The sequence below is a fragment of the Heloderma suspectum genome, chromosome 1 (assembly GCF_057233095.1).
Source record: "Heloderma suspectum isolate Gila_16-S chromosome 1, 16-S_ref, whole genome shotgun sequence".
NCBI classification, from domain to species: domain Eukaryota; kingdom Metazoa; phylum Chordata; class Lepidosauria; order Squamata; family Helodermatidae; genus Heloderma; species Heloderma suspectum.
Genome location: NC_139458.1, coordinates 156,936,590 through 157,008,678, shown reverse-complemented (window position 1 = coordinate 157,008,678; position 72,089 = coordinate 156,936,590).

Below are 72,089 nucleotides of genomic sequence, written 5' to 3'. Positions count from 1 at the left end.
TAGAAGAAGGATCTGGAGAAGCTGCAGATGTTTTCACCACTGTAGCATGGTGACATTACAATCCTGGCCTGCCATATTCCCTTTTCTATGCAGTTATTAAAAAGATGGGAAAGGAGTCTTGTCTTCTGTTTTATCTGGTCACCATAGATGACAGTGTCACTGACAATGATGAAAATCAGATATGTGCCTAATATTTATCTTTCACAATGTGATCTTGCTCAAGGAGTCTTTGTTTCATTATATCTTTTGAAATCTTTTGAAACACTCACCACAGATTCTTTGAAGACTCTTCGGTCTTCTGCTAATGTCTTCTGTTTCCTTTCAGAACAGCCGCTGAAAGCCTTGTGCCTAAACACAAATCTTTGGATGACTTACAGGACCGGAATCTGGACTGCATCTTATTCGCCAAATGAATTTTTATATCCTTTGAGTACACTTCAGCTGACTGTCTGCATAGAAGTTGCTAAAAGCTTTAAAATGCCATTAGCAGCTACAATAATAGTTGTGGGAAGGTCAGCTGTTTACAATACACAATAGGACATGTTTCAGCCCTCGGACTACTTTTTTTTTCTTAGCTATGAATCCAAATGTGATGAGGTTCTCCTTTTGAAAAAACAACAAACAAGCCAGTACCTATATATTTTATATACTTGCCCATTGCTTAATCACAAAGGAAATACAGGGCCTTTGAACCCAGGGTAGAGCGAGATGATGAAAGGGGTTGGTTCGGTGTTGGATTAAAACTAGCGCTGTGCCAAAAATTTCTCCCACATTTTTTTCAACTATTCTCATTCAGTTTGATAGAAGAGAAATGGCTTTCGAAAAGAAATTCAATACTGAAGAAATTTCAGAGAAATTCTCAAGGGTAGGGTTTGGGTTTCTTGGGCTTACCTTACTTAGGATATGGCCAAGAAATGAGCATAAGTGCCCTCTCTTTCACTGAACGATCATCTCTTTGGCAGCCTGTAACCTCTTCAGCTCCCTACACTTCAATTGAAGCCTTGTGGAAGGCATCATGAGGTAAATCCTCCCACAGGGCTTTTTCAGATCAGCAAGTGCAGGCAGCCTGGGAGACTAGCTGTGATTAGGTAAGCTCCAAAGCACCACCAAAAGAAATTCAACATAGATTATAGACTGTCCTGAGAATGAGGTTGAACAATGGAAGCCCCTTTCATGGGGGAAGAAAACTTTCTGGAAATTGGAGGACAGATTTTGGCAAAGCGCTAACTCCACCTCATCCCTGGAGCTTGACACAACACTGCCCACCCCCCACCCCCACCCCACATACACACACCTGCATTGTGGTGGGTGCAAAATGGGGGCCAGCCTGCCAACACAGTTGATGCTGTTGCATCATGAAAAACCCCCAAACTAAAGAAGCTGTGCTACAAGCCCTGCCAACGGGGAGCCCTACCTGTGAGAAACTGTTGAGAATTTCTCCTTCCCCTGGATAAATTTGGTTGAACTATCTCCCAAATTTCTCTGCCCACAAATAAGGTGGAGGATTCTGAGAGGCTATCTGTGCACAGCTCTAATTAAAACAAATAGTGCCAATGGGAACTTTCCTCTGTTGCAAGTAGCAACGCAGCCCCCCACCCCCCGGCAGCCACCAATTCCAATCAGGACTACAGCAGGGGCAAAGGGCTAAAGCAGGGGCACAGGCCCTCTTTCAGCCAAAGGGCCCAATCCCATTTCAGAGAAGCTTTCACGGAGCACATTCCAGTGGTGGGTGAGGCCAAAGGCAAAACGAGCAGTAGGGCCCAAAAGACCAGCATATTTTAGCTTAAAGATATTACTGCTAGTAACTAAGCCTTAGGAGAGACTTTTCAGCCTTTAGAAACCCTGTGAAACACTGCACAAAATCCAGGAAATAACGAAATGATTGGTATTTGGAGGAAAGGGGGCATGGCCGGATTGGGACCCTAGAGCTGAGATTATGCACTCCTGTGCTAATGCTCCCCTCTCCTCTCAACAAATCTGGCTCAGGGGCGTCATGCTAGCTATTTTTCTTTCCCAAAATCATGCACACTAGGGCTAACCAACATGTGACAACTGTCACATCTAATTTGACCCCCAATTGAATGGCAACAAAGGCCAATGGGTGCTCTTCAGATCACAGGCAACTGAATTCAGGCCATTGCTAAATCACACTCATTCCTGACTTCAGTTTGCAAATGGGCTGTGTTCATTTAACAACACTCTAGCCAAAGTTATGTGTTGTCTCTTAGATGAGCTAGTTCAAGTTTGAGAGAAGAATTCAGGTTGGATTATTCAATACAATTTATACTCACCCATCTTCAATCCAGACAGGCATCGCTGTCAAAACACCAGCTGTTCCTTAGATATAAGAGAAGGTCTTCAAACCCTTTTTCCAGGAAACCAAATACTTTGACAACATTAATTTAGTGTTTGTAGACTTAATAAAGTGCCAATATCAGGCCACCATTAATATATTTTAAATATAAAAAAATCCAGTGACTATATTTGCCACAGGTGCCATATGATGGAAATAAAAAATGAAAGCAAATGCTCATTCAAAGAATAATTTTGTCTTCAGAATATTTCAAAGTCATGTCAGGCTCTCTATTATCCAAGACAAATTACTTTGACAGAACTATCTAGTCTTGGCATCTGAGTTGTCTCTGTAGCCTATTATAGTTTAGCACAAGCATAAAATATTGTTCAGACAGTATGGTTAGTCTGAAAGGGAGAAATTTAACTGCTTTGAAACAGCCTATTAGGAGACCAACTCCCAGTTTAGCTGCAGGCAGAGAATTAATCCAGTGCCTTTTTTAAGTTCTTAAACTGTAGCCATTTATTTTTTCCTCAAGTAAATGCCCTTTTCGTTTTGAAGGATGTAAAATTTGAATCATCATTACCAAAAGTGGAGGGAGGAGAGAAAGAAAAAAGGAGGGACAAATTAAAATGCAGCAGTTGGAGGGGAAAATGCATTTAAGAAATTAGGGCACACTGCAGAGTTAACAGACAAGCATAGCATACCAGGTTCTCACACAAATATAAATGGAAGGGAAGACAAAGCTTGCTGCCTATCCTGCAAAGAATTAAGTATCTGCTTGATTTTTTTAATCTCTTCCGTGTTTGTACATCCCATTGTTTTCCACATTCTTCTGTTTATCCAAAACCTACATTGTTTCAGAAAATTCTCTACCCCTTCACGCTTCATATTTTACACCAGTTGCTAATATTAGTGGCATGCCTTTACTGATCTTCCACCATTGCCCTTTGAATTACCAAAAAGAGGATGGGAAGTAGACCTAAGTGTGCAATCCTGGTCATGTTTAGACCAAAAAAAAAAAGTCCTAAATCTCCCAGCATGCCCTAGCCAGCCATGACCGGCTGGGGCATGCTGGGAGTTATAGGACTTTTTCCAGTCTAAACATGCCTAGGATTGTGCTGTAAGACTTTTTGGCACTAGAGGTAGAAAATCTGAATGGTACCCATTTAGTTTGCCTGGAACTAAAACCCAGCACTGGCTCAAGGGCCAAATACATGACTTTATTCACAGAATTAGCTATTGTGCATATTGTTTAAAGGTAAATAGCAGCCACAGAAAGTGGATCCAGACTGCATGGAGGAGGGGGCTTTAACCTTTTGCCCCAGCACGGGCCTGATCCAGACTGGGGGTCCCAAGGGTGCCATTTGCATTGGGAGGAAAGCTCCCATTGGTGCAAGGGACTGAAGGAGGATGGTTAGGGCAGCCTTTCCCAACCCAGTGTCCTCCAGATGTGTTGGACTACAGCTCCCATCACTCCCAATGATAATTGGATGTGCTGGTTGGGGTGATGGGAGTTGTAGTCTGGCACATCTGGAGGGTGCCGGGTTGGGAAAAGCTGGACATCTACTTTTAAATTCCTCAAGGCAGCAGAACTAGGGTAGGGATGTCCCTAGAACAAGCTAGGTTTTAAAGATGAGCAAAACAAAGCCTCACCTCACTCCCTACTCTTGCTTTTTCAAGGCTACACACCACAGTGGTAGCCTGACACCTCTGGTACAATAATACATAAAATATATAATTTGCCACTCTTTGTGGATGTCAAAAATGTGATGCCAGAGATACCTGCCTGCCTCACTCCCCTTCCTTGTAGGGCCAACTCTGAGGAGAGAGGGGCAATTGTATCTTGCAACACTGACCTCCTTGGGGATGGAATTCTGTTGGAGTTTCTCTAGGGAATTTAAAAAAGAAAGAAAACGGTTTTGACAAATTAGTTAAAAGTATGGAAGGAGGGGAGACAGCACCCTTTGCTCATCATATTGTGTCACTTATTAACAATAAGACAAAACGCTCATTCTGAAATGTATGGAATGATCTCATAGGCATCTTTTCCCCTTATGTGTAGAGTTACTGCAATGTGTTACTGGATCTGTTCTGTTCTTTAAGTATAGAACCCATGCTGCCTCATATTTTGGTTCAGGGTGTTGTTTTGTTTTTAAATAGCCAGAGCCCCATTCTGAAAGGCATTTGGATTCTCCCTATAAGTTGCTCATCTTCATAGCTCTTCAGCTGTTTTCCCTGGTTTTAATTTCATCATTAGGGTGCCATTTACTAACCAGACTGGAAAAATCGTTTTAATGATGACACCTTCATAGAGGGCCTATTTCAGCCCAATTAAGCATCTCTCCTAATCAAAAATAAGGGCTATTTTTAAAATGTGCCAGATTTTAAATGAATTGTTCAATAAAAAGAAAATAAGGAATATAGCAGTTGAATTTTTTTCTTTTGTTTTTTCCCTTGACAATATTTATTTAACCATATCTTCCACTGCAAATTGGGTTGGATTCAGGTTTCGTCATACTTAGAGTAGACCCATTGAAATGAATGGGATTTAAGTTACTCCTGCCCAACTTAAATTCCATGGATTTGAATGGGTCTCCATCTCTCCAACTGAGGCAAATGTAGGGAAAGCAAAGCTGCTCCACCCAGTGCCTGGGTTGGGGACCCAGCTTCGCAGCATACATGGGTTTCCCCACACATGGAGAGCCCGCACATAGCAAAGTCAGGGCCCTGACTGAGAGCTTTTCTACACAAAGCTGTTAATCAGCTGTTAATTCACTGTATCTGCTTTTGGTTTTGTCACAGAATTGAGATCCAAGCACTAGATGAAGAGTACTTCTTTTCCTGCTTTTCTGCTACATAACCTCTAGGTGGCACTCTGGTATAGTAGTCTAGAGCAAATACACAAGAGGAAATCATGCTTTCTTTCACTTTCACAATTAAATGCCGCATTTTCCCTACTATAAAAAAGCTTGCCAAAAGTGCTTGTTAGACACAAAAGTGAAACTGGAGGGTCACTAAAGAACCCATAAACATCCATGAGTAGGGCATGACAAGCACACAATACTTGAGTTAAGTATTAAGAATAATTGAGGGGTGAGTTAAGTAATACCTGCTGATATCTAAAGGGGGAGCTGGCCCTGGACAGCTGGAGATTGCCTGAACTACTGCCACTAATGCAGCAGCAAAACATCAAAACAAAGCAAGCCTATGTGGGTGATGGTGGGGGAAGTGTGCCCACCCCCCTACGGCAGCAAAATGTCTTACACCAGCCCCAGATTCATGCATGCCTGGGGTTGGCAGAAGGTACCTCTGGATCTAAAGGCAGATCTCTGAATGGCTTGCAGTAGAGCATCAAGGATTTCCAGTTCCCAATTGTTTAACAATAGCAGCAGTGAAATGACGCCACCTGGCCCTAAATTATACTGCTGAAATGAAGAAAGCTTGGAGTAAGCAGGGGTGGGGTTTTGCATGGAAGGACTGTGAGTTCCATTCAGTTCCATTACTCAGAAAAAAAAACTCGGGATCAGAATTCTTTCATTTGAGGTGTATGTCTTTTGCACCAGGCCCTAGTTGGTGAATTTTGAGGTTCAAGTAAAAAAGAAAGTTGATCCCACAAGCCTGAAGTCTACCCACCCTAGATATATGCCACCCTTAGCTTCTTGGAGAAAGGGTGAAATAGATTTATTTTTTTTTTAAGTGCAGATTGATTCACACAGTGTAAATCATAGAATCATAGAATAGTAGGGTTGGAAGGGGCCTACAAGGCCATCGAGTCCAACCCCCTGCTCAATGAAGGAATCCAAGGCACAGCATCCCTGGCAGATGGCTGTCCAGCCTCATCTTGAATGCCTCCAGTGTGGGAGAGCCCACCACCTCCCTAGGTAATTGGTTCCATTGTCATATTGCTCTAACAGTCAGGACATTTTTCCTGATGTTCAGCCAGAATTTGCTCCCTGTAACTTGAGCCCATTATTCCGTGTCCTGCACTCTGGGATGATCAAGAAGAGATCCTGGCCTTCCTCTCTGTGACAACCTTGAAGAGCGCTATCATATCTGTGTGAACCTTTCCATTCAGGTTCCACTGAATTTGTTTTCTAGGAGCTGTTTCACATATAATACAGAGGCAAACCCAAGTTTGCCCCATGTAGAGCTTTTCTACATGAGGCTGTTAATCACCTGTTAATCCATTTTATCTACTTTTGTTTTTGTCACAGAATTGAAACCAAACATGCATTACACGAAAAGCATTTCCTTTCTTGCCTTTCTGCTACATAACCTCTAGGTGGCACTGTGGTATAACAGAATAGCATATGAGAAAAGCGGCTTCTTTCACTTTCACAAGTAAATGCCACATTTTCTCTGCTCTAAAAAAACTCACTGAAAGTGCTCGTTAGGCAGAAGCAAAACTGGAGGGTCACAGTCTAAAGAACCCATAATCAACCATGAGGAGGGAATGATGAGCACACAGTAAATCCCTTGTGTAGAAAAGCTCATAAAGTCAAGGAGTGCCATTCTATCGCAATTCCATGACAAGTGGCCCTAAGACAACCTTCACCACCCTGGTGTCCTCCAGATATGCTGGACTGCAACTCCCATCATTCCCAGACAGCATGCTAGGGATGGCGGAGAATTTCTCCCCGAATCTTCGGGAGGCCGAATGCCAACGCATTCAGCCCCCCAAAATTGGTGGGGAAATTCTCCGCCAGCCCCCCGCCCCCCCCCCCGGGATGGGACTTACCTCCTGTGAATGTCCCTCCCGGTGGCGGGTCCCGGCGGCAGTTTGGCGGCGGTTCATCGGGAGCGGGGGCGGCAGCCGGTCTCCCGACCGGCTGCCGCCGCCACCATTGCAAAAAAAAAAAGTAAAGTAAAAAAAAAAAAAAACACCCGTGATAGGCTACGTAACGATTACGTAGCCTATCACGGCTAGATTTCCAAAGTCAGCCATGATAGGCTACGTAAATCGTCACGTAGCCTATCACGGGTGACTTTGGGGGGAAAAAAAAGCGCGTACGCAAATAGCGGCGGCCCATGGGCGCCGCCATTTGTGTTCCTTATTTTGGCGCGTCTAGTCTCCGTAAAGATTTACGTAGACTACGGTGAAACTAAGGGCAACGCAAATAGCGTTCCCTTATTTTCGCCGTAGTCTACGTAAATCTTTACGTAAACTAGACGTGCCAAAATAAGGAACACAAATGGCGGCGCCCATGGGCTGCCGCCATTTGCGTACGCGCTTTTTTTTTTTTTCAAAGTCACCCGTGATAGGCTACATGACGATTTACGTAGCCTATCACGGCTGACTTTGGAAATCTAGCCATGATAGGCTACATAAATCGTTACGTAGCCTATCACAGGTGTTTGTGTTTTTGTTTTACTTTTTTTTTCGCGGCCGGGTAGACGGGGCGCTTCTACCCGGCCTGAATTTCGCCGGCGAGGGATGGGGCGCCTCCCCCCCGGCCTGAATTTCAGCCGGGCAAGGCGGGGCGCCTCCCCCCCCTCGCCTGAACTTTGGGGGGAGAACCGAAGCGCCTCCCCCCCACCGCGAAGCAAGCTTCGAGAACAGGTAAGGGACTTTTGTCCATCCCTATGTCCAACACATCCGGCACCAGTTTGGGGAAGGCTTCACTAAGAGTTAGCTTCTATGTTACAAAGAAGCCAAAAAAGCGGAAGCTTCTTCCAATTTTCTTGTCCTAAGTGTACCTCTGATCTGTGTTTCCCGAACGATGTCTTCATTTATAACAGAAATTGGGAAAGATGATGTGTCAGTCACTTGTGCTTCATCTACCACCATTGCTTTATCATATTTGAACTGGCTCTTGGTATTTCAGTTTATTAGATGACCGCAGACGCAGTCACCCAAATGGGATACATTGTCAGATCAGTTTGAAAAGTAACTTCTTAAATATTGAATTGTCCCCAATCTGTGGTGTCACTGCTCGTTGATTAGTTTAAGGGTTGTGCTCTGTTTGTTTAACAACCTTCCTGACACTGAACAAACAACCAAGGAAAGGGAGTAATTTGCAAAAGAGGAGAGAGAAAAAACAAATATAGGGCAAGGACAAAACCATCTGCAAAATAGCAAGAAGGATCCCATTAGAAATGACAAAATAATGCCCCGTTCTTAAAAAGAAGTCTATGGACATTGGCTTATCTGCATTCAAATAAGACTTGAAACCAGAGGAAAGTTAAAGTTTTCATTAGCAGTACAGTGATAGCTCTTAATTAGAATTCCTGAAGCATATTAAATGGTATTTAGTTTCTACCTCAATGCATCATTTTCTGCTAAATAATTGATCACAGCACGGAGATTGTGTTTGTGGAATTTAAGAAAGTGATTAGGCCAGGGAACATTTTGGAAAGGGGGAAGAGGGGGAATTACATCAATAACTTAAGTGTTATGTCAGCATGACTCAGTGAATAGCATTTTCTACTGGGCCATAAGCACTGTGGGATTGACCTGGTGGGCTGAGTCACCTGAGGTGTTTCCAGATGAGGCTTTTACTCATAACCTTCCCATGTTTTCCCATTGCTTCTTCCATTTTTTTCTCTTACCACAGATAATCCACTAAGAAAGAAAAGATGAAATAACTCCACAATGCCTTCTCAGTGGTAGTGCTAGGAGCCTTCTGTCTGGAAGTACCCTTGAATTGGAATTCCGTACACATTCCAAGCATTGTCTATGAATTGTTAGTAACTATACATACTTCCAGGAAACACCATAATTATCTCTTCCTTTTGTGAAGTATCAGAACACATTAGAATCTACTAAGGCTGCAAGCCTATACCAAGTTCAGTGGGAGTACGTCCCATTGAACTCACTGGGACTTACACTTGAATAGACATCTATAGGATTGCATTATTACTCTACTTCAGCCATCCGTATTTTGGTTGCTCCAGATGTTTTAGACTTCAACTCCCATCAGCCCCACCCAGCATGGCCAGTGGTCAGGAATGCTGGGAGTTGCAGTCCAAAACACTGGGAGGGCACCAGATTGAGGAGGACTGCTCTACTTTCACTCGAGCACTGCTTCAAGGAATGAGGTGTGTGAAGAAACAATACTTGGTGGACTGGATTGATAGAGGTTGTATCTCATGTAAGTAGATGACGAAACTGCACATGTAGGTCCATTGTCATCTGATACATTTCAGTGCCAGAAGCAATATTTTTAATGAGAATGACAATCTGAATTTTGGTACCCCTCATCTCCCACCTGAGACAGGCCATTTCACATTGCCTGATGATAGTGTCAGCCCTGGTACTTGTGAACATGGAATTGTTAAGGCTGCAGTATTACTCTGCTCAGGTGAATTGGCCTGATATGTTTATTGTAGTGATAATAAATGGGAAGGGGATGGGAAACTTTACTTCTGTGAATTTCCTAAATGTAACTTGTCTTAGGATACAAGTACTTCCCTGTTTTTGATAACTGAAGTATATTTATTAAGCTTCTTTTTGATAGTGTAAATCAGCCTTCCCCAACCTGGTGCCCTCCAGATATTTTGAACTTCAGGTCCCATCAGACCCAACCAGCATGGCCAATGGTCATGAATATTGGGAGTTGTCATCCAAAACATCTGGAGGACACCAATTTGGGCAAGGTTGGTTTAGACAGATACACCTCTCATGCTTAAAGAGTGGACGTATGTTCTCTCATTGGCAGGATTTCTCTCTGCATCACTTGTACAGCTCATATTTCTTACCACTCATTATATGTTGTGAAATGAATGTTTTCTTTGATTAATTGGTACAATGTCTTCTAAAACCTGTAACGATTTAGGCTTTGGGTAAAGATTCCACACCCAACTGACATTTAAAATTTTGATTTGTTTATATTCTAAGTTAATTATATGCTGTTACATATGAAACACTGTGGATAGAAAACTTTATACTTCCATCACTTCATAATAAAGAAATAATTACATTATAATCTATGGGACCCAGCTCTATAAATACTTATTAAAATAGCCACTGGCAAATTAAGCCCAACGTGTTCCTTCATGATTTGTTTTATATTACCTCTTTCTTTTTTTATACTCTCATTATATGTTACTAAAAAAATTACTGGTTTTGTAAATTAAGCATTTAATTTGGCATGTTTATGAAATTAAACATTTTCACACTGAATTTAATATGTGCCTCCCTCCTTTCTGTAGATATGTGTGTGTTAATAAGTCTCATAATTTAATTGCAAACCTTACATTTGTTGAGACTGCACAGAAGTGTGTGTGTGTGGACAATGAAGAGAATTGGGCAATTGTTTAGATCAGACCTGTAAAAGTTGTGACCAATTTGAATATAACCCATCAGGCATCAGCCATGTATGGATGTACATCAGGAGTTTTATAAGGATCAGACCATATGCAGTAAGTTGCTGCTACTCTGCACTTCTTTATTGTATCTTCCCTGTAACATCTAATATACAAAATAGCCTGGTCTGCATATAAGCCAATCTATAATTTAGCATTACATGCACAAGCCTTGGGCTTATACACTGCCCCCTTCCCTCTCCTCCTCTGGCACAGTCACAAAGGAAGATATCAAAAGCAACTGCTTCTGTTTTCAACTGACCATGGTTGTTATATCCAACCTGGGAACTGTGGTTAGTGTTAACTACAGTTTATTGATACAAGCCAATATCAATACACATGGTTTGAAGTTGGCTTGTTTCAATAAACCATAGTTAACATTAACCACAGTTTGTCTGGATTCAGATATAATGACAAACGGTGGTTAGTTGAAAATGGAAGTAAATGCTTCCAATCTCCTCCTCATAGCTATGCTAGAGGATGAGGGGGGGAAAGGGGGGGGGCCAGGAGCCCATGGGTCGTGCATGGAATGCTAAACTATGGTTTAACACAGCACAGTATGTGTGACCAGAGAAGTTTGGTGACTGGGTGGTCCAAAACTGAAATAAATAAATAAATAAATAATAAGTTGCATGATGACTTCATGTTGTGTGTCCCCACCCATGCCTATGCCAGCCAATTATGTGAGATGGGGTCAAGGAGATGCCTAGTGCAGTGATGTCACATCACACATTGCTAGTATGAAGTGTTAGACAAGCAAGACAGAGCAAAGTGAACAGGGAGCAGTTACACCTCCAAGATCCTTACGAAAATCAAGTTTGGTCCACAGCTTCAAGTCTTTGATCTTTGTGTGGATGTGCAAAAGCAGTGGACTTGTCAATTAGCTGGCAGACCACAATCCATGGTTGGTGAGGGCTGTGTTCCGCTTGGTGACTCAAGCTGCACAGTCTGGTTTATATCAAGAAAACCATACGGACGGAAGCAGTACTAAGAATCCCACCCCTCTTTACTCACATGGAGGACTCTCATGTGTAGAAGGAGGGGCTGTGGCTCAGTGGCAGAGCACTGCGTTGCATGCAGGTTCAGGTGCCAGCATCTCCAGCTGGGCCTCAGAAAAACTCCTGCCTGAAACCCTGGGGAGCTGACACAGTCAATGTCAACAAGACTGGGCTGGATGGACCAAGGGTCTGACTGAGTATAAGGCTGCTGTTCTGATGAGCGGGGCTGTGCTGCTTGCCCAACCTCTGACATCGTGCAGCCTTGCCCCACCACCACCACCAATGTCTATGACTGTAGTATGACACAAATCATGTGCGGAGAGGGCTTCGTGCAGGGGCCCCGAGCCTTTTGGGACCCATAGGAACAGTTGGGAATTTGAGACACTGTCATGGGCACCACCACAAAATGGCTCCCGTGGTGGATGTGGCCAGTGCCATAATGGCTGCCGTGGGACCCTGGCTAGTCAAGCTGTGGTGGGGGGGAGAGAAATAGTGAGGTTAGATGCTAGGAGGGAGGGGGAAATGGAAAGAGTTGCTTCCTGCCTGCCCAATCATCTTCCATCCACACAGACCTTTCCCTGTCCTCTCTCTCTCTCTCTCTCTCTCCACTCTCTAGCCTCGCTATTTCTCTCTCCCAACCCCTTTCCTCACAATTTTTCTCCCTTCCCCATCCCTAGCCTTGTTCTTTCTCACCCTTCCTATCTCCTAACCTTGTTCTTCCTCTCCCACTCACCCCTTTATCTTGTTGTTTTTCTCCACACCCAGCCTCTAGCCTCACTATTTCTCCCCGCCACCTCTTTACCTCAATGTTTCTCCCCTCTCCTAGCCTCTACCCCCCCTTTTGTCTCCCCTTTACCCCTTTGCCTTGCTTTCTCTTCCTGCCCCCTGAACAGCTGATCAGCAGCAGGTTGAGGAACAGGAACGGAAAACATGGTGCCCTAAAGTTTTCCCATTTTTTATCGAAACCGTTTTTTTTAAGGGGGTAAGGAGTGAAGACTCCAGCAAAGGAGATCATTACCTTGTTGTGGTGCTGGAGCTTGAGCACCTCGATGATGCCATGAGCTAAACCGTGAAGGGACACCCAAGACGGGAAAGTCATGGCAGAGAGGTCAGACTAAATACAATCCCTGGGGAAGGTAACGGCAACCCACCCCAGTATTCTTGCTGTGAAAACTAAATGGATCAGTACAACTAGAGATATGTCGGTATACCATCAGAAGATGGGACTCCCAGGTCGGAAGATGGTCAAAATGCTACTGGGGAGGAACAGAGGATAAGTTCAACTAGCCTCAGATGTGATGATGCAGCTAGCTCAAAGCCGAAAGGCTGGCTAGCGGCTGACGGTGCTGGTGGTGAACAACGAATCCGATGTTCTAAAGATCAACACACCATAGGAACCTGGAATGTAAGATCTATGAGCCAGGGCAAATTGGATGTGGTTATTGGGGACATGTCAAGATTAAATATAAACATTTTGGGTGTCAGTGAACTGAAATGGACTGGAATGGGCCATTTCACATCAGATGACCACCAGATCTACTACTTTAGACAAGAGGACCACAGAAGAAATGGAGTAGCCGTCATAATTAATAATAAAATGGCGAAAGCAGTGCTTGGATACAATCCAAAAAACGATAGAATGATCTCAATTCAAATTCAGGGTAAGCCAGTTAACATCACAGTGATCCAAATACATGCTCCAACCACAGATGCTGAAGAAGCAGAAGTAGATCAGTTCTATGAGGATCTGCAGCACCTACTGGATAATACGCCAAAAAGAAATTTATTTATTTATTCATTCATTTCATTTCTATACCGCCCAATAGCCGAAGCTCTCTGGGCGGTTCACAAAAATTAAATCCAAGCAACACACAATAAAACAATTTAAAATATACAGAACATTAAAACCACAATATAACAATACAACCACAATAAAACCTAGCAGCAGTGCAGGAGTTTAAAATACAGATTTAAAACAGCAAAGATAAAAATTTAGAAAGCTAAAATGCTAAAATGCCTGGGAAAATAAAAAGGTCTTCACCTGGCGCCGAAAGGAGTACAATGTAGGCGCCAGGCGAACCTCACTAGGGAGCTCATTCCAGAGCCGGGCTGCCACAGCAGAAAAAGCCCTCCTCCTAGTAGCCACCCGCCTCACTTCCTTTGGCAGGGGCTCACGGAGAAGGGCCGCTGATGATGATCTTAAGGTCCAGGCAGGCACATATGGGAGGAGGAGATCCTTCAGGTAACCTGGCCCCAAGCCGTTAAGGGCTTTGAAAGTTAACACCAGCACTTTGAATCGGGCCCGGAAATGGACTGGCAGCCAGTGCAGCTGAAAAAGTACTGGCGTAATATGAGCTCGCAGGCCAGTCCCTGTTAACAATCTTGCTGCCCTATTTTGGACCAGCTGAAGTTTCCGGACCGTTTTCAAAGGCGGCCCCACGTATAACGCATTGCAGTAATCCAGACGAGAAGTTATCAAAGCATGGATAACTGTAGCTAGGCTATCTCTGTCCAGATAAGGGCGTAGTTGGTATACCAACCTAAGCTGATAAAAAGTGCTCCGTGCCACTGAGTTCACCTGTGCCTCAAGTGACAGTTCTGGATCCAAGAGCACCCCCAAACTACGAACCTGATCCTTTAGGGGGAGTGCAACCCCCTCCAGAACAGGTTGAATATCACCTAGCCGGGCAGACGAACCACCCACTAACAGTACCTCCGTCTTGTCTGGATTGAGTTTCAGTTTATTAGCCCTCATCCAGTCCATTACCGTGCCCAGGCACTGATTCAGAACAGTCACTGCCTCACCTGGTTTTGATGTAAAAGAGAGGTAGAGCTGGGTGTCATCTGCATATTGATGGCACCTCAGCCCACACCTCCGGATAACCTCCCCCAGCGGTTTCATGTAGATGTTAAACAGCATGGGGGATAAAATAGAGCCCTGTGGAACCCCATGGCACAATTGCCATGGCACAGAGCAGTAATCCCCCAGCACCACCTCTGGAATCGGCCATCCAAGTAGGAGCGGAACCACTGTAGTGCAGTGCCTCCTACAGACAACCTATCCAGAAGGATACCATGGTCGATGGTATCGAAAGCCGCTGAGAGGTCCAGGAGAATCAACAGGGTCGCACTCCCCCTGTCCCGCTCCCGGCAGAGATCATCCCACAGGGCGACCAAGGCAGTTTCAGTTCCAAAACCAGGCCTGAAGCCCGATTGAAATGGATCTAGATAATCCGTTTCATTCAACAGTGCCTGGAGCTGTCCTACAACCACCCGCTCAAGCACCTTGCCCAGGAAGGGGATGTTGGCCACTGGCCTATAATTGTTAACATCCTCTGGGTCCAGGTTAGGCTTTTTCAGGAGTGGTCTAATTACTGCCTCTTTTAAAGCGGCAGGCACCACTCCCTCTCTCAAGGAGGAATTTACAACCTCCTGGACCCAGCCGGACAACCCCTCCTTGTTTGATTTAATAAGCCATGAAGGGCAAGGGTCAAGCACACAAGTGGTCGATCAGACTTGGCCAAGCACCTTGTCCGCATCCTCAGGCCTCAGTAACTGAAACTCATCCAATAAAACTGGACCAGACGGTGCTCTGAACACCTCTACCAATGGAACTGCATTAATGGTGGTGTCCAATTCATGACGAATCTGAGCGACTTTATCCTCAAAGTGCCGTGCAAACTCGTCACAGCGTGCTACCGAGGGTTCCACCGTCTCTCTCCCTGGCCCAGAATGTAACAGGCCGCGAACCACTCAGAAAAGCTCCGCTGGACGACACTGAGAAGATGCAATGCTGGTGGAAAAGAACTGTCTCTTTGCCACCCTCACTGCCACAGAGTAGGCTCGATAGTGGGCTCTTACCTGTGTTCGGTCAGACTCAGCACAAGTTTTCCTCCACCTGCGTTCTAGCCGTCTCCCCTCTTGCTTCATTGCCCTCAGCTCAGGTGTATACCAAGGAGCTGGCCGGGCTCTGCTCAGAGGGAGAGGGCGCTTGGGTGTGATCGTGTCAACCGCCCGAGTCATCTCTGCATTCCACAGAGCGACCTGGGCTTCGACAGGAGCACCAGCCATACCAGCAGGAAAATCCCCCAGAGCCCTCTGGAATCCATCGGAATCCATTAATCTCCGGGGGCGGACCATTTTAATAGGTCCCCCACCCTTGCAGAGGGGAAAGGCCGCCAGGAGTCTAAACCTCAGCAGGAAGTGATCTGACCATGACAAAGGGACAGATGTTAATTCCTCCACTTTCAGATCACCATCCTCCTGCCCAGTCGAGAAAACCAGATCAAGCGTGTGTCCTTTTGTATGCGCTGGGCCGATGACATGTTGGGACAGCCCCATGGTTGTCATGGCGGCCATGAAGTCCTGAGCCGCCCCGGATACAGCGGCCTCGGCATGGAAGTTGAGATCCCCCAGGACCATCATCCTAGGGGTCCTCAACACCAAGTCCGAGACCACCTCGATGAAATGTTATTTTCATTACAGGAGACTGGAATGCTAAGGTGGGTAGTCAAACGACACCTGGAATTACAGGCAAGTATGGTCTGGGAAAACAAAATGAAGCGGGACGTAGGCTGATAGAATTTTGCCAAGACAACTCACTGTGCATAACAAACACTCTCTTCCAACAACCTAAGAGATGACTTTATACATGGACTTCACCAGATGGTTGACACCGAAATCAGATTGACTACATCCTTTGTAGCCAAAGGTAGTGGACATCTATGCAGCCAGTAAAAACAAGACCTGGAGCTGATTGTAGTTCAGATCACGAACTTCTTATTGAACAATTTAGAATCAGACTAAAGAGAATAGGGAAGACCCACAGAGCAGTTAGATATGAGCTCACTAATATTCCTTATGAATATGCAGTGGAAGTGAAGAATAGATTTAAGGGACTAGATTTAGTAGATAGGGTCCCGGAAGTAGCCCAAGAATGGAAGTAGCCCAAGACACTGGAAGTAGCCCAAGAAAGAAGGAAAGCAAAAGGCAACAGTGAAAGGGGAAGATATGCCCAATTAAATGCAAAATTCCAGAGGTTAGCCAGAAGAGATAAGGAATTATTTTTAAACAAGCAATGTGCAGAAGTGGAAGAAGAGAATAGGAAGGACAAGCGACCTCTTCCAGAAAATTAGAAACACTGGAGATAAATTCCAGGCAAAAATGGGTATGATCAAAAACAAAGATGGCAAGGACCTAGCAGAAGCAGAAGAGATCAAGAAAAGGTGGCAAGAATATATGGAAGATCTGTATAGGAAGGATAATAATATTGGGGACAGATTTGATGGTGTGGTCAGTGAGCTAGAGCCAGACATCTGAAGAGTGAAGTGGAATGGGCCTTAAGAAGCATTGCTAATAATAAGGCAGCAGGAGACGATGGTATCCCAGCTGAACTGTTTAAAATCTTGCAAGATGATGCTGTCAAGGTGATGCATGCCATTTGCCAGCAAATTTGGAAAACACAAGAATGGCCAACAGATTGGAAAAAATCAACTTGTATCCCCATACCAAAAAAGGGAAACACTAAAGAATGTTCAAACTCTTGAACAGTGGCACTTATTTCACATGCCAGTAAGGTAATGCTCAACAGCTTGCAAGGTAGACTCCAGCAATTCATGGAACAAGAACTGCCAGATGTACAAGCTGAGTTTAGAAAAGGCAGAGGAACTAGAGACCAAATTGCCAATATCCACTGGATAATGGAGAAAGCCAGGGAATTTCAGAAAAACATCTATTTCTGTTTTATTGACTATTCTAAAGCCTTTGACTGTGTGGATCATAACAAATTGCGGCAAGTTTTTGGTGGTATGAGGATACCAAATCATCTTGTCTGCCTCCTGAGGAATCTGTATAATGACCAAGTAGCAACGGTAAGAACAGACCACAGAACAACGGACTGGTTGAAGATTGGGAAAGGAGTACGGCAGGGTTGTATACTCTCAGCCTACCTATTTAACCTGTATGCAGAAGAACACATCATGCGACGTGCTGGGCTTGATGAATTCAAGGCTGGAGTTAAAATCACTTGAAGAAACATTAACAATCTAGGGATGTACGAAAGTAACTTACCTTTTCAAAGGGTGACATTCGTGGGGGGGGGAGGTGCTCCCTCCCTCCCCCCGAAATTCTCTCCGGCCGGCTCCACTCCGCGGCGATTCCGCGAAGCCACAGGCCGGGGCCGCCCGCAGGACAGCCTGCAGGACAGCCTGCAGGATAGCCTGCAGGGACGCAAATGGCAGCTGCCGTAGCCGCCACCATTTGCGTCCCTGTATTTTGCCGTGATAGGCTACGTAAATATTTACGTAGCCTATCACGGCAAAAACAAAAACAAAAGAACAGTGAACGCAAATGGCGGCGGCTACAGCGGCCGCCATTTGCGTTCCCTTTTTTTTTGCCGTGATAGGCTACGTAAATACTTACGCAGCCTATCATGGCTTCCGCAGGGACGCAAATGGCAGCAGGTAGGTGTCCTGTTTCGTGTGCCTTTCGCGGGGTGGAGGGCGGGGGGCCTTCTTTCCGCCACGGATTTTAGGGGGCCAAATGCACTGGCATTCGGCCTCACTGAGATCTGTGGCAGAATTCTCTGACATCCCTATAACAATCTCAGATAAGCAGATGATACCACTTTGATGGCTGAAAGTGAGGGGGAGCTGAGGAACCTCATGATGAAGGTAAAAGAAGAAAGTGCAAAAGCTGGTTTGCAGTTCAACCTCAAAAAAACCAAGATTATGGCAACCAGCATGATTGATAACTGGCAAATAGAGGGAGAAAACGTGGAGGCAGTGACAGACTTTGTATTTCTAGGCGCAAAGATTACTGCAGACGCTGACTGCAGCCAGGAAATCAGAAGACGTTTACTGCTTGGGAGAAGAGCAATGACAAATCATGATAAAATAGTTAAGAGCAGAGACATCACACTGATTACAAGGGTCCGCATAGTTAAAGCAATGGTCTTCCCCGTAGTAACCTATGGCTGTGAGAGCTGGACCATAAGGAAGGCTGAGCGAAGGAAGATAGATGCTTTTGAACTGTGGTGCTGGAGGAAAATTATGAGAGTGCCTTGGACTGCAAGAAGATCAAACCAGTCCATACTCCAGGAAATCAAGCCAGACTGCTCACCTGAGGGAAGGATATTAAAGGCAAAACTGAAGTACTTTGGCCACATAATGAGAAGACAGGATACCCTGGAGAAGATGCTGATGCTAGGGAAAGTGGAAGGCAAAAGGAAGAGGGGCCGACCAAGGGCAAGGTGGATGGATGATATTCTGGAGGTGACAGACTCAACCTTGGGAGAGCTGGGGATGGTGACTGCCGACAGGAAGCTCTGGCATGGGCTGGTCTATGAAGTCACGAAGAGTCGGAAGCAACTGACGGAATAAACAACAACAACAAGGAGTGAAGAGCTGTGCTGATACGGTGCCTGTGCCCCCTGGCTTAGTGACTGAACTAATGGCGAGAATGATTTCTGACGGGTGAGTTTGACCTGCCAATAGCACCAGGCTGTTGGCAACATCGTCACCAGCAATTTTCCAGCCCCGCTGCCATATGTCTGATGCTCCTTTATATGAACACATGTGCACAGTTGTGGGGGGGAGAGAAGCAGCATCAGCCTTTGCATTTGTTTATACACAGGAGCTGTTGTTCTGCTGTTCTCACACAAACATATGTCACGTTGTCAGGAAAATGGGCAGCCTCCGTCTTTGGCATTTCCAAATACTGGCACTTATGAACACTTCCAAATGATGGCAGTTTCTAGGAGACATCAGGTGAATTAGTTGGGAGTCATGATGTCCTTATGTGAATTTCCTGCAGGTTAGTAATAAATTATAATGCTATGTTTGTCTACCAGCTGCCTTCATTCAGAGGTTTTATAATTACCCTGTAGCGCACTACAGGTCTAGCCCGTCTCCGATGCTGAGGATATTTTGGGACACCTTCTCTTACTTGACGCCAGTTACTGGCTCAAATTACATGTGACAGTGTAAAACAAACTCAGCTTTGCCTCAACCTATAATAATAAAAGAGGATGCATGTCTGTCTGTCTCTCTGTCTATCAGTGACATAGCACCAAGACTGTAAAGCTAGACATCTGAAACTCAGCATGCATATTAAGGGGGCCCTAGGGGTGTGCACATCAGAGTAATTTTGCTTTTGAAACACATTAATTAATTTTAATTAATTTTAATGTGTCCATGTGGTTGAAGCCTGCAGTAACATCTTCAGCCACTAGGGGCAGACCTCCCTAAGCAGCACATAGGCCTGCCACACCACCACCATGAGCATGACTCTCTGGTTGCTTGATACATGACATTTTCCTCACACCAACTTGTGCAAGGTTCAGATATGAATGCATGTAGCCATGCACATACCCAATCCCGCACAAAAACCTCTTGTCTATATTGTCACCTGTTGTTTGTTGTATTTCATTTGTGAAAACCATGGGAGCTCCTATTTTGCTGTGTTCTAGTTGTCAAACAGCTTTCTCTTGTGTTGCTCCCAAGCTTTGAGACCAACCAAAACAGGTTACAGAAGGTCCCAAACATGAAAGCCATAATTGGATCAAAACATGGTAAACCAGTAAAAACAACATTAACAACCATTTAAAAAGTAAAGTTAAAAAGATGTGTCTTGACCCCCCTTCCTGATGGCAGAGAGAATGGGGACCAGGCACAACTCGAAAGGGAGTATGTTCCAAAGTTTGGGAGCAACACAGGACAAAGCTATTTGAAAACCAGAACACAGCAAAATAGGAGCTCCCATGGTTTTCACACATGATTCTGTACTCCTGAATTCCCCCACCTGGCAGCCTCCAGATGTGATGGACTACAGCTCCCATCACCCCCACTCATTGCCCATGTGCTGGTTGGGGATGATGAAGGTTGTAGTCCAACTTGCAGGAGGCTGCTGTACATGGTTGTACACATTTTGATACACCAGTGTAAGAAAAATGTCATGTGTGAAGCAGCAGTGTGCTGTGCGCCCACAGAGCAATGTATTGCTCTAGGTTGACTGATTAGCTGACAAAGCTCTATTAATTAGGTCTCATTTATCTTCAGACCTGCTCAGACCTGCTGAAACAAAGCCACCACATAAGGAACCGGCCCATGGCTAGCCAACAGGTAATTGTCTATTGCTGCAAAAATGGGGCTGAGAAATATTTTTTTAAAAAAACAGAGCCTCATTCTCTTCAAAAGTAATTCCTATACAGATGAAGGACTTTTGAGGTGGTAGGAGGTGGTTCTGCAAGCAAATAATTATTATCTGACAGCAGTGGCTCCTACCAGCACTTCTGGGTCCAAATTAGATGAACGTTAGTTCTGTGCTATCGTGCAGATGTTTTCCTTCTTTTTTAAAACTTTTCATTTTTACCCATCTGTAGATTTTCAGCACCACCTAGTTGCCATATGTTATATTTTGTTATTTTTCTGTGCTGTTCCTGTATCCCTCTCTCCAGAGCACTATGAGATTGGAGGGGCACAAGGCAAATGAAACTGATAGAAGGCCATCTCAAACAGTGCCTAAATGGTTGCCATACGTGAGAAGGAAAATAGAGAGAAGACCTGTGAAGGACTGCTGGAACCAGTTCCAACCTTCCTGCAAGGTAGGATCGCTCTGGAACTAATTCCAATTCTGGCCAAACCCAGCCTTCCAGTCCCCCAAAATACCCAATAGCCACCCTCCTAGGCCAAGAGGCACTAAAATAGCATGGAGGTTATGCAGAAGAAATCACACCAATTAAAGGTTGGATAAAGGTTTATTAACGTAAAAATAAAGGGGTAGAGGGAAAGGGAAGAATAGAAGTAGCAAGTTGCACAAGAGGGTACCAAGCCAAATTACTCAGACATACATAGAGAGCTTTATAAATGCACACCCAAGCAAAATAACAATACTACCTGGCCTATCCTTAACATACCTAAGTATGGGTCTCCCAGGATAGCAACCAGCCATCAGCAGCTCCAGAACTACCAGGATGAAGACAGACTCCATGCCTCTACCTTAGCCCTCTTTGAAAGCCCAGCCCTGGCAACCCAGGGCAGATGAGCCAGTGTGGTGTTGTCGCTAGAGTGTTGGACTGGGAGTTGGGAAATCCGGTTTCTAGTCCCCACTCGGCCATGGAAGCTCACTGGGTAACTTTGGGCTAGTCACAGACCCTCAGCCCAACCTACCTCACAGGGTTGTTGTTGTGAGGCTAAAATGGAGAGGAGGAGGAGGAGGGTTATGTACTCTGCCTTGGGTTCCTTAAGGAGGAAAAAAAGCAGGATATAAATGCAATAAAATTAAATAAATAAACAATAAATAAATAATGTTCCTTTAGCCAATCACTGGCTCAGCCCCTGGGTGGACCGCCCTTGCCTCCAAGAGGCTGGAACTCCCCATCGACTCTAGCTGTTGTCACTCCCCAATTAGCAGGGACTGCGCCTGACCTTGAGCAGAGGGCCAAGGAGCCTCTAGATAACATACCATTCCAGGTGGTTGCATTAGACAGAACAACGCGGCCTAATCTCAGGATGGAAAACAGGCCGTCATTCTTGACAAGACCCATCATCTGGATCATATCTGGTCAATAAATCTTCAGAACACATTACCATCTGGGGTCCAGCAGTCCCCATCACCATGGGCCTGTAGGAAAGCCCCAAAGATCCATTTGTTCTCTTTAGATTTTTCTTCAGTTGTGTTTTCTTGGGCTGCTGATGGTTTTTAGCTGCAATGTTGTATTGGATTTTAGTATGTTTGGGGGCTGAATGTTTGTTTTCTTATTATTGCTGGCTGTTTATCATTTATTTTATCCCGGAACCTGCCTTGAGGGGGTTTTGACCCTAAAAGGCAACCTAAACATATTTTAAATATAATAAAAAAATTGGGACAGAGAGGCATTTGCCTCAGAGAGTTGGACTTCTATATCTGGCCAAAACACCAATGTGATCTGATCTGGGAAACAGATTGTTCTGGTTTGGGTTGCACCTTAGATTATTCTTAAGCAGGTAGTTGTTTGTTATCATTGTATTATTATTATTTGTATTATGTCTTCTCCCAGAAAAGGGTCTATGACCCCCCTGGCAAAGGTGAAGTACAGGCTGAAGGGGCAGGATTGCAGCTTGAGATTGAAAGGCATATGGTCAAGGAACACCTAATTACTTTGAATGAGTTCAAATCTCCAGGGCCAGATGAACTACATCCTAGAGTAATAAAGGAACTGGCAGAGGAACTCTCAGAACCGCTGTCTATTCTCTTTGAGAAATCATGGAGGACGAGGGAAGTGCCAGATGACTGGAGGAGGGCTAATGTTGTCCCTATCTTCAAAAAGGGTAAAAAGGAGGAACCTGGGAACTACAGACCAGTCAGTCTGACATCAATCCCTGGGGAAATTCTGGAGCAGATGATAAAGCAATCCATCTGGAAGCACCTTGAAAATAATGCAGTGATTACTCGAAGCCAGCATGGATTTGTCAAGAACAAATCCTGCCAGATGAATCTGATCTCATTTTTTAATCAAGTAATCTCCCTTGTGGACTGTGGGAATGCTGTAGACATAATTTGCCTCGACTTCAGCAAAGCTTTCGACAAAGTGCCCCATGATATCCTGATGAGCAAACTAGCTCAAAGTGGGCTAGATGAAACAACGATCCGGTGGATCCACAGTTGGCTACAGAATCGGACTCAAAGAGTGCTTATCAATGGGACCTTCTCAAGCTGGGGAGAGGTAACGAGTGGGGTACCGCAGGGCTCAGTCCTGGGCCCAGTGCTCTTCAACATTTTTATTCATGACTTGGAGGAGGAGGTGCAGGGAATGCTGATCAAATTTGCAGATGACACACAATTGGACAGGATAGCTAATAATTTGGAAGACAGAAACAAAATTCAAAGTGATCTGGATAGACTGGAGCGCTGGGCAGAAAACAACAGAATGGCATTTAATAGGGACAAATGCCAAGTTCTGCACCTAGGAAAAAGAAACCAAATGCACAGTTACAAGATGGGGGATACGTGGCTCAACCACACTATGAGCGAGAAGGATCTTGGAATTGTTGTCGATCACAAGCTGAATATGAGCCAACAATGTGATGTGGCTGCAAAAAAGGCAAATGCTATTTTGGGCTGCATTAATAGAAGCATAGCTTCCAAATCCAGGGAAGTAGTAGTTCCCCCCTACTCAGCACTGGTTAGGCCTCATCTGGAGTACTGTGTCCAGTTCTGGGCGCCACACTTTAAGAAGGATGCAGACAAACTGGAGAGGGTTCAAAGGAGGGCAACAAAGATGATCAGGGGACTGGAAACAAAGCCCTATGAAGAGAGACTGAAAGAACTGGGCATGTTTAGCCTGGAGAAGAGAAGACTGAGGGGAGATATGATAGTGCTCTTCAAGGATTTGAAAGGTTGTCACAGAGAGGAAGGCCAGGATCTCTTCTCGATCATCCCAGAGTTCAGGACACAGAATCATGGGCTCAAGTTACAGGGAGCCAGATTCCGGCTGAACATCAGGAAAAACTTCCTGACTGTTAGAGCAATATGACAATGGAACCAATTACCTAGGGAGGTGGTGGGCTGTCCCACCCCGGAGGCATTCAAGACAAGGCTGGACAGCCATCTGTCAGGGATGCTCTGACTTGGATTCCTGCATTGAGCAGGGGGTTGGACTCAATGGCCTTGTGGGCCCCTTCCAACCCTACTATTCTATGATTCTATTTTATGAGGTAAAAAGACAAATACCTGGCCAAAAAGACATTTAGGCCACAATCCCTATATTCCTACTTATCTGGGAGTAAATTCCATTGTAATCAGTGCAGCCTAATTCTGAGTAGACATGTATAGCAGGGGTGGGACGCTTCAGGCCCAGTGGCCAAATCTGGCCCTCCAGTGTTCCTCAGATGGCACATCCACCTTCCCCTGACCTCACCCCTTTCCCCCGACCACCAATCATTTGGAAGTTTCCCAGCTTTTGTACAGTTTTTTCCCCATCCTAAAAGGTTGAAATGCCTCTCCTAAAGCTTAGAGCATTTCTACACCCGGCTAAAATCCCACAAGTTTACTGGGGCTTCTGCTTCTGGATTCCTTGAGGGATTACGATTGGCTCCTTTCCACGTGGTTTATCCCTTTCCCTCCCTTTCTCGTCAAGTTCTATATGGTTCATGGCGCTGTATTTTTATTTGCAATTAAGTGCTATTTCATCAGTACACCACAGATTTACCACGGTTCACAGCCGGAGGAGGCAAGGTGCCAGACTTTCATCATCATGAAAAACAACGCGATAAAGGTTGCAAAGAGTGGGAGGTGCCCTCGAAGATGACAACATCATGTATAGGACCTGCACACATCCATGAGTGACCAATCAGGAGAGCACGATAAATGTCTCATGTAGAAATGGCCTTAGTTACTAGCAGTAAGAACTTTAAGCTATAATATGCTGGGGGCAGGGGGTTGTGTGCATATTTTTGACCATATCCATTTTGCCTTCAGCACCACCCACCATTGGAATGTATCCCCTGAGAGCTTCTCTGAAATTGAATTCAGGTTGAAAGAGGTTCCTCACCCCTGATGTATAGGACTGTAGTCCATGTATCTATATTTCAACCGAGCAGGAATCAAAAGAAGAAAGCAAGGAATGGGGGAGGCAGAGCTAGCAAGAGAGAAATATGAGTGAGTGCAAATGTGTGTGCTTAATCTTGGATTCAATTACACAACAAGAAGAATATCCATCCATTAAAAAAACAACAACAACAACAGAGTCCTGGACCTATTTGTTTAAATCCCTGTCCACCCTCCTCCTATTGTCACACATTTGCTCGTCAGTTGTAAACCAGACAACACCTCGGGTATAATCCTATGCATGCTTCTACGACTACCAGCATGGCTGGCTGGGAATGCTGGGATCTGTAGGACTTTTTCTGTCTAAGCATGCATAGGATTGCGCCCTTAGATGCCTCTATCCACTGCAGATAAGGCCGTAGCACAAAAACTGCAGGCATTCAGCACTATCCATAGCTTCCTCTTCCCCACTAAGAGCTTTCTTACATTTGGGGGTGTAACATGCTCAACACTGCAATCATATAGTTCACAGAAAAGCTGACATATCCAATTAATGTAAAGTCATCTTTGAAGAACCATGATATTGGCAAAAATGATCTTCCAGCTGGACTATTTATACCTTAGAAGAGACAGAGTTGCATAACACATTTGCAGTTTTAATTTTATTTTTTATTTTTGTGGTTCATATTGTCTTTTGTGTGACAGTGCTAATTATTTTGAAAGCATCCTGGGGACTGTCACTCCATTTTTGTTGACAGTGAAAGTGGGAAATTAATTTGAATGGAGCAGCTGACGAAAACAACTTCACTCACTTACTCTGTATTGCGTATTGCCAGATCCAGTGAGTCAACTTGCTTGTCATGTCATTGAAGAACATCACACTCTATGGTGGATGGCAAGTGCATAAAAAAAAAAAAAGACCATTGGTTGGCTATTATAAATGCCCCCGCTGTAAGCCATTTACAGCAGTCCATATCTACAATTCTACAGAAGCCAATGCAAAGAAATGATTGAGCTGATTTTATGGAGATACAGAATGAATATATTAAAATGAAGATTTTCTGTGGCACTCAAAGAGAAAGCATGCTCCTTCAGTTTAGAAGCCAGTCTCTCTCGGCCTAACCTACCTCACAGGGTTGTTGTGAGGATAAAATGGAGGGAGGTGAATTATCACCTTTTGCTCCTCGGAGAAAAAGTAGAATGTAAATGCTAGATGATGATGATGATGACATCGTTACATGGAGTTCCAGGCCCAGCCCAAGACGCTGCTTTAAGCAAAGGACACGATGGTGCCCCCCTCCCATTCCAGGTACAGAAGCTGATCAGACTGGCAATTGGATCTTACTTTGACACTGGAGAGGGCAACAGGCTAGTTTAGGGGGCACAGGGCAGGGACGTGGCGTACAGCTCCAACATCTCGCCACCCATTTCCACCCCCCAGCACCTGCCCCCTGATGTTGCTGCCTCATTCTGCATAATGGCAGGATGGCCCTAGGGGGTTCCCAAGAGGTCTCCTATCCAGGCGGGACCAGGATCGTTTCAGCACGATTCAGCCCAGGCTCTGGGACAAACTGGTTCTCTTTAACTCTTTCCCTTACTGAGCTTCACTTCACCAAGCCACCTTAAGAGTCCTGGTTGGCCATTAGACAGGGTATAAAGGTGAAGCAATAAATACATAAATGGTCTCCCCTCTTTTCCTTATGCATCAGGTCTGTTGCACTGTAGTGTTGCTTCGACCCCTTGTGCTATGAGATTACTACGTTTATGATTATGTACTATTTCAGGTAGCTGCCTTTCAAGGCCACAGCCTTCCCAAGGTGGCTTACAGCATAAAAACAATACAAACATATTAATACAATCATTTATCAAATTGTTGTTGTTGTTGTTGTTGTTCAGTTGTTAAGTCATGTCCGACTCTTCGTGACCCCATGGACCATAGCACGCCAGGCCTTCCTGTCCTCCACTCTCTCCCGGAGCGTGCTCAAGTCCATATTCATTGCATCGGTGGTGCTATCTAGCCATCTCATCCTCTGCCGTCTACTTCTCCTTTTGCCTTCAACCTTTCCCAGCATCAGGGTCTTTTCCAGGGAGTTTTCTCTTTGCATTAGGTGGCCAAAATATTTGAGCTTCAGTATCTGTCCTTCCAATGAGCACTCAGGGTTGATTTCCTTTAGGATGGACTGATTTGACCTCCTTGCAGTCCAGGGAACTCGTAAGGGTCTTCTCCAGCACCACAGTTCGAAAGCATCGATTCTTTGGCGCTCAGCCTTCCTTATAGTCCAGCTCTCACAGCCATACGTTACTACTGGGAAAACCATAGCTTTGATTATGCGGACATTTGTCAGCAAGGTGATGTCTCTGCTTCTTACTATGCTGTCTAGGTGTGCCATAGCTTTCCTCCCAAGGAGCAAGCGTCTTTTAATTTCATGGCTACAGTCACCATCTGCGGTGATCTTGGAGCCCAAGAAAATAAAATCTGTCACTGCTTCCATTTCTTCCCCTTCTATATGCCAGGAAGTGATGGGGCCAGATGCCATGATCTTCGTTTTGTTAATGTTGAGTTTCAAACCAGCTTTTGCACTCTCCACTTTCACCCTCAACAAGAGGCTCTTTAGATCCTCTTCACTTTCTGCCATTAGATATCAACTGCGTATCTGAGGTTGTTGATAATTCTCCCAGCAATCTTAATTCCGACATGTGATTCATCTAAACCGGCGTTTCTCATGATGCATATAAATTAAATAAGCAGGGCGACAATATGCAGCCTTGTCGTACTCCTTTCGCAATTTTGAACCAATCGGTTGTTCCATGTCCGGTTCTTACTGTTGCTTCTTGACCCTCATACAGGTTTCTCAGGAGACAGGTCAGGTGGTCTGGTACTCCCATCTCTTTAAGAATTTGCCACAGTTTGTTGTGATCCACACAATCAAAGGCTTTAGCGTAGTCAATGAAGCAGAAATAGACGTTTTTCTGGAATTCTCTTGCTTTCTCCATGATCCAGCGAATGTTGGCGATTTGATCTCTAGTTCCTCTGCCTCTTCGAAACCCAGCTTGTACTTCTGGTAGTTCTCGGTTCACATGCTGCTGAAGCCTAGCTTGTAGGATTTTAAGCATCACCTTGCTGGCATGTGAAATGAGCGCAATTGTACGGTAGTTTGAACACTCTTTGGCATTGCCCTTCTTTGGAAGTGGAATGTAAACTGACCTTTTCCAGTCTTGTGGCCACTGTTGAGTGTTCCAAATTTGTTGGCATATTGAGTGCAGCACTTTAACAGCATCATCTTTTAGGATCTTAAATAGCTCAGCTGGAATACTGTCATCTCCGCTAGCTTTGTTGTTAGTAATGCTTCCTGAGGCCCACTTGACTTCACTCTCTAGGATGTCCAGCTCAAGTTCAGTGACCACGCTATCATGGCTATCAGGGACATTCAGATCTTTCCTGTTTAGCTCTTCTGTGTATTCTTTCCACCTCTTCTTAATCTCATCTGCTTCCGTTAGGTCCCTGCCTTCTTTGTCCTTTATCATGCCCGTCTTTGCACAAAACTTTCCCTTGAGATCTCCGATTTTCTTGAAGAGATCTCTAGTCTTTCCCATTCTGTTGTTTTCCTCGATTTCTTTGCATTGTTCTGTTAAGAAGGCCTTCTTGTCTCTCCTTGCTGTTCTCTGGAACTCTGCATTCAGTTGGGTATATCTTCTCCTTTCTCCCTTGCTTTTCACTTCCCTTCTTTCCTCAGCTACTTGTAAAGCCTCATCAGACAGCCACTTGGCTTTCTTGCATTTCTTTTTCTTTGGGATGGATTTCGTTGCTGCCTCCTGAACAATGTTACGGACCTCCATCCATAGTTCCTCAGGCACTCTGTCTATCAGGTCTAATCCCTGAAATCTATTCCTCACCTCCACTGTATATTCATAAGGGATATGATTTAGGTCATACCTGAATGGTTTAGTGGTTTTCCCTACATTCTTCGATTTAAGCTGAAATTTTGCGATAAGAAGCTCATGATCTGAGCCACAGTCAGCTCCAGGTCTTGTTTTTACTGACTGTATAGAGCTTCTCCATCTTTGGCTGCAAAGGACATAATCAATCTGATTTCGATATTGACCATCTGGTGATGTCCATGTGTAGAGTCGCCTCTTGTGCTGTTAGAAAAGAGTGTTTGCTATGATCAGCATGTTCTCTTGGCAAAACTCGATTAGCCTTTGTCCTGCTTCATTTTGTACACCAAGGCCAGGCTTGCCTGTTATCCTGGTGATTTCTTGACTTCCTACTTTAGCATTCCAATGCCCTATGATGAAGAGGACATCTTTTTTTGGTGTTAGTTCTAGAAGGTGTTGTAGGTCTTCATAGAACCCATCAACCTCAGCTTCTTCGGCCTCAGTGGTTGGGGCATAGACTTGAATTACTGTGACGTTGAATGGTTTGCCCTGGATTCGTACTGAGATCATTCTATCGTTTTTGAGATTGTACCCCAGTACTTTTTTTCCCACCCTTTTGTTGACCATGAGTGCTACTCCATTTCTTCTAAGGGATTCTTGCCCACAGTAGTAGATATGATGGTCACCTGAATTAAATTTGCCCATGCCTGTCCATTTTAGTTCACTGATTCCCAAGTTGTTGATGTTCAATCTTGCCATCTCATGTTTGACCACCTCCAGCTTACCTTGATTCATTGATCTTACATTCCAGGCTCCTAAACAATATTGTTCCTTACAGCATCGGATTTTCTTTTCACCACCAGACACATCCACAGCTGAGTGTCCTTTCGACTTTGACCAAGCCGCTTCACTCTTTCTGGCGCTACTTGGAAATTCCCTCTGCTCTTCCCCAGTAGTATACTGGACACCTTCCAACCTGAGGGGCTCATCTTCCGGCGTCATATCTTTTAGCCTTGTGATATGGGGTGTCATATCTTTTAGCCTTGTGAAAACCATGGGGTTTTCTTGGCCAGAATACTGGAGTGGGTTGCCATTTCCTTCTCCAGTGGACCACATTTTGTCAGAACTCTCCACCATGACCTGTCCGTCTTGGGTGGCCCTGCACGGCATAGCTTATGGCTTCACTGTGTTACGCAAGCCCCTTCGCCACAACAGGGCAGTGATCCATGAAGGGGATATATCAAATTACTATAATACTATTCTATCAATCATACTAAAGTCACCATTTGTGTTCCAGTATATTATAAACTGGGCTCATTTTTCTGCCATTGAGGCTGCCAATAAGTCTGTGCCTGTGATGAATCCTGTCTTTGAGCTTATTCATGTCAGCCACATCAAATACTTGTAAGCAGTCATTCCGTGATTGTGGCCTAAACTGCAGATTTCTGAGGACACACATTCATCCATCCATTCATTTCAATGTTTGTATTCCCACCTTTTCATAAAATGTTCAAGGCAGCTCATGATAGTGTAATTTGAAACCATATAATCAATAAAAACAAGTGCAGAAAAATTATACCACCTTGTCAGTGCAAGGGAAACAGGCACAGCAGACAAAATTAAGTTCTTTAGGATACCCCTAGATCAGCTGAAAGGCTAACTTGAAAAGCCAGAGTGTGTCTTGTTCTCCGTTATAATTTTTTTTAAATTTCAGGAAGAGAAATACAGCATGAGCAGGAAGTGTAAGAGTTACAATGAATACATCTGCCCCTCACCCAGACCCAACCCATTCCCATAACAACAGTCCTTAAAAGTAGTACTGGATGCTATATGGTTGCACCCTGAAAGGACACTAGACATGTGGACCTCTTTGGGGAGGTGGTGCTGTATGCACTTACAATCTGTGTGAACAGTACATGTGTTTTCTGGAAATATAAGGAGACTGCACTGAAGAAGTCAGAAGAGATAGGATGGCTGGATTTAATTTTATCACTGATTCACCGTGTGTGTGTGTGTGTCTGCGCATGCATGCATTTGCATGTGCATGCACACATATGTGTGTGATGTAAAAAATGTTCATATCTGTCTGGTAACACTGGTGAGCATTTACATCTGCGACAGGACCACCCAGGCTGATGCATTAATTCAACTGGCATAAATACTTACCAGTTGATTGACACATATCCCCTGGTGATCCAGACACGGACACCTCTGCGGATACTTTATAAGAAGGTTTTGCTTCTCTGTAGCTATTCTATTAGGTCATACTACTTTGCAGATTAGATAGAATGGGAATAATAACCTTATTCACAGCATTGTTGGTAATGAATGGCAATGACAAAGAATTATGTCAATATTCCACACCAAGTGTTAGGAAATAGGAAGAGTATAATAAGTAACTGGATGTAAATAAATAAATACATCAACGTGATGACACAAATCAAATAACATGATGCTCTGATGCAAACTTTCACTCACTTTGTGATACATTACTGATCAATACTGAGTAAAATAGTGGCTGTTCACACTAGTGGCTGAGTGTGGGTTGTATTGAACCATGGGTTGTTTGTTGAACTGTGGGGTTATCATATTGTCTGAAGGCAGCCAGGGTGGCTTGTTAACCATTCAGTGTGGCTTGTTAAGTACCCTGAACAACCCAACAACAACCCATGGGTTCTCAAGGTGGCTTGTTTGAGAAAATAAGCCACACTGCGTGGTTAACAAGCCACCCTGCTGCATTCAGACAACACGATAGCCCATGGTTCAACAAACAACCCATAGTTCAAAACAAGCCACACTCAACTACTGAACAGCCCCTAATTTCAATTTAGAGATGTTTTCTGGAGAGACACAACAAGCCAGATTGCATTACATACAATATCTGATATGTGTACACGACAAATACAAGATCACACCTTGTACTCCACATTCATTAGGATGTAGAAACTAGCACATCATTGGGTGCCTAGCACACCCTGGGAACTAAATAAATGTACAGCTGTAATATTAATTACATCACAGACACCAAAGCCCCCTTTCATGCATAGCTGCAGAGACATGGGAGCAGCTTCCTCGCGACACAATCTCACCCAAATTGTGAAATTATTGTGTCATCTCACCTTGTCTGCTGCATGGCACAGTCAGCCAGGCAAGGCTGATCATGATCTTTCACAAACAGCACTTGGCTACAGTGGAGGCAGGTGGCTCTGATTTCGGTGGGGCTGTGGATCCATTCTGGGTTTCAGTCGGAACCAACCAGAATTCTAAAGGAGCTATCCAAGCTCCTGAACCCCATCCCCAAATTTGTTTCAGCATCTTGGATAGCTCCTTTAAAGTTCTGGCTGGTTCTGACTGAAACCCAGAATGGGTTCATGGCCCCACCAAAATCAGAGCCATCAGCCTGCACTGCTTGGCTACCTAGGACGGAAAGTGCCCATCACATGAGAAAGGCCAACAGGATCATGTTCAATGTCCCCCCACCCCCATTTCACTTTTAATTTGTCTCCTGCTTCTCCCATGAAGAAAAAAATGTGACCAAAGCAGCTGACAATAAATGTAAAAAATCAATACATACCAAAAGCGTAACAACAACACATCGAAAAACTAATCAAACATTCTAGTTTTTAAATATTACAATGAAATATTCAGTGACATTGCATTTAAATGAGCATAACATAAACAATTCAGCAACATCTTGTTTCAATGGACGTAATTTCAAAATTACACTACACAGATCCACTCGCACGGCTGCATTGTTCATATTTGTTAAGATGCCATTACAGGGAAAGGGCTCCCATCTCTCTGCTGTGTGAAGTGTGTGTGTGTGTGTGTGTGTGTGTGTGTGTGTAAGGGGAACAATATTTTTTAGAATCTACCATCCCCTATGACAGGGATGGGGAACATGTGGCCCTCCACATGTTGTTGGACTGCAGATCCCATCATCACTCACTATTGGCTATGTTGGCTACGGCTGATGGGAGTTGCAGTCCAACAACATCTGGTGGGCCACACATTCCTCCCCCCTGCCCTATGAGCTTATCTTGAAAGGGTATGGAGAAATTTCATCCTCTTACCACTCTTTCATTATTCTGATTGCATGATACTGTGGTCCGAAGATATTAAGAGACAGCATCCATGATAGACCATTGATCATTGGTTGGATAGATGCAGGAGGCTTGCCTTCTTGAAAGGGACAGAGTTGGAACTATTCTTTGGTTGAGATGATCTCACTGCTTCAGTGGAAACATCTTGGGTAAGCCATTGCTCTGAATGGGAAGAACGAATCTATCAGTCAATTAACCAATCACTCCGTCATGCAGATGACTGCAAAGTATGATGGGGTGACATCATGCATGGTATCCTTACTTTAGTTTTAACCGCTTCCTTTTCATAATTTTTAAATCCGTGTTTTTATTTCCTCCTAAATTTGTTCATCAAGCTATTTTGAAGCAAGGTGAAATAAATGATCTAAGGCCTTGACATCCACTCTTTCCACCCCACCTCCCCACTGGACTACTCTGCCAGCTGAGATGCTGCTTGATAACATTACTTCTTAAGTTCTGACAACAGTCAAACACATTATAGTTCCATTCAAGCTACAGCAGCGATGGCAAAGGCACAGTTAATCCCCTACAGACTGATGGCCTGCTACTGCTGCTGCCATCAGTTGCCATCAAGCCAGTAATAACTCCAGTCGGCATTTAAAACACAGCCAGTGGGAACAGCATTCTTCCCCCCTCCCCACCACCACCACTTCTTGTCTCCATGGGCAAGGACAACATACTACCAGTATGAAAGGTACTGCCACTGTCAATTCAGCTGATTGGCATATCAGACTAAACCTCCATTCTTCTGCAGAGCTTGCTTGGTTATAAAAAGAAACAATGGTGTGGCCTTTCCTTTATTGGAAGGTGCTTACTTAAATTGTTCAACAGGAGTTTCAGGTGAGGAGGGGGGTAAAGACAATGATCAGTGCTTGAATTATAAGAGGGGGGGCACCCATCCCTTTCCTTCTGTAGCTACTGTTTTCTTGGCAGGTTACAGGATGGTGGCAAGATCTGGCTCAAATTGGTTGGAGGGGGAGAATCAGGGTGGGGCTTATGGATTTCATTAAGACACACACACCATTCCCCCACACACACACACACATACAAACACACACACACAGTTTGAGCACTTGCAGCGATTTGAGTAATTTGAATATTGGTGCATTTAGCAAATAACAAGGCAGAAGTTTCACTTCGGCAATTCACTTTTTTATTGTTATGGGTTGGCCAAGAGGACCCTTCAAGATCCCTTCCAAGGCTATGATTCTTTTCTCTAAGATTTCTGTGAGTACGGTGATCGGTGGAGGCTGCCCTGAAGCAAGAGCTCTTAAGACCTGTCAAAAGACTGTTGATGATGGCCTGCAATATTCACTGGGACAGGGCAAGCATCAAGGGTAGCCATGGTTGGGCACCTGCAGGGGGCCCCCACACCAGCCGGGGCCCAGCAACAAAAGCTCCCTGGAGTTTCTCCTCTTCTTCACCATTGCAACCCACTTCTTCACCTGCCTCTTGCTCTGGCCCAGACAATGGTGGTGTTCAGGAGGAGGGGGAACCATTGCTCACCGGTTCTCTGCCTGTCAAGCTTGCAACGATGAGAGAGAGCATGCGGAGCAGCAGCAGCAACAGCAGCGAGTGACAATGGTGATGAGAAGGTTGGCTCACGGGGGAGGGGGCTCATGGAGGAGGTCTTGCTCAAAGTCCCTCGAAAACATGGAGCCAGCACTGCTCTGGGAGCTAATATGGCCCAAGAAGGCATAGATGAGGGGATGGAGATGACTCATTATAATTCTCCCAACTAGACAAAGGGAGGGGTGAGCCAGGTCTGTTTGTAAGACACTATATCAGTTCTAATCTGAAGACCAACGTTTTGAATTTTGCACATATTTTAAAAAAAACCTGTCTCAACTGCAACATTTATGGAGGAGGAGGAGGAGGAGGAGGCAATCTGGAATGCCCTTGAAAATGCAAACAAATCAGAGAGTTCAGGTTTTGTTATCCCGAGAGCAACAGGAAAAAGCAAACATCAAGCCGCAAGAAACGGAATGAAAGCAAATGTGATTAGTGAGAATCTGAGGAGCTGATACAGAGAAGATTGCAGTGACATTGCAACAACCTCAACCAGAGGTTCATTCATAAGGGTTCTTTCCACCCCCTTTAAGATCAGGAGTTAGAAACCTCTCATCAGAGCTTCCTCATACAATTAAAATGTCCTGAATCATTCCACTCAGCTTCAAACTGCTCTCCTAGCATCCTACCACATCTGAAAATGTTATGTAAGATTTTTAGCAGCTGCGCTATCCTGAATGTTCAGCATGTCAATAGATGTGACAGGCATCTTGCAGAGCCAAAAAAAGACCCTAAGCAAACAGGTAGAAGGCATGTCTGTCCCCTTCATCAGCATGCATGAATCACACGACAGAACTCAAGTCTCAGTACTGAACAGACCAACAGCACAGGAGAGGATGAGCTCTGATTAATATTGATAGGAGGTGCTTCCAACATGGCTAAAGTGTTAATCAACATGACCCATGGGGGAAGTGATTAGAAATTATGATTATGTCCAAGGTGGAGCATCATTGGCCCTGGGAATTCTGCATCAGCAAAATCCAAACTCTACAAGAAGAAAAAATCCAAATTCTATTAACAGAATGCTTAGATTCTGTTTCAGGGATATATTATATATCAGAACAAATCTCCCACCCCAGATGGCCCTGATCATGGCATGAAATGTGGAATTAGACTTCCCTCTGATGGGTCAGAGATTCCTGTCAATCCACTTTACATGTTAAAATTATGCAGGTTTCTAGTTCTCAAGGATGCAAAGAAAAGTTTTAAATTGAGTCTACTTAGATCTGGGGTCTCCAGTGATGCCCAAGGGCACCAGTGTACCCATGCACATCTCTCTTGGCACCCACCAGGCTCCCTGCTCCTTCTGATTTTTGTTTAAGATACTTGAAAATACTTTTTTAAAACTGGGAGGCTGGCTTACTGCAAAGCGAACTGTTGCCCTCCAGCGCCATCTTGGGTAAGTTACTTTTCTTTTAGTCTCACCTTCTTTGCCTTCTAGGAAATGAGTGTTTTTGACCAGCCAGGCCCACCATGGCAGCCATTTTATGAATGGCTAAGCCCCCCCATGGCAACCATTTTGTGAGAGTGCCCTCAGCACTCACAGCTTAGGGACTCCTGACTTAGGTTTTGTGTGGCTTTTTGTGGGGAGATGACTTTTTTCCTAACACTGGTTTCCACTTTGCAGCATGAATACTAGAATCTACTCTGACCCATCAGCTGCGCACCAATGTCCTATCAGCCCTAACTTTTCTATTTTTCCATCATTTGCACTATTATGCAATTAGAACAGAATATGTGCTGTTACAATTCCTGCAGGTGCTCCATAAAGTTTCAGTCTATAATTTAATATGTGTAGGAAGCAGATGGGACCATTCATTTCCTTTAATAAATCAGAGTTTACAAAAATGTATTTAATTTGCATAGTTTGGCTAATCTGTATCGTTTTGTCCTGCTCACCTTTAACTGGCAGAATTTGGCTTTCTTTTGGTCATCATCACAGGATTAGGGTCTTAGCTTTCCAGTAAATTGACATTCCTGCCTTTACAATCTGAGATCATAGAATCATAGAATCATAGAATAGTAGGGTTGGAAGGGGCCTACAAGGCCATCGAGTCCAACCCCCTGCTCATTGCAGGAATCCAAGTCAGAGCATCCCTGACAGATGGCTGTCCAGCCTCATCTTGAAGGCCTCCAGTGTGGGAGAGCCCACCACCTCCCCAGGTAATTGGATCCATTGTTCCAAATGGATCTAGGCAGAGTCACTTCACCCTGACTGTTTCCACTGGTTTATTTGGGGATGGGATTGGAATCTGGAATCATTAGCAGGGACTGAGATAAGTGGCAGAAGTACATGGCCTAATACCTATCGGGCAGTTTTATAAACAAGTGATGGCACTGGCAGTAGCAACATAGTGGTGCTTGAGGAGGAGGGGGAGATGACAGTAAAAGCCAGAGGTGGTATTTCAAAATTTCAGCTCGGGAAAGCAAAAAAGAGCTGCAGCAAGGTTTACAGGTCTGCTCTCTTAGATATGCTCCAGATAAAGGCTTCAGTCCTGTGCATGCTTACCTAGGATTAAATTCTAATGAGCTCAATGGGAATGGCTTCTGTGTAGACATGCATTGGATTGTGATGCTGTAAACTGCTCAAAAATGTGCATTTTAAGAGCATTTGTCATGGCTACGTTTTAATACGATTACTACAGTATAACCTGAGCAATAATGACATGTGGTCAGGAAGATGGGGGCTGGGATGACTTAGTCGATTAACATCACTCATGCCAGAGCTGACATCCATCACATTGGCAGTGCCCCTACATAGGAACATAGGATGCTGCCTTATACTGAGTTGGACCCTGGGTCCATCTAGCCCAGTATTGTTGACACTGACTGGCAGTGGCTCTCCAGGGTTTCAGGCAGGATTCTTTCCTTGCCCTACCTGGAGAAGCCGAGGATCGAACCTGGGACTTTCTACATGCAAAGCATGTGCTCTATCACACTGAGCTATGCCCCCCCCCCCCGCTAAAATCCTCTTGGGTTCCCCAGACCATCTTGCTCCCATTCCCCCAAACACTGATTGTTTGGTGGTTCCTCTGCTTTTGGGTGTGGGGGTTTTACCCATTCTAAAAGGTTGAAATGCCCGTCATAAGGCTTAGATACTGGCAGTCAGAGCTTTGAGCTACAATATGCTGATCATTTGGGGATTTGGGGCTGTGCCCTTTTGCCTTTGGGGCCCTGCCCACCACTGGTGTGAGGCCCCTGAGAGCTTCTCGGGAATGGAATGCAGTCCTCAGGCTGAAAGAGGTTCCCCACTCCTACCCTAAGGACATAATACCTTCACCTGTATATGGATGGACTCATTTGCAGATGCCATCTTGAGCTGTTTGCTCTGTCCACATGCTTCCATAATACACCTGCTTTCACCATGCAGCACACACTGCAGTCAGGGCTGCAGAAGCTGACCCATGGGAGGACTGATGGACGGGACGGGACAGGACGGGACAGATGCTCCTGCCAATTAAATTATTATAGCATTTCATGATTTTGTCATTCCAAAGAGGTTCTGTCTCCATCAGGCTCCTCTCCTGCTTAAACTGGTGGCCAGATCACAGTTTACCCAGCTTATGGCAGCTGAACTCCAGGTCTAACGCTTTCCCAGTCGTGCTGGAAGCAACATCAAGGGCCTCTCGGTAACTTAGGAAATGTGGCATACTTTTGGCCTCCTTTGCCCTTCTTTTTAGCTACTGGCACATATGCTTGTTTTCTCTGCTAGTCAGATGGTCACACATACAACACTGAAGTGTGCACGTCTGCCTGGTTTTATGCTTCCTGATAAAATTTAATTATGCTTCAACTCCACAGCATCCTGCCACCATCACCACAAAATCTTTTTTTTTTAGAAATCTTTCAAAACGTTAGCACTGTTTTATGAAAATTTAATGAGATCTCAAAGTTCACTCACTGCCCTGTAGCAGAACAGTCTAACATAGCAATAACTCTTGTATGCTAGCTTCTGTTTCTCTAGTTGCGGAGCTATTCAGTGAAGGAAAGGCTGAATGGGGACCCCAGGAATACATAATGAGAAAGAAAGAAAGAAAGAAAGAAAGAAAGAAAGAAAGAAAGAAAGAAAGAAAGAAAGTTTAATACATTCGTAAATCTCAAAAAGTGATGGTTGAGAGAGAATAATATTTAGGTGCTTCAACAAGGCTCATCCAATGGAAGTGGCCATTGAAGATAACATGTGTTCCAAAATGGTCCAGTATTGCAAGATGTTGGAATGAAATCTTTCCTGTCCACCAGACTGCTCTGATCCAAGGATCCATATCACTATGCAGTGGACCCCGTTATACAAGCAATATCAAAACCTGGCATTTAAGTTGCAGAATGAATGTTATAATCATGACATATTGTTTGTTTTAGTCATAAACTGTTATCCTGTGCAAGAATGACTGTGATAAATTAAACCATGAATTTATATACATGGCAGCAGCATCCAGTGTAGCCCAGTTTGGAATTATTTATCTTGTGTCTTCTTGGAGCAATGCATGGACCAGAATAGTAATATTCAGAACTAAGGCTTTCTGCCAGAGTTACTTGGGGAATTTGTCCACCACTTTTCTGCACTATTTATCTAATGCTGTCTCTTGCCCACTATAATTCTGCAAGCAGTGGATGCACAAATTGAATCAAACACACACACATACACACACACACACACACACGACCCAAATCTTTCAAAGAAAAAAAACCCTGACTGGGAGCAGGAAGAAACAATAGATTCATATTTAAATTAATGCCGATACGCAATGAAGTTGTGCAGCATTGCAAAGGAGCAGTTATACTTCTGGAATAACTTGGAAGGCTTTGCAAGGCATGAATTACTAATGCAATTGAGTCTGATTTCACTTCCCAATGATCTTATTTCAGTCAGTGTCATTCAGCCCTACCATTCAGCTCCGCAGAGTTTCTGGGAAATGTCAAGCGCAAGGGAGTTAATAATGGCAAACCCCCGTTATCGTGTGATGAGATCTCTCCCAGGGTCCAGGTCTTAGAAGGCCCTCGGGCAGGACACCCTCAATGGGCCCCCTCCTTGGTGAGTCAACATTCTTACCGCCATTGTCACCAGCTTCTCTTGCCCTTCATCCTGTTTCTCATCATTGCTACCGCTTGCTTGCTTGACAGGCAGACAGCAAGTAGACAGGGGCATTTGTAGCTCCTCCTTCTTACCACCACCATTGTCTGGGGCAGAGTGAGAGACAGGTGAACAAGCAGGTTGCAATAGTGAAGAAGAGGAGCAAGCCGGGGTATTTCCTACTCTTGTAAGCGGGTTCAACCATGGCAACCCTGATCTTTCCTTTAAGTCTGCTTCTGTTGTGAACCTCGGTTCCTGCCTATAAGACACCCAGCAGTCTATGCACTGTTTTTCTTAAAGTTAGAGGAGTTCATTGACTGAGCTGTAGGACAATAGATATAGATATGGCAGCCTCTAGATACCTACATACCTACAGCCTACATACCTACAGTAGACAGAGACTAGATCTAGACTACTGTTTTATAACAGTATTGAAGTGCACTGATAATTGTTGGGGCACATTACGCTTTAAATATACCATTATTGTAGTGTTATTTCCTGCTTTTTATTCCACATTATCCAATATTCCACAACAAATGGCACTGTGTGTCCTATGAGTTAGAAATGTGCAAGAGAGACATAGCGTTACCATGATGGGATCATAATGATATGACACAAGGTGTAGATCTGGCCTCAGGTATGGTCTATAGTCTCTAGATTACCTTTCTTCCTACTGGTATTGCTTGTTCCTCATAAGTGGTTCAGAGATCATGCAAAATTCAGTACTCCCCTGGTTGAACAGGTCTGTGTAATAGAGGCTTAGCCTTGTCAACCAGGCCGTATTCCAGTTTTCAGTCTAGAACTCCTAATATGGCTATTGACCCTGATTCCAACTTACCATGGACATTGATGTGAACTCTCATTGACTGGCTCATGTTAGGGTGGCCAGGTGTCCTACTGTGCAGAGAACAGTCCTCTATTTGGGAGATCTGGCTGGGGACAGTCCTCTATCTGAAGGTGTCCTTTATTTGAAGAGGTCAGCCTGGTTTAAAGTCAAAGAACCATAAGTAGGGAAAGCAGGGGACCTTGAAGTTTCCCATCAATCCTGAAGCACCTGGACAGCAGACTGAGCAGACACACAGGTCATCTAGTCAGTCTTCTCCACTATGGTGAGAAATATTATATTTCTATATAAATTATACTTATTCTAAATTTGTACCAATACATAAAATTTTTCATACCCAAATGTTATGCACCTTGATGTCCTCTTTTGTTCTCTTTTTTGGTGATGCGTAAGTGGCCACCATATGCTTTTAGCACATGCCTTATGCCAGGGGTCCCCACACAGTACCCGCAGGCACCATGGCACCCACAGGCACCTGCAGGGTTCTTCCCCCCATGCCCCCTTCACAAAAAAATGTAATCAAAAATGGAAAAATGTTAGGGCACCAGGTTCTCCTTCCTGTTCCTGAACTGGCCACTGATCAGCTGTTCAGCGGGCAGGAAGAGAAAGCAAGGCAAAGGGGTTGAAGGGAGAGAAAGAATGAGGCTGGAGGTTAGGAGGGAGGAGAAACAGTGAGGTGAAGAGGTGCAGAGAGAAAGAAATAGTGAGGCCAGAGGCTGGGAGTGGAGAGGAATAGCAAGATAAAAGGGTGAGTGGGAGAGAAAGAGCAAGGCTAGGGGCTAGGAAGGGAGAGAAAGAAGAAGGCTAGGGATAGGGATAATGAGGAAAGGGGTTGTGAGAGAGAAATAGTGAAACTAAGGGCTGAGAGTAAGAGAGAGGAAAGGAGAAAGATCTGTGTGGATGTAAGAAGACTGGGTGGGCCAGGAAGCATCACTTTCCATTTTCCCCTCCCTCTCAGCCTTTAGCCTCACTATTTCTCCCACCACACCTCTTGACTAGCTAGGCTCCCATGGCATCCATTATGTGACTAGCCAGATCCACTGTGGGAGCCATTTTGTGGCGGTGGCCACAGCAGTTTCTCAAATTCTCTAATTCCCAATTGTGCCCAAGGGTTGGGGGGGCCTGCCTTATGCAAGAGGGCTGGATCATTGGCTGAAGAAATTATGCTGGGTGTTTGATCAGTTCCTTGACATCTCTTTGTGATTCAGTCTGGCCAAACATCATGTTGTCTTCATTCATGGAAGACATGGGTGGCTTCCAAATGAAGGGGTCCTAACAAGCCAAAGGTATTGTGCAGCTGTTCCATCTTTTCTTACTTAATGGATTTTTTGTGGTAAAGAAAATGGAAGAAGAGGTGGAGGGGAAACACATGAAGATGACAAGCCGATGATGATGACATCTGGATCCCATGTAAAATTCCATGAATGAGACGGGGCGATGGTACATTAAGAGCTTTGTCTGGAAGCACCCCTACCCTACAATGCATTGGGCCCCAGGGCTGTCAGTGACTCCCATTTGTTTTGCTACCAGCTTGATACCTTTCAGAAAGATCACACGACAAGGATCTGTGCCATGATAGTTTAAAAAAAAAAAAGTTTCCATTTCAACTACATGCCATCCAACATTTCACAGGTGAAAACAAAGACATGCTGTTGTACTTCTACATTATTATCCTTATATGAAAATTTGCTGCCTGCTGGCCCAATGCATCATCACACGTAGGGTAAAAGTCTGCAGGGGGACATAGGCTCACCTGTACAGCCACACCCGCAATGTCCCTGTGCATCTGGCTTCTGTTTATTGGGTTCTGTAAATGTGTTCACCTGAACATGCTTACAGAGCCCAATACAGACTTTCATGCTCAACACCTGAAGGTCTGACTGACAGCAGCAGCATGGGGATGTTGGGGGCAGGGCTTGCATGCTCATGCACCTCCCTACATACTTTTGGCTGACACATGAGCAGGCAAATGCCTGCATAGGGCTCACATCAAAGCCTCTTCTCTGCCTGCTGCATTCCTCTATTCTGCAGTAGTTTGCCTAGCCATGGTGCCTGAAGTGGGTGTATTGGGTAAAGGGCTGCCCTGAGATATTTTGCTGCCTGAGGTGGAACTGTATATGGTGCCCCCACCCCCACTCCAGGCCATGGTATATGGTACCCAAGGCCAGTCAGGTTATTTGGCACCTGAGGCAGAAAATCCCACACGTGCCTCTCCCCCTCCCTGACAGCAAAAATACAGCAATAATAAATTAAATGACAAATACTTTCCTGCCCTTTCATGTCACCCAACATTGCCTGCCTGAGGCAGCTGCCTCACTCTTAAAATAATGTTTCAAAAACCAGACCACTGCAATGTTTAATTCCCAATACATCTGTGTTCCCAACACGTTTATTTATTTATTGCATTTATATCCCGCCTTTTTTCCTCTTGCAAGGAACCCAAGGCGGCTTATATTATCCTCCTCCTCTCCATTTTATCCTCACAACAACAACCCTATGAGGTAGGTTGGGCTGAGAGTGTGTGGCTGGCCCAAAGTCACCCAGTGAGCTTCCATGGCCGAGTGGGGGCTAGAACCCGGATCTCCCGGCTCCCAGTCCAACACTCTTGCCACTACACCACGAGAGAGACTTCTCTTCGTCAAGGCAATTAAATTCTTTAGAGCTTCCAAATGGTACTTGAACTCTCTGCTTCTAACTCACACAGATATATTGGGAATTAAACATTGTGGTGGTCTGTTTTGTTTTTGTTCAGCTTTTACAGCTGTCTTTTTAATCCTCCTTGTTGTTGTTTTAGCTGCCTCGCTCTGCCTTATGGTAGGGCTGGCCCTGATGAGGAAGGAAGCTTCCTTATACTAGGTCAGAAAACTTATCTGTCTAGCCCTTTATTGTCTACTCTGACTGGCAACAGCGTTCTGGAGTCTTGGGCAGAAGCCTTTTCCATGACATGCTACCCAATCCTTTTAACTGGAGATGCCAGGGATTTTATGTGGAGCCTTCAGCATGCAAAGTGTGTGCTTTGGCATTGTCCTATGATCCCTCCCTCTGCTAATAAGTAACAGTTCATTAGTGAACTGTTCCTTAAAAAAAACACACCTAAGAATGTTTCATTGGATAGTCCTCAAACATATCCAGCACTATTTGCTCTCTAGATAGGTGGTTACATGGGGATGGAAGGATGGTACTGTCATTTTGTGGCCGTCTATGCATATACTTTCCCCTTCATGGATCACTGCCTTGTTGTGGCGAAGGGGCTTGTGTAACACAGTGAAGCCATAAGCTATGCCGTGCAGGGCCACCCAAGACGGACCCAAGTTTGTCAGAACTCTCCCCATGGTGGAGAGTTCTGACAAAATGTGGTCCACTGGAGAAGGAAGTGGCAACCCACTCCAGTATTCTGGCCAAGAAAACCCCATGGTTTTCACAAGGCTAAAAGATATGACACCCCATATCACAAGGCTAAAAGATATGACGCCAGAAGATGAGCCCCTCAGGTCGGAAGGTGTCCAATATACTACTGGGGAAGAGCAGAGGGTATTTCCAAGTAGCGCCAGAAAGAGTGAAGCGGCTGGGCCAAAGCCAAAAGGACACTCAGCTGTGGATGTGTCTGGTGGTGAAAAGAAAATCCAATGCTGTAAAGAACAATATTGTTTAGGAACCTGGAATGTAAGATCAATGAATCAAGGTAAGCTGGAGGTGGTCAAACATGAGATGGCAAGATTGAACATTGACAACTTGGGAATCAGTGAACTATAATGGACAGGCATGGACGAATTTAATTCAGGTGACCATTATATCTACTACTGTGGGCAAGAATCCCTTAGAAGAAATGGAGTAGCACTCATGGTCAACAAAAGGGTGGGAAAAGCAGTACTGGAGTACAATCTCAAAAACAACAGAATAATCTCAGTACGAATCCAAGGCAAACCATTCAACATCAAGTAATTCAAGTCTATGCCCCAACCACTGAGGCCGAAGAAGCTGAGGTTGATGGGTTCTATGAAGACCTACAACACCTTCTAGAACTAACACCAAAAAAAGATGTCCTCTTCATCATAGGGCATTGGAATGCTAAAGTAGGAAGTCAAGAAATCACTGGGATAACAGGCAAGCATGGCCTTGGTGTACAAAATGAAGCAGGACAATGGCTAATCGAGTTTTGCCAAGAGAACACGCTGATCATAGCAAACACTCTATTCCAACAACGCAAGAGGCGACATGGACTACACATGGACATCACCAGATGGTCAATATCGAAATCAGATTGATTATGTCCTTTGCAGCCAAAGATGGAGAAGCTCTATACAGTCAGTAAAAACAAGACCTGGAGCTGACTGTGGCTCAGATCATGAGCTTCTTATCGCAAAATTTCAGCTTAAATTGAAGAACGTAGGGAAAACCACTAAACCATTCAGGTATGACCTAAATCATATCCCTGATGAATATACAGTGGAGGTGAGGAATAGATTTCAGGGATTAGACCTGATAGACAGAGTGCCTGAGGAACTATGGACGGAGGTCCGTAACATTGTTCAGGAGGCAGCAACGAAATCCATCCCAAAGAAAAAGAAATGCAAGAAAGCCAAGTGGCTGTCTGATGAGGCTTTACAAGTAGCTGAGGAAAGAAGGGAAGCAAAAAGCTAGGGAGAAATATACCCAACTGAATGCAGAGTTCCAGAGAATAGCAAGGAGCGACAAGAAGGCCTTCTTAAATGAACAATGCAAAGAAATTGAAGAAAACAACAGAATGGGAAAGACTAGAGATCTCTTCAAGAAAATCGGAGATCCCAAGGGAACGTTTTGTGCAAAGACGGGCATGATAAAGGGCAAAGAAGGCAGGGACCTAACAGAAGCAGATGAGATTAAGAAGAGGTGGAAGGAATACACAGAAGAACTATACAGGGAAGATCTTAATGTCCCTGATAGCCATGACAGTGCGGTCACTGAACTTGAGCCGGACATCCTAGAGCAGCGGTTCTCAACCTGTGGGTCGCGACCCCTTTGGGGGTTGAATGATCCTTTCATAGGGGTCGTCTAAGACCATCGGAAAGCACATATTTCCGATGGTCTTAGGAACCGAGACACTGCTCCTCTATCCGTCTCCAGGCGGGTCCGCCCACATGCAGATACGCTAGATAGAATCTAGCACCTTTGCGAGGCTCCGGGTGAGGGAGGCGAGCGAAGGGGAGGCCCAGAGGGAAGGGAGGCCCAGAGGCTCCAGCGCCGACAGTGGCGGCTCCCCTTACGGGGGTGACTGGCTGGCGGGGTCCAGCGTGCTCCGCCCCGGGGAGGCCATACCAAGAAGCGCATGTGGCCGGCATGGGGGTGTCAAGGGCTCTTTGGAGGGCTCTCAGTCTAATCCAGTAGCCAAGTCTAGACACAGACAAAGGGACTCTTTTCAAAGCTTTATTCTTCTTTTACAACTTAACAGCTCTACAGGTAGCAACTAGATCTGAGCAGCAGCATCCCTATGCCCTAAGTTAGAACAGTTGGTCCCCGTTTGAAGGGCAATTACTGGCAGACCCCTGAATATAAGGACTAGGGAGAATCCCTTCCCCTTTTCTCTTGGATCCTCTGGGCACAACCGTTCTTTGAGCGCGAACCATTTGGCGCCGCTCTCTGCGTCTGCGCCGCACATCCCCCCCCAGTCTGCTATCTGTGCTGAGTCACTCCCTGGACTGCTTTCTAAACTAGGAATGTGGGTGGGAGGAATCTCCGTCAGCTCTTGGTCCTGGGAAAAAAGGAGCACGCTCCTCTCCCGAAGGAGCGACTGCTCTTCCTCAGCATCAGAACTACTCTGGGATTCTATGGGCTCAGTGTCCACCCTGACAGGGGGCGGCTGAAGCGGTGGCGGCCTAAGCGGTAAGAGCGCGGGGAGAGAGCCAGGCAGGGCTGGCATGTCTGTGTCCACCGCCTGCAAGGCCCGGCTAGGCCCGCCCGCCCGCCGTGGGGTAGGCAAGGATGGCGTGTGGAGAAATTGGAGATGGCAAGAGGCAGAGCAGCCAAAGGGTCGCCGCTTATGGACGGGCGAGGGAAGATCTCCATGATACGAGGGACGGCGGGAGGGAAGGGCAGTGTCCAGAGCTGCACGCTGAATTATTGGGGGATGTGGGGAGAGAAGGGAGGTGAGACCTGGCTGCTGTGGGCAGAGGGTGGCCCCTGCAAGCCAGGAGGGTGAGGGGAGATGGGCCGCGATGGTCGCCGCAGGTCATGAGGATGGTGTGTGAAGCCGAGGCCTGATGCTGTGGAGTGGGCTGGGTTGCGCTGTGGGGCGAGGAGGAGACGGGGCCCCTGCGTAGGTTCGGGGATCCCTGAGGTGGGGATGAAGGGCAGCTGCGAAGCACTCCGCGGGGGGCAGGCGGGCTGTGGGGTTGGGGCACGGCGCGCACAGGCCTGCCCCTGAGGAGTGGGCTGGGCTGTGGGGGTGTGTGGAGGGGCACTTTTATATGGGCTAAGGGAGGCCTATAGGGTGTGTGGAAGAAGGGCGCAGCGCAAAAGCATATGGGGTGGGTCAGAAGGCTGGGCGAGGACCTGGAGGTCGTGGGCCACAGAGGCTTGTCCTTATGGGGTGGGCTGGGCAGTGAGGGGTGAAGGGGGTGTTTATGGGCAAAACAACCTGGGAGAGGAGCCCTATGTGGGGTCGTAGGAAGCAGAGGCTAGTCCCTATGGGGTGGGCTGGGCAGTGAGGGGTGAAGGGGGTGTTAATGGGCTAAAGGAGCCCTGTTTCTTCTTGGGTGGGGGTTGATTAATCACTATGCTTTAATTATGTTCAATTTGTAACAATGAAAATACATCCTGCATATCAGATATTTACATTACAATTCATAACAGTAGCAAAATTACAGTTATGAAGTAGCAACGAAAATAATTTTATGGTTGGGGGTCACCTCAACATGAGGAACTGTTTTAAAGGGTCGCAGCATTAGGAAGGTTGAGAACCACTGTCCTAGAGAGTGAAGTCAAGTGGGCCTTAGGAAGCATTACTAACAACAAAGCTAGCGGAGATGACAGTATTCCAGCTGAGCTATTTAAGATCCTAAAAGATGATGCTGTTAAAGTGCTGCACTCAATATGCCAACAAATTTGGAATACTCAACAGTGGCCACAAGACTGGAAAAGGTCAGTTTACATTCCACTTCCAAAGAAGGGCAATGCCAAAGAATGTTCAAGCTACCGTACAATTGTGCTCATTTCACATGCCAGCAAGGTGATGCTCAAAATCCTACAAGCTAGGCTTCAGCAGCATGTGAACCGAGAACTACCGGAAGTACAAGCTGGGTTTCGAAGAGGCAGAGGAATGAGAGATCAAATCGCCAACATTCACTGGATCATGGAGAAAGCAAGAGAATTCCGGAAAAACATCTATTTCTGCTTCATTGACTATGCTAAAGCCTTTGATTGTTTGGATCACAATGAACTGTGGCAAATTCTGAAAAAGATGGGGGTACCAGACCACCTTACCTGTCTCCTGAGAAACCTGTACAAGGGTCAAGAAGCAACAGTAAGAACTGGACATGGAACAACTGATTGGTTCAAAATTGGGAAAGGAGTATGACAAGGCTGCATATTGTCGCCCTGCTTATTGAATTTATATGCAGAGTACATCATGAGAAACACCAGGTTGGATGAATCACAGGTCGGAATTAAGACTGCCGGGAGAATTATTAACAACCTCAGATACGCAGACAATACCACCCTAATGGCAGAAAGTGAAGAGGATCTAAAGAGCCTCTTGTTGAAGGTGAAAGTGGAGAGTGCAAACACTGGTTTGAAACTCAACATTAACAAAACTAAGATCATGGCATCTGGCCCCATCACTTCCTGGCATATAGAAGGGGAAGAAATGGAAGCAGTGACACATTTTATTTTCTTGAGCTCCAAGATCACCGCAGATGGTGACTGCAGCCATGAAATTAAAAGATGCTTGCTCCTTGGGAGGAAAGCTATGGCGAACCAGAGGCATCACCTTGCCGACAAAGATTCGTATAATCAAAGCTATGGTTTTCCCAGTAGCAACATAAGGCTGTGAGAGCTGGACTATAAGGAAGGCTGAGCACCGAAGAATCGATGCTTTCAAACTGCGGGGCTGGAGAAGACTCTTATGAGTCCCATGGACTGCAAGGAGGTCGAATCAGTCAATCCTAAAGGAAATCAACCCTGAGTGCTCATTGGAAGGACAGATACTGGAGCTGAAGCTCAAATATTTTGGTCACCTAATGCGAAGAGAAAACTCCCTGGAAAAGACCCTGATGCTGGGAAAGATTGAAGGCAAAAGGAGAAGAGAACAGCAGAGGATGAGATGGCTAGATAGCATCACCATCACCGATGCTATCGAAGTTGCTACTTCATAACTGCATATGGACTTGAGCACACTCCGGGAGAGAGCTCAGGACAGGAAGGCCTGGCGTGCTATGGTCCATGGGGTCATGAGGAGTCAGACATGACTGAACGACTGAACAAGAAATGCATATACTTTATGTGCACAGGATACACTCATGCCAATATTTAATTTGTAGACCCCCAGCGGAATTGACTGGAAACCTGAATGATTCCAGTGTTCCTATGTGCATGATCAAATTTCTAAAAGACATCTTCAATAACCCCCTACATTGAAAATGAGGAAAGTGTTTTGGGGTGGGGGGAGTTGTTACCAGGAGCAGGTGCCCAAACAATAGGAACTATTGGAACATATGCAACTGGCACTGCAATCCTGTGCATGTCTTCTCAGAAGTAAGTCCAATTGAGCTCAATGAAATGTACTCCCAGGAAAGTGTGCATAGGATTGCAGCTGAAGTGGCAGATTTTCAAGCCAAAGGAAATGAGCAATCCATTCTCTTACCATTTTGTGGACCAAGAGTGTGCACATGCCTTTGCTGGTAATACAGCAGGACATACCATCTGTTTGCAGAGCAAGAGGCAAAAGAGAGAAAATGGATCAATTTTTACGTGTGATGTATTTTTTACCTGTTACCATTGAAAAAGACCAGTAGGTCAGACTGCAGCCAGCAAACAAGAGTTGTATAATTTTCATATAGAGATATCTGTGGCTTTCAAACTCCATTGTAATCTAGCCAGAGCATAATGCTGGGATTTCATCTGTATTAAATTGCAATTGACAAGTGTGTATTTTATTACTCTTTTGCAAGCCCATTTGTGATGTGTAAATCTAAATATGACCTAGTGGAAGCTGCAGGCAATAATTTGTGACACTGGACCTAATAGAGGCTTTGTAGTATATTTTATGAGCTGGGGAGGGGGTTTTTGCATCATATTGTCAAACTAATTTATTCTGTAAGGCTTGGTATCCTAACTCTCTGAAGATAGAGCGGAACCTACAAATGATTGGCTACCCACGTGGCACATTTGGAAACTTTTTCAGTGGCAACTGTGTCATTGTCATCTGTTTTCATCCAGTGCATATATGAAATGAGTCAAATGTGGAAAGGTGTAAGTGGAGTCAATTGTTTGTTTCTTTATTAAAACATTTTATACCACCTTTCTGCTAACAGACAGTTTCTTTTGCTCACAGAAGGACTGTTTCTGCCATAGCAAAAGAAAAGTGACTCCAAATCTGTTGGATTTCCTCCAGTTGAGCAAGCTCTTGTGTATAGCTTTGTACATGCTCATCCTTGAAAGCCCACTAGAATTTATACACCACAGCCTGTCCTTTCCTCACAGCCCAATCATATACATGGCTACTCAGGAGTGAGTTCAATGGGGCTTACTCCCAGGTAATTGGGTATAGGACTGTAGCCTTATTTGCTGTTTCTTAGACAGTAAGCGAACTTCTGATACACCACGACATCTTCCACCAGTTCTTGGCGCAAGCATTTGGAGAACGGCACCCATGAATGCATTTGTCTCTGTTCTCAGTTGTTTGGATCTAAGCCAATATTATGGACCATCTTCCCAAGACCGGATGTTGAGGCAAAGCCCTGTTAAAGAATAAAAATAATAAAGCATGGCTCAGACATCCAAACATTCCTATACCTGGAGTGATGCAAACGGCCCAACGGAGGACATAGGTTCTTCTGACCCATCACATTCTCAGTGTCAGGCCAGTGCAGCTTCAGGGTAGAGTGGCAGCACTGTGTTCAGCTGCTACACCTCCACAAATCGATACCAAAAAGTGGCACCGGCCATCATGGCTCAGATAGTCATGTTATGCCTGCATGCTGTGGCATCCACGGGGGTGCCTGAGCTGCTCTGCATAAGAAGCTTTGAGTGTGAGGAGGGTGCTTTGACCCAGTGATGCTAAGAAAGCCTTTGAATTGGGTACCCATCACTCAGAGTTGTTAATAAATTATGGAAAGCGGAAGAGTTGTTTTAGAGCAAATGTACAGCAATTTGGCTTTTTCATTTGATTTCCAGGCACAGGCAATGCAAAATGCTCATCAAGCCTCATTTGTGAAATTGGCTTAAGTCATTTAAGGATTCCGGTTTTTAAACCTCTAAGGACCTTCATTGATTTTGCTTCTATTTCTTTTGTGTTTTTTACAGTTGCGCTATCCATGTAACATAACATGAATAGGTTTATAACAGGGGTGTTGAACCTCTTTCAGCCTCACAACCAAATTCAGTTTTGGAGAAGCTGTCAGAGGCCACATTCTAGTGGTGGGTGAGGCCCAAGGTGAAAGGGGAAGGGACAAAATACCAAAATACCAACATATTTTAGCTTATTTATTTATTTACTATTTATTAGATTTTTCTACTGCCCAACAGCTGAAGCTGTCTGGACAGTTCTCAACAATTCAAACTATAAAATACAACATGATAAAATACAATTTAAAAGTTTACATTTAAAACTACAGTACAAAATAAAAATAAAAACCAAAATAAAACCTAGCAGCAGTGTGAAGGTTTGAGGCCTACAGAGGCGAGGAAAAAGGTCAGACCAACGGCTGATCTACATTGCACCCACCATCGCAATTAATTCGGTGTCCTGTCGGGTTAAACGCTCTCGCATTAAAACATGATTATCCACATTCAGCCATCTTCCCCGTTGTGGTGCTTCATCGAATGTGCGAGCTCGGTTCACACTCGAGCACTGTGCTGTTTTCCTGCTCTTAAAGATGGCAGCTCTCAGCGGAGGAGCTGAAACTCTTCCTGTTTCTGCTGCTTCCATGCCCACCATGGTCACAGCTATCAACGGCCCCATGTCATCTTCCTGCTACTGATCTCATAGCTTCCTCAGCACTCAATGTTTCCTCAGCAACAAGCAAAGGGCTGGATGTGCATGCACTTGTCTGATCTCGGAAGCTAAGCAGGGTCGGTCCTCGTCAGTTGTTGGATGGGCGACCGCCTGGGAATCAGGCTTCCTGCATTGAGCAGGGGGTTATTCTATCCCTTCAAATGAAACTAAGTTTTACCCCCTTCTATCCCCCTCTTCGACTTTTTTTTTTTAATTAAATTAAGGCGTTATCTTTGAAGACTCATGGCTTCTTCATGACATTTTTTTTCTAATTCAGGCATGATCTTCAAAGTTTCGAAGGTCCAAATCTTTGAATTTTTGAATCTTCGAAGATCATGCCTGAAGTGGGGGGGGGGGGGAATTGCAGAGAAGCCACAAGTCTTTGAAGATAACGCCTTAATTTTAAAAAAAAATCCGAAGCAGGGGATAGGAGGGGGTAAAACTTAGTGTCATTTGAAGGGATAGAACAACCCCCTGCTCAATGCAGGAAGCCTGATTCCCAGGCAGTCGCCCATCCAACTACTGACCGGGGCCAACCCTGCTTAGCTTCCGAGATCAGACAAGCATGTCTGAGTGTTAATCACCCCACTCCTACAACCTAAACCTCATGTTACTGGAAAGAGGAAAATAAAAGAAGGACGGTAGGACTCTTAAGGAGGCAAGAAATCGTTAAAGTTGCTCAGGGGGTCCAGGTCATAAGGGGAACCCTGACAGTGCAAAGATTTAAAATACAGTAACAGATTTAAAACAACAGAAACTGAAAGACTAAAATGCCTGGGAAAATATGAATGTCTTCACCTGGCACCAAAGAGAGCACAACATAGGTGCCAGGCGAGCACCTGGGAATGGGCTTCTGGGAAGCTCATTCCACAACTGGGGTGCCACAACAGAAGAGGCCCTCTTCTTAGTAGTCACCCATCTCACTTCCTTTGGTGGTGGCTCTTGGAGAAGGACTGCTGAAGCTTAAAGTTCTTCCTGCCAATAACTAAGCCTTATGAGAGGCATTTCAACCTTTTGGAATGGGGGAAAAAATCCACACAAAAGCCAGGAAACCAGAAAACAAAGAGCAGTCAGGGAAAAGGGCATGAGGTCAGGGGAATGGCCAACTGGGGAAACACAAAGGGCTGAATTTGCCTGCAGGCCGGAGGTTCTGCACCCCTGTTTTACACCATTCCTACTTTTGTGCCCTTGTTTCCCAGGATCTCAGGCTGAGAAATTAGTTATGAAGAGCAATAAATGATTTGACCTGAAGGAGTACACAGGACTGCTTCTGCTCAAAGCAGCTATCAGTGACCCACCCCCAACTCCCACCCACCCCCCAAAAGTGTTCTTCCTACATTATTGCATTTCTCCACCAATTACTGGACACTTTAAAGCTCATAAAAGAAAGTGAAACTTGCCATTCCCATTAGTCTGGTAATGGAAACAAGGCAGCTGTGAGCTACTGGTAGGTGGGTAGGCAGTGTGCTAACTTTAAATGTAAATTAGCTCAGACAAGCTGTCAAGATCTCTGCTTCTTCATCAGGAGTGACAATGAAGGTAACACCTTGCATTTCTGTTTCTGTTTCTCCAGCAGCAAGCCAAGATGATCAAAGGCTTCGAGGCCATCTCGAGTAAAAACCATCTGGGCTGCAGCCATGCAAAGAGGAAGATATTCACTAGCCCACTAACCATTCAGTCCTATACATGTCTACTCAGAGGTAGGGATGGCGGAGAAATCTGCCATGGACTCCAATGAGGCTGGATTCTTTAGAATCCAGCCCCCGGAGCCCATGGCAGAATGGACTACTCCCCACCCCACCCCGCGATATTCTCCCCAGATGGACTCTACTTGCCGCCAGCTGGTCCGGGTCCGTCCACTGCCGTCTGCTGCCCTGGTCTGTGGACGCAAATGGCGTCTGGCATAGCAGACGCCATTTGCATCCCTGCTCTTTGCCGTGATAGGCTACATAAATATTTACATAGCCTATCACGGCTAAAGCAGGGATGCAAATGGTGTCTGCTACGCCAGATGCCATTTGCATCCACAGACCAGGGCAGCAGACGGCAGTGGATGGACCCGGACAGAAATCCTGCTGTGGCTGGGCCCGGCTGGGGTGGATTCTTGGGGGAGGGGCAGACATACACTCCTATTCAGAGGTTAGTCCCACTGAGTTCAATAAGACTTACTCCCAGGTAAGTGTACATAAGATTCCAGCCTAAGGTTGGAATCCTGTATCCAGTTACCTGAGAATAAGCCCCACTTAACTCAGTGGGACTTACTCCTGAGTAGACATGCATAGGATTGTGCTGTAAAAGTGTCTACTTTGCATCCTATTGGAGGAGTGATTTTCGGTATGGCGCTTCATTTTCAAAGTGCTTTTCACTTTATTTTATCTTGTTTGCCTTCATACTGCCTGTGAGGCTCAGAGACAGTAATTTGCCCAGGGCAATGCAATGTGTTCAGTAGTTGCCTGATACCTGCATGTTCTGCAAACAGCACTGGGGGGGGGTCAGTTGAGACAATGACATAGGGAGGGGCTAAATCCCCTCCCTACCACTAATGTCCTAATTCAAATTCCCACCCCATCACCCCCTACCTTGCTGCTATTAACACTTTTTAAAATAAAAATGCGAAAAAGATCCTATTCACAGATCTCAGTCTTCTTTTACTTTGGTCTGCTGGTGTTTGCTAGATGCTTTCTTCTGCCCTACTGACTATCCTCCTCTACCCCCTTTCCAAGTTGCTCATGTATTTTGCTTCAGCATCCCAACACCCCAATCCTTGCCTCTGCAAGCTATGCATATAAGAAAGCATAAGCCGCTCATTTCCATCACTCCCTTCCGATCACATAAAATTCATAGGCCAGCATGAGATTGCAAAACATGGTAATGATTTTTGCAATGTAGCAATGGAAATATTTGCATTTGTAACTAGGGTTGTCAGAGAAATCCACAATGGAACCAAATGAGTTTGGATTTTTATGAATACAACCCGCTGCTTCTGCAGTGGACCGGCTTTTCCCCAGTCAGGTGGATTCCGCAGACTTGCAGACCATTCTTCTAACCTTTGGGAATTTTGCACAAATTCCATCATAGAAAAAAATGCAAACATTTAAAGAACTGGCCAAAAATGCGCATTTCCCCCATAGGCTAAAGCATGAAAACGCATGTTTCGGGGGGAATTTGCACATTTGGGGGAAATCGCATATTTTGTACATGCAAATTTGCACAGATTCAGAAACTTTGAAAAATCTGATTCCATCGATTGGCAGATGACAGAACAAAAGGTGCCTGACAATCCACAGAACGCAGACAGAACAGATTTTCCGCATATTTTCATACATCCCTATTTGTAACCAACCTTGGGAAATCTACAGCCTGGAACAGCTCCCTATACATTTCAATTCAAGTGGGCATTGTTTATACGCCTCCATTGAAATGAATGGGAGCCTTGGCATGTCATAGAATCACAGAATAGTAGGGTTGGAAGGGGCCTGCAAGGCTATCGCGTCCAACCCCCGTCCAAGAGATCTGTGTGTGCCTAGTGTCTACCAGCCCCACTGTGTTTAAGTGCTAAACAGTTTGTGAATAGATAACTAAGTAACTAAAGTGGCTAGGGGGACAGTATGGTACAGTGAGATGATAATCAGATTTGGACTGGGAATACATGGAATCAAATTTCCATTTAGCTGTGAAGCTGGGTGACCTTGGGCCAGTCAACATCTTTCAGCCTACCTCACAGGCCTGTCATGAGGATAATGGTAGATAATTCCCACAAAGGCTCTCCTGAACTCCTCAGAGGAAAACCTAGATCAGCCTTCTCCCACCTGGCGTCCTCCAGATATTTTGGGCTACAACTCCCAGGCTTCCTGACCATTGGCTATGCTGGCAGGTACTGATGGGAATTGAAATCCAAAACATCTGGAAGGCACGAGGTTGGGGAAGCCTGGCCTAGGTAAAAATGTGAGAAATATCCAAATTGGAAACAAGATTTGTTCCCTTTATAGAAGACCTCAAGCCTACCTGGTGTCTTGTTCCAGCTTGGCTTTCCACTGGCAGGAACTGGCAAGTGTTGACTTTCAGGTGGAGTCATTCCATTATAGGTAGCAGGTAACCAATTCCAAGTTCTAAACAATAAATCCAAAGTACAGGTTCAGAAGGAGCAGAAGCAGACTCAGACTCTGTAGGACCTAGGAAAATTCCCTCAAAAGATGTAGGTTGACCTGGCAAAGTTCATAGTTTAACTTTGCCCTTATAGCCTCAGGGAGAGGCTAGTGCAGGGGTGTTGAACCTTTTTCATATTGAGGGATGGATTCCACTTCAGAGAACCCCTCGGGGGCCACATTCCAGTGGTAGTTGAGGATAAAGGCAAAATGCAAAAACACCCGCATATTTTAGCTTAAAGCTCTCGCTGCCAGAAACTAAGCCTCGGGAGTGGCTTAAGTGAGGCCCCAGGTGACTAGATTTGCCCCTCAGGGCTGAGGATCAACACCCTGACCCAGTGACTGCCAAGCAAAGTTGCAAGAAATTTGAAGGTGTGTCATGTCACTCTGCTCTGACTTGAAGTCCCATGCTGTAACACTGTTGAATGGCCTTAAACTGGACCATTATTCACAGGGGACTCACTGGAAACAAATTGCTGGTTCAGGGTGGAGGACCCAATTCATACACTGCCCCTCCTTGGTCCAGAGTCATCTTCCTCTGCAGAGAGATCTCTGGGGAGATCCACCTCAAACTCAAAATCCCTCAAGTTCAAGGGTTATGAGCCTTCCTGAAAAAACAATCTTGGGTCAAAACTGAAGTCTGAGGATAAGTTTGGGCCTGGTTCACAACACCTTGAGATTGTATCCTTTGGAAGATTTTTTTTATTAGTAGTGTTATTATTAGAAACGCATATAGAAATGAGACTCTCAACTAGGGATGTACGAAAGTCACTTACCTTTTCGAAGGGTGACATTCGCGGTGACATTCACCGCCCGCAGCTGAACATCGGGCCGCTGGGCAGCCTGCAGGGACGCAAATGGCAGCTGCCGTAGCCACCGCCATTTGCGTCCCTGTATTTTGCCGTGATAGGCTACGTAAATATTTACGTAGCCTATCACGGCAAAAAACAAAAACAAAACAGCGAACGCAAATGGCGGCAGCTACGGCGGCTGCCATTTGTGTTCCCTTTTTTTTTTGCCGTTTTAGCCTACATAAATATTTACGTAGGCTATTACGGAAGAAAGAAAAAAAAAGGAACGCAAATGGCGGCCACTATGCCATTTGCGTTCCTTTTTTTTTTTGCCGTAATAGCCTACGTAAATATTTACGTAGGCTAAAATGGCAAAAAAAAAAGGGGGGGGAACACAAATGATGGCCACCGTAGCCGCCGCCATTTGCGTTCCCTTAGTTTTGCCATGATAGGCTACGTAAATACTTATGTAGCGTATCACGGCTTCCGCAAGGACGCAAATGGCGTCCCTGCGTTAGCTGTGATAGGCTATGTAAGTATTTACGTAGCCTATCATGGCTACACGGAAGAAGTGAATGGCGTCCGCAGACGCGGCCGCCATTCGCAAACCAGCGCAGACAGCAGCAGGTAGGTGCTGCGTTCTGGGCCCATTTCGTGGGGTGGGGAGGCGGGGGGGCTTCATTCCACCACGGATTTCGGGGGGCTGAATGCACTGGCATTCGGCCTCACCAAGATCCGTGGCGGAATTCTCTGACATCCCTACTCTCAACCTCGGAATGTTTAACTGGAATTAGTGTTTCATTCTTACTATACACAGCAGCATCTTCAGGAGACATTACAGTGTATGCTGTCAATATGTAATAAGAACGCTTTGCTTTGTCAGTTGCGGTGGCTTTGGAATCAGTGGGATTTTGCATATTAACTGCACACAAAAAGGGGCACAGCCATCTACTGATAAGTACTAATGCTCTCCTAATGTTTGCACACAAGCTGAGCACTCTTCACACAATCTGTCTAATGAGATGTCTGCTAATCTCCTGTTTGATGCTCACATGTCTAAGAGCTCCAGAGAGCATCACAGCAGACTGCAATCCTATCATGCCAATTCATTAGGAGGACAAACGCTTGTCCATTGGAAAAGATATTTATATTCTATAATAAGCCATAGCCGTACCATGGTAAATGGTTGCCAGTCTTTGCCCAATATGCACAGATGTCCAGAGTATAAGCATGCATGTACAATATCAAATAGAGCCTGCAGTATATGGTTATCAACTGGAGCTATCCAGCACCTCTCCAGAGAGCTGGGTAAACAGCCTGATGCCCTGTAGATGTTTTGGACTATGACTCAACCAGCATGGCAAGTGGTCAGGGACTATCAGAGCTGTAGTCCAAAACATCTGGAGGGCACCAAGTTTCTTATCCAATGGCCTCTGGAGACTCAGTGACAGGTGTCCACTTGGATCCTTGCCCATCATGGTTGGTTCAGTCAAGAAGAGCTTTGTAGGCTTCTGACCAGATGGTCAGTACCTCCTTCAGGGAGGGGAGGTTTCTTCTGGCTTTGAAGGAGGTGGTGGTGGTACATCCAAAGAAACTGCCTGTAGAGGCCAATTTTCAACCTGCTTCCAGCGTCCCTTTTTTGAGTAAGGCAATGGTACCATTCCTGAATGATACATCTTTCCTTTACCCATTTCAATCTGCCTCCTAGCTAGGTCATGGGACAATGGGCAGAATCCATTATCATACAAGCAGAAGTCTGCTCTCATGCACTGAGACTTTCTCCCTCTCACCACTCCACCGCACCCCCCACAAAAATAATCTGTTCCAGAGGGTCCCCCAATCCTCCAGAGCAGATTTGAGGGGTTGCAGAGGGGTGAAGGAATCCCTCCTGGTTCTGCTGTTGGAAGTACTTCTATCAACAGAACTACCGCATTGGATATCATCCAAAGATTGTGCTAATGGCCTTGGTGAATAATTTTCATCTGGAGACTGGCAAGAGAAATACTTCTCTGCTGATCTTGTTAGACCTTTCAGTGGCTTTTGCTATGGTAGACCACACCTTCCTTCCAGCATGTTTGCAATATTTGGCTGGTGTCTTGGGGATTACACTTCAATGTTTTCACTTCCTTCTGTGCAGCAGGACATAGAGGGTGACACTTTGGGATACTGCCTCAACTTCCCGGGACTCAGTTTTATCACCAATGCTCTTATCAAAGGTAGGCAACGTGCTATCTGCAGACACCAATGCACCACTAGACACTTCTCTTAGTGCCCGCCAAGGTGCCCTAACCTTCCCACTTAAAACACACACACACACACACAACCTTTTCTACTGGCAGCTGGGATTGCTGTGAAATGGGTTTCTGTTGGTGCTGAAAACTGTGGGTTCAAAGCAGTTTTTCAGTGTGCTGGGGCTCAGACCCCCACTGCTGCCTTGTACTCAGCCTATGGGGCAGGTTACTTGTCCTTTGCCACGCCTCCCATGGCAGCCATTTTGTGGTGCCCAGGACAGTTTCCCAAATTGCCAAATGTGCCCAAGGCCTCAAAAGGTTGCCTAACTCTGGTCTATATGAAGCCACTAAGTGAAATTATCCATAGCTTGGGTTTGGCCTCAAGTGGTTTTGAAGGGCTTTTCTACATGATGCATTTATCATGCACTCACTGTTCCCTACTCACCATCATTTACAGGTGCTTTAGATGAAAGTGAAAGTGTGGTGTTTAATTGTGACATTGTGACCCCCCAGTTTCACTATTGTGTCTGAAGATAACTTTCAGTGAGGATTTTTAGAGCAGTGAAAGTGTGGTGTTTAATTGTAAAACTGAAAGAATATGCTATTTTTACTTGTGAATTTGTGCTATTCTGCTATACCACATTGCCACCTAGAGGTTACCTAGTGGAAAAGCAGGAAAGGAAACACTACTTACGTAGTACTTGGATCTCAATTCTGCGACGAAACCAAACATAGATACAGCAGATTAACAGTTGATTAACAGTCTCATGTAGAAAAGCTCGTAGTCTCTTCTACTGTGTATTCATGAAACTATATTTACACACACAGAGAGATGCACGCTAGGATTGTGTTTAAATCTGGACCTTAACCATATTTTCTTGGAAGTCACTGGCACTGGCTTCAGTTGTACAGTTGTACCCTTTATTTCTAGAGGGGGTGGGGGAAGGAGAGAGACTCCAATATTACATCCTGCATTCAATACATGGGGGTGGGGGTTAAATCTTTGGGGAGAGAAATCTTATTTTTGTGTGCAGTACTGAAATACATTTTGCAAAGTTCAGATCATCCACCATACCAACAAAGAATAAGTAACAAGAAGAAGAAATCAAAAGACCAACAACTTCATAGGGAGGGGCTTTTTGATGACTAAAGTGAGAAATCCAAATGGTGCCCACTCCCACTAATTAACATGAGGCATATCCCACATATAAGTTCTCTTGTCCATCGTTTGGTTGGATCCAGACTTAGTGATACTTAGAGTAGACTAATCTGAAATGAATGGGACTTCAGTTACTCATGACTAAGCCAAGTCCCACTGATTTCTGTCGGTCTACTCTAACTATGCCAAAGTCTGAATCCAACCCCTTGAAATGATCAGGAGCTTATTTCAGTGGATCTTGCACAGAAGAGAAATGCTCCATGGGTCAGGTCAGTCTTTCCCATTTTGGAAAGATCTGTCATTTCCCCTTAATGGCATCCAAAATCTTAAGTCTGCCTAAGTTAGCTGCCTCGTCTTGCTTAACCATAGGGCCTCTACTGAGTTCATTCCACTAGTAAGTGCCAACAATCAACTGTTGGTTTGGTTTGGTTTTTACAAAACAAAATACAAAAATGTGTTAACCTAGTTATAAAATCCATCTGCACAGTGTTTTCCACAGTGTTTTCCACAGTTGGCTCCGAAAACTTCAATAGCAGCTAAGAAAGTGTTTTAATCTAAGAATTCTATGAAGTAAACAGGAGGCAAGAGAATTCTTCTTCCTCCACCCCACCAACCACTACAAAAAACCCTTCAGTTTCTCATTATTATAGTTCACATCACAGATTAAGCCCATCCCAGGAGTCCACCAATGTGAAGGGGAAGAAGGAGAAAAAAGACAAAGAAGCATGAAATTGCCAAGAAAAGTGTCCAAGGCAAGATTCAAAAATAACTTAAACATTTGAACAGAGATTGGATCAATGCACATGCATAAAACTATTAAGCATAAAGACCACAGTGTGCTTCCCTAGAGGCTAAAGGAGAAAAATAGGACTGTCTCTTTCAACACACATCTTTCCCCCTTCTCAGTGAAGTAGATGTGCCAGATGTCTCAAAGGAAGCACATGGGATCAGGGTTCAGTTAACCAATAGGCAAAAGAAGCTATAGAGCAAAGTCCATACCAACATGAACAAAATGTGTTTGCTTCTAAATTCTCCACTATCTGTACCCCTTGACAACCAAAATGACCAATATTTGGTATGGGGAGTGGGAGGGGAGAGATTTATGGGGCAGGGGTATGTATGTGCCTCCTTTCATGTTTTTATCCTTATTTGTGTTGTTTGTTTGTTTGTTTGTTTGTTTATAAATTTGGGAGACGCCTTTCAACCCAAATATGGTCCCCAAAGCAACTTTCAATTAATCTTGCACCAATTCAAAAACTTTTTAAAATTGCAAAAACTATTTATTTATTTATAAAATTTATGAATTATCCATTTCACAGCCTCCAATGGTACATGTTTGATAGTTACACATTTCCTCACTATGGCCCCAATCCAGCAGTCACCCTATTGCAGCCCAAGGGATAAATTCCATTCCAGAGAAGCTTTTGTGGGGTGTATTCTAGTGGGGGGGGCTGAAGGCCAAAGGGGGGTGTCAAAAAAAAATACCAGCATAATTTAGTTTAAAGCTCTCACTGCCAGAAACTAAGCCTTAGGAGAGGCATTTCAACCTTTCAGAACGGGTCAAGAAACTGCAACAATTGGTGGTTGGGGAAAGGGGGCGTCGCCCTCTGGAGGCCCAGATTGGGACCCCAGAAGGGTTGGATTTGGCCCCCAAGCCTGAGGTTCTGCACACCTATACTAAACAAATTGCTCAGGCTGAGGAGCAAGATCTAAGGTTAGGACTTGATGGATGGGTATTGGGCCTTTGGGGTCAGATGACTGGAGCGACAGCTTATATGGCACTTCTGAAGCAGGGAGATCATAGGAGCCAGAGTGCTGGTGCAGGAGGTAAGGCTCCAGAGCGTGACTACTGAGAAGCCCAGTTTGAGACACACCTTACACATTGTTGCCCTACCTGCTGGTGCTTTGCTTCCATTTGTTTCTTCTTGTAATGACTGGTGGTCTTTCTGGATTATTTTGTCACAGGGCAATCCTGGCCAATTGGGGTCATATAGTGAATAGAATGACATCACTATGCTACATAGCCATTTCAGAGCTGGCTACGGGATGTCACTGAGGATAAATGAAGCAAATTCAGAGTAAAGGCAATGCTTCTTGAAGAGGTGAAGAATGTTTAAACTTCCAAAGCAATCTTTACAAAATCTCCCAAAGGCAGGCTCTTTGATGCTTCTGAAAATATTCACAAAAGGCACACTATTTAGGCTGAGCTTATTCTCAGAACAAATGAGAGAAGAATGCATACTGTATAGACTATCTGGGCCATAGTGTGCATTTCTCCCCTGCGTATTAGTAACATGCAATGGCATGCTACACATGACTGTCTCTGGCCTATGTGTATAAGCTGCGTGGGGGCACTGAATTTGAACCCAGTGCTGGGATCTTACCTGCAAACTGTATTTCGATGTCACAATACTGTAGAGGAGAATCACATGACCTCACAAGTGTAGGGAGAACTTTTCAAATTCCAAAAACATAACTCTTTGCAGACTGGGATGTTATGTGATAATAAAAAAAGCTGAAATGTAAGTAATCTAAATGCAAGGAAGTGCTTTCTGGATAGAACTTATCTTTTGAAGCTGCTATTTCAGAAATTCCTTGGAGGCTCAAACCACTAGCACTGTGGAAGTGACTTTGCTTAGTTGACTCTTTTCTGTCTTTACTAGAATACTATGAACCCTTTGTTTGCGTAACATCAAGGTAGAACACAGATTTATATATTTTTACTGCCAAATGTTGGAGAATATGCCCTTCGTAACTATATGAGTGCCAAATGGGAAGGAATGTAGTATATAGATCAGAGAGAGAGAGAGGGAGATTGTCCAGAATATTGTTTGGTACAATATCCTTATGCTCACCAATTCAGTCCAGTCAGGATAGAGTTTTCAGAGCTCTTCATCAAAACTTACTCTACAGGGGCAAAACATATCTAACTTCCATGAAACTGATGTCTCATCAGAGAATTCAGTATATATGTAAGGCTACTGTTTCCAATTTGGTGCCCTCCAGACTACAACTCCCATCATGCTCAGTCATCATGCAGGTTCAAGTGATGGGAGTTTTAGTCCAACACTTCTGGAGAGGGCACCAGGTTGGCGAATGCTGCTTTAAGGTAACTATTGGGCACTCGCATTTTTAAAAGTGCCATTTTGGGGTATGTATGCCCCATCCATCTCAACTGAATTTAAAGTACAGCTTTCACTGAACTGTACCTAGAATAACAGAGGCTTTGCTCTCCTTTAAAACTAACAGCTTTACTTGTGTATGTGCTTTCATGGGCTAGAGTCCCCTTCATCAGATGCATGAGTGATGGTTGAGTTGTAGATTCTAATCTACAAAAGTTTAGGCCATAATGAAGCTGCTAAGACTTCACAATGTTGAGCTTTTGCTGCACAACAGACTAACAGAACAGCTGCCCTGCGTGTCATTTTTGGTGGAAAGATGAGACAGAAAATCAAACAGTATGAAAATCAGTAAAAAAAAAAAAAAGTAAAATCAGAAAATCCAGCGAATGTTGGCGATTAGATCTCTAGTTCCTCTGTCTCTTCGAAACCCCGCTTGTACTTCTGGTAGTTCTCGGTTCACATGCTGCTGAAGGCTAGCTTGTAGGATTTTGAGCATCACCTTGCTGGCATGTGAAATGAGCACAATTGTACGGTAGTTTGAACGCTCTTTGGCATTGCCCTTCTTTGGAAGTGGAATGTAAACTGACCTTTTCCAGTCTTGTGGCCACTGTTGAGTGTTCCAAATTTGTTGGCATATTGAGTGCAGCACTTTAACAGCAGCATCTTTTAGGATTTTAAATCGCTCAGCTGGAATACTGTCATCTCTGCTAGCTTTGTTGTTAGTAATGCTTCCTAAGGCCCACTTGACTTCACTCACGAGGATGTCCGGCTCAAGTTCAGTGACCGCACTATCATGGCTATCAGGGACATTAAGATCTTCCCTGTATAGTTCTTCTGTGTATTCTTTCCACCTCTTCTTAATCTCATCTGCTTCTGTTAGGTCCCTGCCTTCTTTGTCCTTTATCATGCCCGTCTTTGCACAAAACTTTCCCTTGAGATCTCCGATTTTCTTGAAAAGATCTCTAGTCTTTCCCATTCTATTGTTTTCCTCGATTTATTTGCATTGTTCTGTTAAGAAGGCCTTCTTGTCTCTCCTTGCTATTCTCTGGAACTCTGCATTCAGTTGGATATATCTTCCCCTTTCTCCCTTGCTTTTTGCTTCCCTTCTTTCCTCAGCTACTTGTAAAGCCTCATCAGACAGCCACTTTGCGCTCTTGCATTTCTTTTTCTTTGGAATAGATTTTGTTGCTGCCTCCTGAACAATGTTACGGACCTCCGTCCATAGTTCCTCAGGCACTCTGTCTATCAGGTCTAATCCCTGAAATCTCAAATCTATTCCTCACCTCCACTGTATATTCATAAGGGATATGATTTAGGTCATACCTGAATGGTTTAGTGGTTTTCCCTACGTTCTTCAATTTAAGCCGAAATTTTGCAAGAAGCAGCTCATGATCTGAGCCACAGTCAGCTCCTGGTCTTGTTTTTACTGACTGAATGGAGCTTCTCCATCTTTGGCTGCAAAGTACATAATCAATCTGACTTTGATATTGACTATCTGGTGATGTCCATGTGTAGAGTCGCCTCTTGTGCTGTTGGAAAAAAATAAATAAAATTTAAAAAATACCCTAACCCACCCCAAATGCCTGCCTGAAAACCAAGTTTTCAGTGCATGACAGAAGCTCATTAAAGAGGGAGCATGGCAGAGTTCCCTAGGGAGGGAGTTCCACAGAGTGGGGGCTACCACAGAGAAGGCCCTCTCCCTTGTCCTCACCAGCCTAGCTGTCCTGGCTGATGGGACAGAGAGAAGGCCATCCAAGGCTGATCTTGTTAAGCAGCCTGTCTGGTGTTGCTGGAGGCGCTCCTTGAGATAGGCTGGGCTGGAACGGTATAGGGTTTTAAAGGTCAAAACCAACACCTTGAATTTGGCCCAGAAAACAACTGATAACCAGTGCAACTCCTTCAGCACTGGCGTGATGTGATAACACCGGCAGCTGCCTTTAATCAGGCGAGTCACCACGTTCTGCACCAGCTGCAGCTTCCGAACTGTCTTCAAGGGTAACCCCACATAGAGCGCATTGCAGTAGTCTAGACAAGAGGAGACCAGGGCATCTATTACTGATGGGAGCAGATAGTCGGGAAGGTAGGGACGCAGCTGGCGTACCAGATGGAGTTGGTACAACGCTGTCCGACTCACGGCTGACACCTGAGCCTCAATGGACAGCTGGGAGTCTAAAATGACCCGCAGACTGCAGACCTGGTCTTTCAAGGGTAGCCATACCCCATTCAACACCAGGTCAGCATCCCCCAACCTACTCTTGTCTCCCTCAGTCTTGTCAGGGTTCAGCTTCAGCTTATTCCTCCCCATCCAGCCACTCACCATCTCCAGACATTTAAACAGGGATTCCATGGCCAACCCTGGTGAAGATTTGAACAAGAGGTAGAGCTGCATGTTATCTACATATTGATGACACCGCACCCCAAATCTCCTGATGATAGCCCCCAGCGGCTTCACATAGATGTTAAATAGTATCGGGAAGAGGATGGAACCCTGTGGCACCCCACACGGGAGCGGCCACGGGTCCGACACCTCCTCTCCCAGTGCTACTCTCTGGTACCTGCCGGAAAGAAGGACTGGAACCATTGTAATATGATGTCTCCAATGCCCATCTTCTCCAGGCAGTCCAGGAGGATACCGTGGTCAACGGTATCAAAAGCTGCTGAGAGGTCGAGGAGAACAAGGAAGGAGCATTCGCCCCTATCCAGAGCCTTCCTCATATCATCCACCAAGGCGACCAAGGCTGTTTCTGTCCCATGCCCAGGCCTGAAGCCCAATTGAAATGGGTCTAGATAATGAGCTTCTTTCAAGTGTGCCTTCAACTGCATCGCCACCACCCGCTCAATCACCTTGCCCAAAAATGGCAGATTTGAGACTGGGTGAAAGTTGTTCAGAACTTGGGGATCCAAGGAGAGCTTCTTTAAGAGCAGTCTTATCACTGCCTCCTTGAGGGCTGATGGCATCACTTCCTCCTCAAGGGAGGCATTCACCACCGCCCTGATCCCCTCACCCAGCCTCTCTCTGCAGCTCATAATGAGCCAAGATGGGCAAGAATCAAGTAAGCAGGTGGTCGGCTTTACAGATGAAAGCATCTTGTCCACTTCATCAGAAGGAAGAAGCTGGAACCGATCCCACAAAACCAGTTTGCCACAGGCCGCCTATCACTCGCTAACTGTATCCACGGCACAAGGAATAACACTCCTGATCCGATCAATTTTATCTGCAAAGTGCCTTGCCAAGGCCTCACAGGAGGCCTTAGAATGCTCCAGCAGTTCCAGAGCAACTGGATCGACCAGGCTTTGGACCACTTGGAACAGCCTCCTGGGACAGCACTCTGCGGAGGTGATAGAGGCCGCATAGTATTCCTTTTTTGCTGCCTTCATTGCCATGTGATAGGCTGAAGATACAGCTCTAGCCCATGTCCGATGGTCTTCGGAGTGAGACTTCCGCCACCTGCGCTCTCGCTGTCTCACCTCCTATTTCAGGGCTTGTAACTACAGACTGAACCCTGGTGCAGTTCGAACCCTGTTCAGGGGGAGCCACCCAATCTAATGCCCCAGTGATTGCAGCATTCCAGCCACGCACCAGGGTCTCAACTGAGTAGAGTGGCCATTTGCATGCTCCAGAGAATCCCCAAGCACATTCAGGAAACCATTCAGATCCATAAGACGCCTGGGGCAGACCATTTTAATGGGTCCTCCACCCCTGCAGAGGGGTTGTGGAACCGAGAAGTCCAACATCACCAGATAGTGATCTGACCATGACAAGGGGGGGTGGATATACCCCCGACTTCCAGATCACTCCCCACTTCTCCAGAAACAAACACAAGGTCTAGTGCATGACCAGCTACATGGGTGGGCCGGTTAAAATAGGGTACAGCTCCCAGGAAGCCATGGTCTCCATGAAGTCCCAAGGAGCCCCCATGAGGATGGCCTCTGAATGTACATTGAAGTCCCCCAACACCAATAAGTTAGGGGACTGCACACACACATCAGAGACCACCTCAAGCACCTCAGCCAGGGAGTCAGTCATGCAGTGGGGTGGGCGGTACACAAGCAGAATCCCCAGACTGCCCTTCGGGCCCAACCTCCAGTACATGCACTCAGCAACCTTGGTCTCCCGGAGAGGGGGTCTGGTGAAGATCCTTAATCTAGAATGACCCAAGCACACAATCCAGGACATGTGAAATATATGCAATGTCATTCACATCTGGTATCCAGAGCAGAATTTAGAAACTTGGGACTCTTGAGCTTAATTTTGAAAAGCAAGCTGCTAGATCTCATGGTTGCAACTTGGAAATGAGCAAGCCATTTAAATAAAGGATCAGAGTTCCAAAGTGAGCTTGGGCATTGTTTCCAAGTAGTGGCAGGACTGATCCAAGATATTTTGCTGACTGGGGCAAAGGACAAGGTGGAGTCACCCCACCCGCCATTCCACCTACAGAAGCCAACTAAACTGGAAGCTGAAATTTGCTTCAACGTTGGTGACAGGACAGCATTGTCTACTACACCTGAGGGCAGCAGGCTGGCTTAAGGGACCAGGGCAAGCTGCATGGCACATACAGCTATTTCCTCCAACGCTTTGCCATTGCTGTGCATGCACACACCCGCTACTTCAGTCTGCCTAATGGTAGGATCTGCCGTGAGTCATGTGCACTGGGAAAGGGGAAAGAATAATCTAAGTTCTGTGTAATTCCCTCCTCTTCTCCATAGCTTTGAAATCCAGTCCTTCTCTCTTCAATCCCCCCTATTACCTATACTGCTGGTTCTTCTTGCGGTTTGTGCGCATGCATGCGTGTGTGTGTGTGCGTGCATGCGTGCGTGCAAATTTGCACCATTATTTTGAGCAAAGAATTTGTAGAGAGACATAGGGAGAGACAGAGAAAGAGAGGGGGAGAGAGGGGGAGAGAATGCATGTGAGTGCGAACTATACACTGCTCTGGTCCTGGCTATAATTGCCAATTCAGCATGTGTCAAGAGAGCACTGTCCATCCCTCCTGATGTGATCACCAAGGGCTTCTGCAAAGAAAAGAGGAAAGCAACATGGAGTGGAGGGATCGATTGTGCAACCTGTTGCAGGTGTAGCAATAAGCATTTCTGTTTCTGTCCTGGGGAGTAAGCCAGCCTGATAATTAGTACATGGGCGATAAGTTGAAAATGAGACGTCTGCCGAATGTGGTTCAAGCCTCCTTCTGACATTGATAATGTGCAGATACATAGATCACTGTCGGGGCAAAGTGCCATCGCTAGCCCGTGTCTTCCCATTGCCTCATCAATCCATCATCCGCTTAACCGCTGACACCTTGGCAGGCACTCACCGCCAGCCGTGCATTTGAATTGCAAGGCACAGGCTCCGCCGGGGAATACAGATTTGAGAATCTAAGATTCAAATTTGTTTAAGTATTGTGAACAGCAATTCCCTTGCAAGGTATCTTCATTGCCCTTTTGCCAAGGGGGAATGGTTGGGTCTTTTGTTAGAAGTACAAATTGCTCCTTAATGCAAAAGGATAAAGCAACGTGCAAAGCGCCTCCTTAGAATTCCTCCCGGTTCCTGGTAATGCTGCTGCATGTCAATTTTAATTTTTTGAAATTTAAACGGAGGGCTTTGTGCCTAAGCTCCATCTTGTCACAAGGAGGAGAGGAATAAGCTAGAAAGGATTAGAAACCTGGTGGGACTGTGCATCCCTAGCAATTATACCTCATTTTGGGTCTCTCACACCTTGGTGTGCCACCGTATTCTGGAGGTATTGCGATCAACGAGATATGGAGGGATTGTTAAGAAGGCCGGCACATCCTACAGGTGGAGAGGATCATATCCATTCTCTCCTACAGGGCAGAATTTGTGGGGTGCAATCGAGGTGGGGCAGGGGAAGACAGGGAAAATGTTACCCCTTTGTATGCCAAGTCCATAAGGAGGTCACATAAACAGTGAAGGCCAGTGCCTAGCAATCTGTTCAACCCCAAATCGTCACAGGAATAGAAAATCTATCAGCAACCTGGTTTTGTTAGAGCAGTCAAGAAAAGACCCCAGTGGGATCAGAAACCAAATCTTCTCTCACTTAGGAGTGGATTAGATGATACCATTAGCCAAGCATTTGGGGCATCAACTGTGAGACTCCTGGAACATGAGAAAATTCCCATATGCATAAAGTTCTTTTAAAGTTTGTGGACTATGCTCAGTATCTATAGATAGCCCAGGGGGTATAGTCAAACAAATGGAACAAGTTCTATAGACACAACACAGTCTTTGACAATGGAGAAAAGGTATCACCCAGAAGATGGGGTGTTAGCTTGTTTGACACCATTCAATACTGAGTTGGTGAACTGGTGTACTGAATTTCTCCCACTGTTGTCTGGGACAGACAACAGTTTTAAGAGAACTGAATATGGCTTGAGAGACAATTCTCTTTCCCATGGTGTACACACACATTTATTTTGTCCCATTGTTTCACCTCTGACTGAACAGGCTTTGCAGGCTTTTGAAACCATACACAAACCTGTTAAGTAGGGGCAAAAGTGGGATGAGTGTTCACACCACAAGCAAAACCATACAAGCCTCTATGTCTCGGGGGGGGGGGGTCCTCCAGCCTAATGAAGGATTAACTTCCCTCTGTCGTTCCTGAAGGATCTTCTGCAACTATCATTTGAAAAGTTTTATGTGTCTAGAATTGGAACAACAAGGCTGTACACAGATCCACCAGGGATTTCATTCCCCTGATGTTGTATGTCAAATAGTGCAGAAGAGTTGGAGGAAGCTTACTCCACCACATCTCTACTTCCAGAATAGTAGTGAATGCATATGCCTAGAGGCTAGATCCATTTGTTGAAATGCAGCAAGGTTCATCACCAGTACGAAAGCGATTGTGAGAAAAGGAGCTCTAATAGTCAACTCCAGTAGCAGCATTTTAGCTACAGAACTGGGTGGCACATCTCAGGTTTGAAGGGGGGCACCCCTGTCTCAATTGGTGGGTCCTGGATGGGCTTACCTGGCAACAGCAGTGAGTGGTAGCAGGAACACTTCAAGCCGCATTGGACAACTGGGTCTAGCCACCATTTTGATTTTTCACAATGCCCATGATGTAGTATCCCCCCAGGGCATGGTGGAAAATTAAAATGGCAGCTCTACCCAGCCGCCCAGGGCTGCTCAAAGTGCCAAGCTGGGCACACTGTAAGTTCTTTGCCTGCACTGATCCCTAAATTTCCTTGCATGCGTGTGTGCATGAGAGAAAGAGACAAGAGAGAATATATACATAGACTATTTATCCATCTAGCCCAGTATTGGCTACTCCAACTGGCAGTGGTCTCTAGGGCAGCTTTCCACAACCTGGTGCCCTCCATATGTGTTGGACTTCAACTCCCAGAATCCCCAGACAGCATGGCTGGGGATGCAAGGATTCATAGTCCAACACATCTGGAGGGCACCAGGTTGTGGAAAGCTGCTCCAGGGTCTCAGGCAGAGACCTTTCCCATTACCTGCTACCGGATCCTTTTTTAAAAAACTGGAAATATACCTCCTTGCAGGCCTTCACTTATTTTCTATGCTACACCTCTGGCTTGTTGCTCCCCACCTTTCAGCATTTCGCTGCATGAACCTCACTTTCCTTGTCCTCCAGACTCTGAACTCTCTCTGGCTCCAGTTTCTTGCTTTATCTCCATTGCTTTTTTATCTCCATGCCTGACATAATGCTCTGAACTTACAGAGAGAGAGAGAGAGAGAGAAAGCAATCACAGGAGCACCTCTGCATGGAAACGTTACAGTTCCTAAATGCAACTGTGAACAGAAAACCAGAGTGCTGTGAGATCTTCTTCACAGACTCCAGTTGTGGATCCATCTGTGGGTGACTAATCCCTGTGTAACATTTCCCATGTGGATGCTGACAACTCATATGATCATGTTGTTAATTCTCTCTGGTTGTGAGCACTGAAGGTTATGACAGACGCAGCTCTGAGATCATCTAGTCCAACCCACTGCTCAGTGCAGGCTCTGCAATGCAGGAAGCAGCTACAGCATCCCTGACAGAGGGCCATCCAGCTTCTGCTTAAATACCACCAGAGGAGGAGAACCCACCACTTATTCCACTGCCAAACAGCCCCTGCAGTTAGGAAGTTTCTCCTAATGTTTAGCTAAAATTTGTTTCCCTGTGACTTCCAGTCTCACCCTCTAATCTTGCCCTCTGGAGCAGCAGAGAAGAAGTCCGCTCCATCTTCTACATGATAGCCTTTCAGATATCTGAAGAACGCTCTCATGTCTCCCCTTTCAATCTTCTCTTCTCCAGTTCTCTTCACTACCAGCTCCAGCTCAGATTTCACAAATGTTGAAGCTTTTATATTGCGCTTTCAGATACGAAGTTGCAAATGGTCTACATTTAAGTATTTTGCCAGGACAAAAGTGACTGTGGACTCACATCATACTTCCAACATCAGCGTTCTGGGATGTTGGGTTTTAAAGGCTTGAAATAGCCGAAGGAAGCTGTTGAACTTAAATTTGTGGTTTGAAGGGGGCAGTCCAGTACCATGAAGCTGCTTTCATGAAGCCCCAGTTTGTGCATAGTAAGAACTGGTGTCTCATACTTAGCAAGTGAAAAAGCTGTTCAGCACCACTTCAGCCAGCCTTAAATGCCCCGTACCATTAGAGGGTCAGGGAGAGATGTATAACTGGAGTGACAAAAGGACTGTGTCTGTGAGCTGACTCATGCAGCCCTTAGGGTGATACACTGCAGGGCTATTGTCAGGCTTACCCCCTTCCCATTTCTGACTCATCTCCTCCCGTTTCAGTGCTATGAACATGACAGGCATAGTAGGAGTAGCAAGTATGCATCAGTACAGCAGGACTACAAGCTGCTACAGCAGAAGCAACGTGGCTGACGGAAGCAG